The 72,089-nt window shown below is 36.6% G+C and overlaps 5 protein-coding genes across 6 annotated transcripts; 1 reads left to right on the top strand and 4 right to left on the bottom strand.

Annotated features, from left to right (window-relative positions):
- Window positions 1-6,710: 6,710 nt before the first annotated feature.
- On the bottom strand, window positions 6,711-7,678 carry LOC113345363. Its single transcript, XM_026589136.1, has 2 exons — window positions 7,612-7,678; window positions 6,711-7,489 (listed from the first exon to the last, which is right to left on the bottom strand). The coding sequence occupies exons 1-2, from the start codon at window positions 7,676-7,678 to the stop codon at window positions 6,798-6,800; spliced, it is 759 nt and encodes a 252-aa protein (XP_026444921.1). The 3' UTR covers window positions 6,711-6,797.
- Window positions 7,679-9,810: 2,132 nt separating this feature from the next.
- LOC113345192 lies at window positions 9,811-10,422 on the bottom strand. The gene has a single exon (XM_026589004.1). It carries the CDS (start codon window positions 10,420-10,422, stop codon window positions 9,811-9,813), a length of 612 nt encoding a protein of 203 aa, XP_026444789.1.
- A 22,999-nt stretch (window positions 10,423-33,421) lies between these two features.
- On the top strand, window positions 33,422-36,797 carry LOC113345591 (probable serine incorporator). Its single transcript, XM_026589364.1, has 6 exons — window positions 33,422-33,581; window positions 34,795-35,034; window positions 35,255-35,366; window positions 35,481-35,646; window positions 35,769-35,982; window positions 36,191-36,797. Exons 1-6 carry the CDS (start codon window positions 33,422-33,424, stop codon window positions 36,532-36,534), a joined length of 1,236 nt encoding a protein of 411 aa, XP_026445149.1. The 3' UTR covers window positions 36,535-36,797.
- A 4,137-nt stretch (window positions 36,798-40,934) lies between these two features.
- LOC113345146 (probable serine/threonine-protein kinase PBL7) lies at window positions 40,935-43,229 on the bottom strand. Its single transcript, XM_026588973.1, has 5 exons — window positions 42,506-43,229; window positions 42,031-42,419; window positions 41,808-41,940; window positions 41,625-41,714; window positions 40,935-41,558 (listed from the first exon to the last, which is right to left on the bottom strand). The coding sequence occupies exons 1-5, from the start codon at window positions 43,097-43,099 to the stop codon at window positions 41,403-41,405; spliced, it is 1,362 nt and encodes a 453-aa protein (XP_026444758.1). The 5' UTR covers window positions 43,100-43,229; the 3' UTR covers window positions 40,935-41,402.
- Window positions 43,230-44,423: 1,194 nt separating this feature from the next.
- Window positions 44,424-49,698, bottom strand: LOC113345179 (uncharacterized protein At5g19025-like). Of its 2 annotated transcripts, XM_026588994.1 has the most exons (3): window positions 49,046-49,698; window positions 48,886-48,954; window positions 44,424-44,843 (listed from the first exon to the last, which is right to left on the bottom strand). In XM_026588994.1, exons 1-3 carry the CDS (start codon window positions 49,629-49,631, stop codon window positions 44,836-44,838), a joined length of 663 nt encoding a protein of 220 aa, XP_026444779.1. In that variant the 5' UTR covers window positions 49,632-49,698; the 3' UTR covers window positions 44,424-44,835. The 2 variants fall into 2 exon arrangements, with proteins under 2 accessions (XP_026444779.1, XP_026444778.1); XM_026588993.1 differs by having other exon boundaries at window positions 48,886-49,698.
- Window positions 49,699-72,089: the final 22,391 nt, after the last annotated feature.

The following is a 72,089-nucleotide window of genomic DNA, read 5'->3' as shown; positions in this document are numbered from 1 at the left end:
ACCTGTTCATATGGAAGCATGCAATTCCGCCAAAAATCAACTTCTTAATGTGGTGTTTAATACATGTAAAACTGAATACATTTGACATATTACAGCTTAAATTAATGACTCTGCACAACTATTGTGTTCTTTGTGGTAATGGCATCCAAATACAAGAACATCTATTTCTTTACTGTAAAATAGCTTATAGTATATGGTTAGAAGTTATACCTAACTGTTGGGCATGGGTGGTTTCTAATTCTATGAAAATGTTGGCTAACCTTTGGCATCATTCAAGTTTCTCAAGCTCATGAAACTATATTTGGAGCCTCATACCTGCGGAAGTTGTCAATACCATTCGGAAAGAAACGAATATGTTTGAAGCAAAACATCAATTCAAGATGGATGCTGAACTTGTAACGAAAGTTATATCATTAGTGTTTGGTCGGGCGGCTGCAAAAAGACATATCGTGCATTTAAACTTTGCAAATTCTATCCTCACTAATCGGGATGCAATTTTTTTGTAAATCTTTTTAGTTTTTCATTTCTTTCTCTATTTTTAGTAGATCTCTTGTACGTTCTCCTATCTAACACAAGCTTCTCTTCTAATAAAAAAAAATAAAGGTAGATTTGTGGAACAACACACGAGGATGACATCTATTAAAAAAAATACGGGCAGCCACAGTCATGAGTGGCACACTTAGTGATTTGAACTATGATGACTCACAATTATTTCAAACTGTTACGAGTTTTGAAACGTAGAAGAACTGTTGCAACTACTTTGTAACAGGAGTTTTAAGTTGCAAATTCGCAACGGACACTAAGCCGTTGTAAACTTTTGTTAATAAATATCGCACTATGAATGTCTAACATCCTATTAATACATCAAAAAATCGGTCTCACTCTAATTGATCATACAGGTACAACAATTGAAGTAAGGGGAACGTATGTTGAAGCTGCTTTCTAGTGAGCAACTGAATGGAATGAATATAAAATCACCTTCGAAAGATATTTTACACACCTCTAAAAGTGTTGATGGAAAGATATGCCAAAATAAGGGAGTGTCGATAAAATATAAGCTAAATCAATCATGTTCTCACGCTAATTTTAAAGTTATTGCCTTTTTATCGAATGCATCATGTAATATTTTAAAAAAGCTAATATTACATACATAAACTAATATTGCCTTTTGAAATACCATAGCAAAACATTTGGAAAGTAAATAATTTAAGCCATTTTAAACAATATTTACATCATATATAAATTGTAGTCTTATAACTATCTTGGGAAACACACTTGAAGGAAAAAACAACAACAACATATAACTACGTACCATGAGAAAATCAGTGGTGCCCGGGTTTACGCACTGCATACTCATTTTTCGATAAGAAATTAAAAACGAGAAGGGCATGAATTTGTCCACCATATGTATGGCGTATCTCAATGAAGAAAATTTGAAATGGTAATTGATGCAGTTCAGAAGCGTTTAAATAAAAATAAAATTGTGCAGCGGATAAAATTTAAAAAGTAACCGATAGATGTTCAGACCGCCTCGAATTATTCTTACGAATAACGACTATGAATGAATGATCTAGACCTCGTAATTCTGAAGAATCACAACTATGGATATGATGATTAGTTAGACCTCAAGATGAACCCGAGACTATAAATAAAAATCAGGGATAATTAGAGTTTAGTACTCGGGTTTTGACCAACACTACTTTTTTGGTCTAACATTTGTCCAACGTTAGTACTTGGTACATGGACTGTACGTTGACCTGCATTGACCGTTTATAACCAGATATTAGATAATTTTATAAAATAAAAATATTATAAAAATCTGAGTTTACAAATTTATCCCTGAATTGGGTCTAGGATCCGATGGTTAGATCTAAACATTTTTGTCTATGGTCCTGATTTACACATGAATTAACCCTAATTCTATATATTTCTTCCTTCATTCCATCGGCGGAAGCAGCAACAGCTTCTTCATTCAACTTGAAAATCAGCTGCAACCACCATTTCATTCAAATACAACCAAAACTTATGTAAATCGAGCAACCCAAACTCACAACATCAAACATTCATCCCTCTTCTCGGTCCCATCTCCATGACAGTATCTTCAAATATCAAACCCATATTGAGGTTCTTCCCCAAATTGAAGAACCCTAATTCCCAAGTTGAAGACAGACCCACGATGAATCAAAGCTTCTAAGTTGAAATTGTATGACCAATTTAATCAATCAAATATAAAAGATCAATTTACCATTATTTTCTACTGAGATTTTGAATTCAAAACTAACCCATGTATCTCCTAATGTTTCATCGATCTGCATCAGTCATTATATTAACCATTTGGCCATGAAAATCAATGGAAGCAAGCTAGGTTCATTCCTTTAGATGTACAGATAGAGAAGAAGAAACATGGTTATTCACTCTTTAGCTCGCTCTCTCGCTGCTTTCTTCAAATCCATCCTTCACTGATCAATTCCAGTAACACCAAATCTTATGCAAGCTTCGATCAAATCCACAACCTCAGCATCCTGTTTTCTTCAAATTTTTCATGGAAGTAACCACAATTCCTAATCTATTACAGCACCACCTTCAAAACCCTAGAAGTTGACTGACAATTTCAATTTCAATTTCAAATTCAACTCAAACCCAATCTTACAAAATCATTCAATTTCAAAACTCAATGGAAGTGGTCATTTTTTTTCACACTTGGTCCTCCTTTAAAGAATCCCATGTTTTTTCAATATCATCACCTTATTATTCCTAATCCGATGATGATTATTGACCAAAAATTCCCTAATTTCCACAGTTTCTTCCCTAATTCAGAAAACCCTAAATTGCCAATCACAAACGAGAAATTATTCACATCCATATTAAGTACTTTCATATTAGATACTCTTTAATTGATATCATTAGGAATTATAGATTATACTTGACCAATTAGTACAATGGCTAGGGTTTGATGATGGATTATATTAGAGCACTGCTCGGTCGAACTCGCATGCGTTGCTATCTCAAGCATGTTTGGCAATGTTAGTGATCAAAACTATAAGTCTTGATTTCTAGTCTACTTATAACTAAGTATTGGACTAGGATAGTAAGTGTAGTTGAGCTCTAGACTCCACGACGTTCATCATCCAAAGACGAAGAACTACTCAAGGAACTGGTGGAACTTCATCGACAAAAAGGTATATGTAGACTTGAACTTATCTATCACTCAAAAGTATATCTATTCTATCTCGTATCTTGAGATAAAAGTCGTATTGCTATATAGACTTCGATCATACACATTTGCTATTTCCATCCGAGTTTATCTCGCTTATCTATTTCTCAAAATATGTGTTTGTAAGCTTTCACTTTAGCCAAGTTCATCTTTACTCGTGACGATTATCATGATGATTATTTAAATATCTTGAAAATCGCTTTGATGAAAAATAGTTTGTGAATAACAACTATATAACATCCTCTAAGAATTTTTTAATGATTGAAATAGAGAGTTTATAATATATATAACCATGTTTGGATATAAACATTGAATGTGCATTCATACTTGTGTAAGTCCAAAATCCTTGAACCAAAGTATGCGTACTTTGTTGATCAGGATAACTGGATCTAAGTCCGCTTACCTGTACGCGTATTGTCTCAAGTTCACATCCCGTGAATTTCTGCTGGAGTTTGTGAACTGAAAACAAGCTCAGTCCGGGTACTTAAGTATGCGTACCGGTATGCGTACTTAAGTGGATTATTTTCTAAAAACAGTTTAATTCGTGAACTATGACATTTATAAATTAAGGAATGCAATTTTCAAACCGTGGCTATAATTTCCATGAATCAATTCGAGTGAATCAAAACTTTTTTTGCTTCAATTGTGTCTTGTGTACTTCTATGAGATCTAAGCAATTGAATAACTCTCAAACTAGTTCATTTGAGTCATTTGGACTAGTTGTGGTGAAGATGAATAAGGTAGATATGAAAGTGCTCATATGGCTAACCATTGGTTAACTATTGTTGAACCAACTAGGTATACACGTTTAGGTATGGTTACTCAAACCTAAATAAGTCACATTTCATTTGTGTATGACAAGATAAGATTCGATCTAACGATTGTAAGATATTAACTTGGTTGAATCAGGTTTTTCATCTAACGGTGAATATTGAATGCTTTGTTACCAAGGTAACTAAGATTTCAAACCCTGATTTGAAATCTATATAAAGGAGAACTATAGCAACTGGGAAACCTAATCCCCACACCTCTTGCGTGATACTAGTTGTATTAGCTAGAGTCGATTCTCATTTAACCTTAAGTTTCTTCTCGAGACCCTGTAGGTTAACGACTTAAAGACTTCATTGGGATTGTGAAGCCAGACCCAACTATTTTCTTTGTAATTGCGTGTTCTGGTCTTGCCCGATTATATCGTCTGAGTACTATCTTCTCTAAGATTTTCTCGAGATTTAATCTCCGATAGGCAAGATAAAAGTAGTCACAAACATCTTCGTCTCATCGTTTGTGATTCCACAATATCTAGTTTCGCTTCCATACGATTTAGATTATTGTGAGGTGATTGATGATTCTAGGCTGTTCGTCGGGAATATAAGTCCGAGTTATCGATTGGTTCCTGTTCACCTTGATTTATCGAAAGACGGAACAAAAAATTGTAGGTATTTCTGTGGGAGACAGATTTATCTATTCATGTAGACTTTTCTGTGTGAGACAAAAAAATTTATTAAAGTCTTCGATTTTGGGTCGTAGCAACTCTTAGTTGTGGGTGAGATGAGCTAAGGGAATCAAGTGCGTAGTATCCTGCTGGGATCAGAGACGTAAGGAGCGCAACTGTACCTTGGATCAGTGTGAGATTCATTGGGGTTCAACTACAATCTAGACCGAAGTTAGTTTGTAGTAGGCTAGTGTCTGCAGCGGCTTAATACAATGTGTGTTCAATCTGGACTAGGTCACGGGGTTTTTATGCATTTTTGGTTTCCTCGTTAACAAAACTTCTGGTGTCTGTGTTATTTCTTTTCCACATTATATTTTGTTATATAATTGAAATATCACAGGTTGTGCGTTATATCGATCAATTGTGAAATCCAACCTTTGGTTGTTGATTGAAGTTGATTGATCCTTGAACATTGGTCTTTGGTACCGTTCAAGTTTATTCTCTTGTGTTCAATTAGACTCGCAGATTATATTTTCTTGAGTAAGGATTGAATCAAGAGATTGAGATAATAACTCTTTGATATACTTTTGTTGAGATTGAGTCTGACTGTATAGTTGATTCTCTTATAAGTATATTGGAGTTAGTACATACAGATTGCTAAGCGGAATATTGGGTGAGGTTGTTAGACCCCCGCTTTTTCAGATTCCATGATCATGATGCTGATGGGTTATCAAATTCTTTTTTGAGGTCTAGCAAAATCCTCTGTTCTTTTTAATTTTTCCTGTGATGTTGTTATAGTTTTAAAATCGGGGTTAGGAGAAGGAAGAGAAGATGGGTTCGGAATAGAAAAGATACAAAGAAAGTGAGAAGGAGGTTGTGATTGTGTTGCAGTAGTAGAAATGAAGAGACGAAGAAAGTGATGGTGGTGGCGTCAATGATTTGGAGAAATAAAGATTTAGTTTTGTTGTTCTTTAGGCTTACTGAATGACTATTATGTAAATATTAATAAATTGAAGGGTGTGAAAGTAAACTTGTTTAGTAAATAACTAAATATATTGTATATAAATTTTTTAATAATTTTTTAATTTTCCTTAACAGAAGTCAAGATTTAAGGCAATCAACGTGGGTCAACGTCCAGTCAGGTACCAGGCACTAATGTTGAACAAATGTTAGACCAAAACCTAGTATTGGTCTAACCTGAGTATTAAACAACAATTATCCCTAAAAATCAGGATATAGTTAAACCAAGTTTAACAATAACGAAATAATTTTATTAATCAAAAAAGTCTCCCAATTTTCGTTTTTGGAGCTCCTTATATATATCTCAAAATAAATTTCTAGACTCTTCTAGAATTATACTCTAAATAATAAATTGGAATTTTAATTATTTTTCACTAAAACAGCATAAATAAAATACAACAATAATAGGAAAATAATAGGTTTATCTTTCATAATTCCCCCTCCATCAATAATCCACAAATTTATCGTGGAATTACCGTTTTTATATATCACTGAATCATACAAATTTAATGTAGTCTGTTTCTAATGGACAAAGCACAAGTGTCTATACCGGATTACATCTATGGAGGAAACTTAGTCCTAATTTCCTTTCTAGAAAGTCAAAGGCAAAGATCTTTTCCGCATAGTCCATATGATTTGTTTCACATTATCTTTCGACGAAACTTAGTCCTAATTTACTTTCTAAAAAACCAACACAGATCTTTTCCGCGCAAGTCGGTATGATTATTTTCACACCATCTTATAAAAACCCAAACTACAAGAATTTGTTCTCATAAACCGGGTGGGTGATGGGAGAGTAAAGGTGTGGTCAACTCTACTCTGATACCATGTCAGTTAGAATACGAGCATCCAACTCAAAATCAATTGGTAATGAGTGGAGAGTTCCTAAAAAATTATAAACTGCAAGATCTTAGATAACCCAACAATATGGAACTAATAATTTCAACATGATTTTTCGTTATAAAGCAATACGATAGATACAAACACCATCATATATCAACCGACATTCAAAGAAAATAAAATACTCAAATAAAATGACGAAAGTACTCCGTGTTGGTTATTGCTACATGCATGCCGCTTACTCCAATTGCAGCTTGCTTGCAATACCAGGATATTAGTTTAACCACATAATTATTCACTATATATTGCTGGGAATAATAATGAAGCAAAATCGCCATGTGAACTTGCCGATACTGATGGTCCTGGTGATAACACGTACTTGCATGGTTTCTGGCCTCCTCGTACTTGCATGGTGAACTCTGTTGGACAACTAGGGGTACATTGTGGGGGTGGTGGAGGTGGTGATGGAGGTGGAGGTGAAGGAGTTTCACAACAACACTGCTCACGCCATGTATACGTAGCTGGAGGAGGATAAGTATAACCACCTGCTACACACTCCTTTCTTGCCATTGAAAGCTTTACATCTTTGCACCCTTGCTCACACTTAGATTCACGAAGGCATTCTGTTCCATTAGTATGCACAAGTACAAGATATGTCTGTCCAGTCGTGCATATATTATATTCATGTGGATAACCTCCGTGAAATTCGGACTCGGCTTGAGGTGCAGGAGGAGGACGGGGTAGCGATGGGGGAGAGGATGGTGATGGCGGTGAGCTTCCACAGCAACACCTGCATTTAATATCGTTATTCGTCTCTAGACGGCACCCATAATCTACCTGTGGAAGTCCCAAGATCGAACATTGCGCATCACACCAATCTGTACAATACGTGCAAGTTGTCCCCGCCGGAAGTGGTGCCCTTCCGGTTGAGTCCAAGTAGATATCTCCAGGTACGCAGATGCTCATCCATGCTGACGCCGTCCCTATAGATATAGTGCACAGATAACGTTATATATCTAAATGTGCAACCATTTGGAAAAAAAAATATGAGCAAACTAATGAACCAACGAAATGGAAAGCTAATAAGCGTACGTGCAAATCTTACCAAGAGAAACAAAGAGACATATGATGATTGCAAAGAAACCAGGAGATCTTCCTCTAGTTAACGACATCTTCCTCTAGTGATTTACTAGTTTTACTTAATGGATGGATCTTGGAGACTCCATACATTGCTCATTATATAGGCAAAAAATCTACGATGTATTCCAATATTTTAATTAACAATGTACAACGTATTTTAATATTTAAAAGACTCACACAAAAAATCATGTTGTATTTCAATAACCAATTAACAATGTACGGCATATTTAATCGATCAAAGGAAAAAATCGTGCGACGGATTCCGATATCTTCTACCAGTGCACGACTTGATAAACTCAAGGTAAATATTACTGTAAGTGAATTAGTAAAACAGCCTGTCAATTTATTGGTACTTGATATCTGTATTTGTGTGCCAGATTTTAGCGACATTTCTCACATGTTTCTCGAGAAGATATATTTTTGCGTGTGATTGCGACTAGGAGCGCACACAGGGACGGACTCAGTGTTCTTCTTTAGGTAGGCTGGAATGTCATGGATTGTCAAGGCGCGGTCGAACTTAAGTCATAACTTGAGCCACTCACTCACTTGACGGATTTACAATAAAAAAAAGCAGGCAACTCTGTCTAAATCGTGCGACTCTTTTTTTTCATCGCATGCTTATGAGTAAATGTCCCTTGGAAAGAATGAAAAACAATTAATGCTTGGTTAGTTCACCGGAGATAGCTGATGCCACAGCACGTTGCAGCGGAGCTTGAGGCACTATCCGAGGGATTTGAAATCTACTTTACTACATGGCAAACAATTTTGTGTATAAGAGCGCCTCCTCGATTAAATTTATCTCTGGACTCTCGCTCTCCCTCTAGAGTGATAAAGTTGATAAGGAATAGTTAATAGAGTGATAATCTGGTAAGAAGTATTATACTGATGTCCTTGTATATGTAGAAGAACCTGAACGTACATATATCATGGGGAAAGGATCCAACGATATGGTTGGAATGATATAATTACCATCACATGGTGACGTTAATTTTTCTATAAAATTCAAACCGTAATGAGTTTCAAGTTAATCTTTTGGTTGTATGTTTCTTTTGTAAAGCTCTATGTTTCTATCAAAATATATAGAGCTTTCATTCTTGTTTTCTCAGTTTAAGACTATTGAGACCAGCTGGCAATTCAAGAGCGGGTTACTCTATCCCGGTTCATGCCTTTTCATCCAGAGAGTTCTGAACAAGTCTCTACTGTTCTTGAAGGTTCAGGTGATGCAGCCGTTGAAAATGATTCAGACGAGTCAAATGACAAAAATTATAATCTTGAATAGATTTCTTTTCAACCGTCAATTTGTACTCTTTCATTCTTGTTTATCCTGCATTTTTTTCTTCTAGTACGTGTATTTAGTATTAACATTTTGCACTCTTTTTTAATTTCGAAAGATTTTTATGCTTTTATGCTAATGTTTTGCTTAATTGCTTTCTGTATGAGATCAGAGCTCGAATAATTTGATCTTTTTTTATAGCCAAGATCTGTCATGCCTTATCCTTTACCTATAATAGAAATTAAGCTCGGCTACATTTATTGATTTTCCATAATTTTTGGCTTTTCATTTTCTGAGTTTGAGGTCTCATTATCGACCTGACTCAATTAACTAGGTTGAATTAATTTTTCTAAAAAATACTTTTATAAAGATTTTAGCTATTTGTTTTGGGATGGGCTTTGGCTTTTGTTTTTGTAAGTTTTTCGACTTAATCTATTTATCTTTTGCTCGTTGGAAATATGAAAAGACGAGGGGTACCTAAATACACCACAATCTTTTTGTTTCAACCTATAAGTCCTCTACTGAATGTGATTGTGTAATGTTCTTAGTACGAATTAGGATTAAACGTGACTGAATTTAATGGAATTAAATCGGAACATCGGTAACTCTGCCCTAGCAGCCAAGAACACATCAATAATTCATTTTCTACCTCAAAACCAGTTTTTCCTACAATTTTAATGCAATAAGGAAGAAAGAGAAAGCCCTAAACTAATCACTCAATCGGGTATCGACGTGTGGCACTCTAACGCTGGTTCTCTACTAACCACTCATTCACAACCGACAAGAGATGTATACACCCGCAGTAATGGATAAGGGCAACCCTTCAGAGTAATGGTAACTAGCATATGGAAATGCATATGACAATGCCCCTCCATCAGAGAATCCTTGTCCTCAAGGATTGAATTTAGGAAAATGGTGGGCAATATGAGCTGCATCTTCCCATGTAGCATCCTTCACAGAAGCATTAGTCCACCTGATGAGTAATTGGGTAACAGCAAAACCATTGCGAAAAATAGTTCTGGTGTCTAAGACAGCTGCAGGAATGACCAAGATGGATCCATCAGTATCCAGCACAGGTAGAGAAGGATGGTGGATAGTGCCAATGTGTTTCTTCAGCTGGGATACATGGAAAACTGGATGAATCCTGGTCTCTGCTGGTAATTGAAGTTTGTATGCAGCTGCACCAATCTTCTGGATAATAGTGAAAGGGTCATAGTATTTTGCTGCTAGTTTGAGATTTATTCTCAAGGCTATATAAGTTTGTCTATAAGGTTGCAACTTGAGATAAACTTTGTCACCCACCTCAAACACTCTATCAGTTCTGGTCTTATCATCAAAGAACTTCATCCTCTCTTGTGATTTATGCAAGGTTTCCTTCAGAATATCAAGGACAGCAGCACTCTGTTTCATATAGTCTTCAACAGCAGCAACAGATGTTGTGGCACAAGAAGGAAAAGCTAAGTGTGGTGGAAGATAACCATGGAATGCTTGGAAGGGGCTCATTTTCAAGCTGGTGTGGTAGTTGATATTGTACCACCACTCATCCAAAGGAATCCAGAGATGCCATTTCTTTTTTTGATGACTGCACATACATCTCAAGTAGCTTTCAAGGCAAGAATTGACCCTTTCAGTTTGGCCATCAGTCTGTGGATGGTGTGTTGTTCTTAAATGCAGTTGAATACCCAAAGCCTTGAATAAGTCTTGCCAAAAATGACTAGTGAAATTTTTTCTCTGTCAGAAACTATGGAAGTATAAAGCTTGAACACATGAGAGATAAATTATCTAGCAACAGAGGCAGCTGTATAAGGATGGTGCAACCCAATAAATTGGTTGTACTTAGTAAGTTTGTCTACCACAACCTTAATGAATTACTTTCTTTCACTCATTGATAATCCTTCAATAAATTCCATTGATATGTGTTGTCATGCATGGTCTGGGATGGGCAATGGCTGAAGTAAGCCAGCAGGAAAAGTATGCTCTCCTCTGTGCCTTTGGAAAACATCACAAGTGGAGACAAATAATAGAATATCCTTCTTCATTGCAGGCTAGAAGAAGTAATATTTGGCTCTAATATAAGTGGCACGCATTCTAGAATGTCCCCCTACTGCTGAAAAGTGGATGGATTCCAAAATCTTGGTTCTAGTAGTAGCTGAGCAATTAAACTCTGAACTGTGGAATCATCAGCATAACTGTCAATAATGTCTTGAGTCCAAGCTGGACTTGAAAGAGAGATAGAGTGACAGGAAGCACCTGCATGAGGTCTTCTAGAAAGAGCATCTGCTACTTTATTATCAGATCCCTTCTTGTACACAATTTCATAGTCATAACCCAAGAGCTTCATAAGCCATTTTTGTTGCAAAACAGTGGAAATCTTTTGTTCCAAAAAATATTGAATGCTTTGATGATCTGTCTTAATAATGAATTTGGTACCTTGTAAGTAATGCTTCCATCTAGTGAAAGCTTGAAAAATGGCTATCAACTCCTTCTCATAAATAGACATAGCAACAACTCTTGGTCCCAATGATTTGCTGTAAAAAGCAATGGCTCTGTTGTCTTGCATGAGGACAACACCAATTCCCACATCACAAGCATCTGTTTCCAACACAAATTTCTTTGTAAAGTCAGGCAATGCAAGCACAGATGTAGTTGTCATGGAACTCTTGAGCTGAATAAAGGTAGTAGTGGCAGCAGGGGACCATTGAAAAGAATCTTTTTTAAGTAAATCAGTCAATGGTCTACAAAGAAGTCCATAATACTTAACAAACTTTCTGTAATAACCAGTGAGACCCAAAAATCCTCTTAAATCTTTAATAGTTGTAGGTATAGACCAATCCACCATTGCTGAGATTTTAGAAGGATCATCTTTAACCCCATTGGCAGTGAAAATATTTCCCAAATATTCCAGTTCAGACTTCCCAAAATAATACTTGGAGAAGTTTGCAAATAACTGATTTTCTCTGAGGATTTGTAAAGTAGTTTGCAAATGCAGAACATGATCTTCCAAGGAAGGACTGTAGATAAGTATGTCATCAAAGAATACCAGAATAAAATTTCTAAGATGAGGTTGAAAAACCTTATTCATCAGTGCTTGAAATGTTGCTAGAGTATTTGTAAGGACAAATGGCATCACTTGGAACTCAAAATGACCATGATGGGTTCTGAAAGCAGTTTTGTGTATATCAGAGGGGTACACTCTTATCTGGTGATATCCAGACTTCAAATCAATCTTGGTGAAGAATTTGGAGCCATGTAATTCATCCAAGAGTTCATCAATCACTGGAATTGGAAATTTGTCCTTGATAGTAATGATGTTCAACTTTCTATAATCTACACAGAACCTCCAAGAGTTATCTTTCTTCTTAACAAGTAGAATTGGAGAGGAAAATGGATTGTTACTAGGTTGAATAATACCATAAAGTATCATGTCTTGTACCAGTTGCTCCACCACAGACTTTTGAATATAGGAAATTTATAGGGTCTCAAGTTGATAGGTACTGAATTGGGTTTTAAAGGAATTTTATGGTTCAATTCTCTCTGTGGTGGGAAGGAATTTGGCTCAGATAAGACATCATGAAATTGATTAAGCACACATGAAATTTGTGGAGGTGGTTGAGATGGACCATAGGTGGTAGAAATAGAAAATAGATGACCAATCACTCAATGAGAGTGTTTTTGAAAGAACCTTTTTACTACAGAGCCACTCATCATGTGTAAGGATGGTTTTGTTGTTGTCCCCTGTAATATGATCTTCTTACCTTTATGTTTGAAGGTAATACAAAGCTTGGCATGGTTGAATAAGACATCTCCCAAATTCCTCAGCCAATCAACACCCAATACAATGTCACAGCCCCCTAAGGGAAGAAGTATTAAATCTCCACAAAACTTGTGACCTTGCATGGACCACTCCAATTGAGAACAAATACTAGGGCTTACATTTTTATCCCCATTGGCTACAGTGACAAGGAGACTAGCAGTTTGTTCAATGAAACATTGTAAGCTTTTGGCTAAGCTAGAGTCAATGAAGCTATGTGTGCTGCATGTATCAATCAAAATAGAAATGCTTTTCTTCTTGACAAAACCAGGATTCCTTATAGTATCAGCTGAGGTGGTGCCTGTAAGTGCATTTAGTGATATTCCATGTTACTTTCCACTAAGGGCTCCTCATCAGTCTCATGTTCTGTGTTTAGTCCAGAATCAGATTCCCTAGCTTCCTCCCCAATTAACACACATAAATACTGTTTTTTACACACATGACCCCTTCGGTATGTTTCATCACAATTGAAACATAGGCCTTATGCCTTTCTGGCTTGCACCTGCTCAGGAGTGAGTTTTTTGAGAGGTAGCGGTAGAGAGGGTTTATGTATGGATTGTGGAGTAGATGAAGTAGGAGGTATATAAGAAGGTTTAGGAGGAGTGAGAGTTTGAGGAAATGGTATGAATGTATTGAAAGAGGGAGAAAAATTTTGGTGAGAGTTTAGGTGCTTTATGTTGGAGAAGTAATGTTTGCTCTTGCATTCTTGCAAGTGAAAAAACATTCATTAGTGTTTTAGGATTAAACATGAGCACTGAATTTCTTAGTTCCTCCTTTAAGCCACCAATAAAACTAGCAATGAAATAAGATTCAGGAAAATCCTTATGAACACTTAGCAGTAAAGCCTTGTAATACTCAAATTCCTCAAAATATGCTTCCACAGTGGTAAGTTGAGCTAATTTATTAAAGATATCCACTATATTATCATGAGCATGGTTTTCAAAACGAGAGAAAATATTCTCAGATAATTCTGGCCAGGATATGTGATGTTTATTCAATCTGAAATTCTCAAACCATTTACCTGTCTTACCATCAAGGCGTATGGCTGCCATTCCCGCCTTGTTGAACTCTGGAACGTACCTCTTGCATCTGGTAATAGTATTTACATTTATGAATCCAGCTCTTGGGGTTGTCACCATCAAAACGTGGAAAATCTATTCTCCCTGGACGGTGGTGAAAATCACGGCCACCAGATTAAGATAGGACACGATGTCCACCACCAGCATGAGCAAAACCAGTTTGATTACCCAGAGATTCACTATTTTCACCTTGTTCAAAAAAAATTCTTGAATAAAGATTTTCCATCTCAGATTGAATTGTTTTTGTCAAAATTGACATCTGAGCTTCAAAATTAGCTTGCATCCTTTTTTCGAAATCGTCTTTGGTCAGCATTGAATCAAGTTGAAGTTGAATTTTGTCGATTTGAAGCTGTTGTCTATTCGTGGTATCAGTTAGCTCTTTACAAGTTTGAGCAACCATGGTGAGAATAGGAAAAAAAAATTGAGCTCAAATTTGATGCGCAGATAGGAATGAACGGCATTGAATACCAATTGTACTATTCTTAGTACGAATTAGGATTAAACGTGACTGAATTTAATGGAATTAAATCGGAAAATCGGTAACTCTGCCGTAGCATCCAAGAACACATCAATAATTCATTTTCTACCTCAAAACCAGTTTTTCCTACAGCTTTAATGCAACAAGGAAGAAAGAGAAAGCCTAAACTAATCACTCAATCGGGTATCGACGTGTGGCACTCTAACGCTAGTTATCTACTAACCACTCATTCACAGCCAATGCTGGTATTTTTCAATGATGTTGTAGTAAAAGATTCGTTGAGACTTGTGAAAGCAATAGATTTTATACTTATAAAACTTAGAAAAGAACTAAGAGAACTTAATGCAAAATTGATTCCAAGATATTAAAAATAACCAAGACACTGATTCTACTATTACACATGAATGAATGATGATAAATAACCCAAAACTCTAATTATCTCTTAAGTCCCTTATTTTCTTAACTCACAAATAATCAGGCAAATTCTCAAATATCAATTGTATTCCCTAAGCATAGATTATCAATTGACTAAACAAAGTATAACCTATCAGATCGAATCACAACTAATTAAGAAAATTATGCAAACAATTTAAAACTCTGCAAAAGCAGTGATTGCGTGAATTATAAATTATAAATTAAAGAAAACAAAATAGTTACCAATTATTCATGCGTAAATAGCTTCCTCATTGCCTTGGTTGTGGGAGAATTAGCTCATCATCATGTTGGAAACACGCTCAAAAGTTGATTTCATTGCTCAAAGATGGTTTACAAATAATGAAATGGGAGAAAAATTAATAAAACCGGGTTTGTAACACTTATGTTTGTCACAAACCAGCTGTTACAGAGAACGATAAATGAAAACTGTCACTATAGCTATACGATCCACTGGTGTTTGTCGTTGTAGCTGTTGATGAACGACTGTTCTCTTGCGTCTTATGTTCTTCATGCACCAGCAGAAAAGAATTGTCCTGCAAGTGATCGTCCCAACTTCGTGATGCTCCCACGCCTCTTCCTTTATTTTATTATTTTTCTTTGATCTCATGAAAATCCTTCATTTGAGCAAATTCCTTCATTTTAGCAAAACTCCTCAGTTTCATCGTATTTCCTTCGCATGATGAAAATAATATAAAATTAGGAAAGGTGTGGCGGAACCGGGCCTACTAGCCGGCCGGCTATGCCCTAACCGTGGCAGGTCTCAGACCTTGTAATTCCTTATTTTATTATTATTATTTCCTTCATATCATGAAAACTCATTCGTTTCAAAAAACTCCTTAGTTTCATGATATTTCCTTCACATCATGGAAATAATATAAAATTAGGAAAGGTATCGCGGGACCGGGCTACTAGCCGGCCGACCATTCCCTATCCGTGGCCGGTCCCACACCTTGTAACTCCTTAATTTATTATTATTATTATTTCCTTCATCTCATGGAAACTCCTTAGTTTCATAATATCTGATTCACATCATGGAAATAATATAAAATTAGGAAGGGTGTCACGGAACCGGGCTTACTAGCCGGCCGACCATGCCCCAGCCGTGGCCGGTCCTACACCTTGTAATTCCTTATTTTATTACTATTATTTACTTCATATCATGAAAACTCCTTCGTTTCAACAAACTCCTTAGTGTCATGATATTTCCTTCACATCATGAAAATAATATAAAATTAGGAAAGATGTCGTAGGACCGGGCTTACTAGCCGGCCGACCATGCCCTAACTGTGGCCAGTACCATAATTTGTAACTCTTTATTTTATTATTATTATTTCCTTCATCTCATGGAAACTTCTTCGTTTCAACAAACTCTTTAGTTCTATGATATTTCCTTCACATCATGGAAATAATATAAAATTAGGAACGGTGTCGCGGGACCGGGCTTACTAGCCGGCCGACCATGCCCTAGCCGTGGCCGGTCCCACACCTTGTAACTCATTATTTTATTATTATTATTTCCTTCGTATCAACAAACTCTTTAGTTTCATGATATTTCCTTCACATCATGGAAATAATGTAAAATTAGGATAGATGTCGCGGGACCGGGCTTATTAGCCGGCCGGCCATGCCCTAGCCGTGGCCGATCCAACACCTTAGAATCCCTTATTTTATTATTATTATTATTATTATTATTATTATTATTATTATTTCCTTCATTTTATGAAGATCCTCTGTTTGAACAAAACCCTGATTTCTTCATATTTTCTCAAATGTTGCTCAAACGCACACCAGAAAATACCAGCATTCTCAGGACTGAGACACGAACACTATGGTGACATGGGCATGCTATCTTGACCGAAAAGGGTCAGCCCTTTGGCTTGCAGGAAGCCGGTCCCACATATCTTCTTTGACCTAATTTGCTCATATTAGGTTCAAACTCTTCAAAACAACTTGGATTTTCATCAAACGGTCGTCAGTCGGTCCCATGACTGATAGACACATTTTTGCGTCCGATTTGTCTCGATTTTATATATTGTTAGGGTTCATTTTTGTACTTATTATGGTGTTTTATTTATTTGTAGGTATTTTTTGCCAATAAACATTTTTGGCCAATAAACATTTTTGGAAAAAATTGGCTCGAAAAGTTGTAGGAAAGCACCCGGAGGACACTTGCTATTCGGACCCCCGGTTTGGATAAGGGGCACCCCAGGACACCCCTTAAGGAAGCTGCTAAAGGAACCCCTACACTGGATAGGGGCCCCCCCCTTTCTTCATCATTTAAAAACCAGAAATGGCGGGAAAATAATTCTTTTCGCGTGAAGATTATCTGAGTAGTTGGAAGCCGAGTTTTATGGGATAGGAAGGGGGACTTCGATATGCCAACTTGAAGGGAGGATCAATACGTGTTTATACACATCAGAGTAGAGCTTCAGGCCGATAAAAATGGAAGATATCTTCTCGGAGAAGGTGCCGGCCCTGTTTCAGATAAACACGACTTAGATCGTCTTTTTGGAGCAAATTTGTTGGAGTTGGACGTGGAATATGATGGATATAATCCTGTTAGTCCAAAACATGGAATTTATGGCGGCCAGATTCGAAAATAAAGGAGTTTCCGTCGAGTTTAGACAAAACAGAGTCTTGGAGAGATACACGGACTGTGTTGGTTTTATTTGAGGAAGTTATGTGTAAAAACATGCAGGACATCTTCCTTGATATTTCACTATATCCTTAGAAGGGTTTGGAAGAATTCAGACTCTCTGATTGACGCGTAAAGAAGAAAGAAAATAGGAAATATCCGTAACTTTCACGGAAAGGAAAATTGGAGATTAAATCGGTATTTTTGTGTCTGCTAGGTATATATAAGTTGGTTCGAGTTCCAGAAAAGGAAGAGAGGAGTTTGGGGCCTTTACGTAGTTTAGAGGAGGCTCTGGTCCGAAGAAATCACGCTGCAGAGAAAGTTGCAGCAGCAGGAGGAAGAAGAAGAAGCTGAAGAACATTGGACGACCCAAGTCAGTCGCAGAAAAGTGTGGTTTATCCACGACACACATAGTATCGTTCCCAGCAGTCTTATATCTTCTGTATCGTTAGTAACAGTCGATCTGCCACGCATATAAACGTTGCAATTGATCTGTTTTGGTGATTTTCCTTGTACTTCCATCTTTAAACACTCTTTGAGCCATGTTTCTATCTTTTGAGAGTTTGTACGACATCATGAGCTAAACCCAACACTGGGATGACGGAGGAAGCCATATTTCATACGTGTGGTAATTATATTTAATTATTTTTATTACTTTTTGCATTAATATAATCGTTTATGATTTTTCTTAATTAGTTGTGAAGTCGTATGATGATGTATGCTTGGTCCAAGTGCTTTTGATGCATCATGCTAGTGATTTACAGTTAATCTTTTTAAAATCTACCCTGGCAAAGAATTAGAGTCAATAAACAAGAGATATAATTGTCTAATAATTGATTTTTGAACCACATGGTATGAGGTTTGGTGGAATCCCTAGTCTCAGTAATCTCTCGACATTGTGACAAACCTTGTGTATATATTTTCTTTATTTTTATTGTTTTCTATTATTAAGTCTGAATTGAGTCTACACAAGTCCGAGTTGAACGAACTTTATTTACCACTTAAAAAACTACATCAATGACCACCAGAGTCGGTCCCATGACTACTTGGTTGATACCTCACTTCTCAAAAATTATGTTTTATTACCTTGCTCAGATGAGCACTATTTTAATAAATGATTAAATCAGCATTTAATCATTCTTTCACCAACTAGTCTTCAAGGGACTTTGGTATTAGCTCACTTTAGATATCAACATTCATTCGAAAATTATACATTTGTCTCAATAGACATGTTCAATTCATGAATCCTGGAATATTCGTAAATCATGTTCGACTCAGCAATACAAAGACTCATCGTCTCATTAAAGTCAACAACTGACTAACTAAATACATGTCTGCCTTGCAGACTCCACAATCACGAGATATCAATCGTGTCACATGGGGGATATTAACTAAGGTTTTGGTCTGGCGGCCTAAGGCACCTGTGTTCACCCACGATGAGAACGTGACTAAGTCGTGCAAGCGGTTAAAGGAGTTAACGAAGTAGTGGGTGGACAATCTACCAAGTCTCCGCACGATGAGTAACTGGTTTTTACACGATTTCCACTTTCCCACTCCTTGACTCCGACAACCGTCACAATTACTAGGATCAATGTGTCTACTACTTCTTGCAATATAAATAAGTCTCTGAATCCATGATTGAACAGAACAAGAACTCAGCGTCTGAGCAATTACTCTCAACTTTGAAAATTCAATCATCAAAACTTATTTTCCTCACGCAGAATACACAACACATTCACAATCCTTGATCATCATTGATCTCACACACTTTTCAGCCTCCCTCCTACAGATCGACCCATCCTCTCTTGCGACCGAATTGACTCTGGAACGGCCATTGTCTTGGTTTAGGCCGGAGTCTTACAGATTGATCTCTCTAATTCAAAGCACTCCCTTTGCAGTGCATCTTTTTGCAAAAGGTTAAAGCAATTTGCTCGGTTCGAGGAGTCTCCTTCGCACGTTCGTCTCCTCACTTCCTAAAAAACCAGTAAATCGGTTTCTCTCATAAAAAATATGGTTTACGAATCATTATGTAAGGGGGAGTGGTTTTCAGTGTGATATGAAGTATTGACTAGGGGGGGTGATACATATCACCATAGTATTATTGTCAAAGTTGTGATACAATTGAACTTTGATGTTGTGTAATAATACAATGACACTTGATGAGCACGCAAGTGTGACGGATTTTCACCCATAAATACATTGGCTGGGACTCATTTTATCACTAATAATCTTGTTTGTAGGTGTTTTTGGGCAATAAACATTTTTGGAAAAATCAACCCGAAAAGTTGTTAAATGCATCATGGAGGACACGTGTTATTCGGACTCTCAATGTTGGTTAAGGGGCACCTCATTTACTAAGGGGGCGACCCAGTTGCTAAGGGGCACCTTCTTTACTATTTGAAACCTATGGTTATTCGCATCCCACTCTGGTTAGGGGGACACCTTCTTCTTCACGGTTTAAGAAAGTGTTTTGGCGGGAAAATGATTGTTACAACAACGTATATTTCTGGAATTGATTTGGTGGTTATTTCATGAGATTTTATCATGGCCTTTTACTGGAAATATCCTGTTTCACTAAAACAGGACTGGCAAGTCCTTTGAAAACGATAAAAATTGAAGATTTCTTCATATCTCGTCAAACAGGGAAAGAGTATGTTTTGGATTCTGTTGGACTTAAATGGTAAAAGATATTGTTGATATTCAAGGGATTTGGACACGAAGTTGTTTCTGACCAAGTACACATGCTATCACGTGTTTGAGACAAGCAGAATTCTGTTATTGTTAGTATCGTTTCAAAACAGAGAAGAAATATCTTGTGTATTCACCGAGTATAACTGAGGTTGGTGTGTGGACAGCATGAGTTTAATGCATTTTATTAGAAGAATTCAGCGTGATTGGAGCGTGTCAACAACTGCAGAGACGTGTGAGAAGAGAAAAAGAAAAGAATGGAAATAAAATCTCGTCCACATGCAGCGAAGTAAACAAATAATATATGGAGTTATTACAAGGATTTTTCTCTAGCTGTGGAGTATAAATAGAGTTTTGTGGAGCATAGAAAGGGTATCGAGTGACTGGGGAGAAGAACAGAGGGTTGCAGAGCAGATTTTTCTGTTGCTGCAGAAAAGAAGAAGAAGAAGAACGGACTACGCTTGTAGTTTGTCATTTAAAACTGTCACTGTTTCTATCTGGAACGGCAGTTTTCTGCGACAGATAAAAACAATAGTTTTCTGTAATAATCATTGCAACAGTTTTGAAACGGCTTTAAATTGTTGTGAAACTCAGTTTTCTTATCTCTTCACCTCTTGTAAGCACTTTTGAGCAATAAAAATGAATTTTGAGTGTGTCGACAATATGAGGATTTAATCCCCTACACTGGGTCGACGGATGAATCCGAATTTCATACATGGGTGAATTTATTTTATTCTTTTTATGACTTTTGCACTTATTTTAAATTGATTTATGATTCGAATTAATTAGTTATTATTTTATTTGATGGGTCATGCTTGCTTAAATGTTTGATGTCCCATGCTTACGATTTATAACTAATATTTTGAGAATCTACCTTGGCAAAATCAGAGTCCATATATTTTATTTATTGAGCTTTAATTGTTGAGAATAAATAAATTGAACCCTATGTTATAAATTCGGTGAACTCCTAGTCCCAGTAACTCTCCCTTTATTATTAAATCTTTAAATTTAATCTTCACAAGTCTTAGAGTTCGAATCTTATTACTACAACAACTTGAAAAATCACATCAACACTGTATAATAGTGATTAAGAACAATTGTTTTCTTATTGTTATGGCTATGGATATTCAACAACTATGATGCTGAGTTGAACACGTTCAGAATCACTGGAGTACTTGGAGTGACGAAGAATTCAAGGAATGTTGAAGAACCAAGGAAGTCAAGCATTTGGATGAGAAGCTACAAATTTTATTTATTTTGTAATCCCTATGTATTGATAGTTTTGTCGCTAAAATCGACAAAGGGGGAGATTGTTAGAGTACTGCTCGGTCGAAATAGCAATCGTTGCTATCTCAAGATTGTTTGTCAAGTTTTGTTGTCAAAACTATAAGTCTTGATTTCTACTCTACTTATAGCTATGTCTTGGATTATGATGAATGTGTAGTTGAGCTTTATAATTCACGGAATTCATCGATTGAAGACGAATATCTACTAAGGGGAGCTTGGAGGAACTTCATCAATAAAAGGTATATGGAGACTTGAACTCATGTATCACTCAGAAGTCTATTCTATTTTATCTCCTATTGAGACTAAGTCGTATAACTATATAGACATTCACATTATAAACATTTGATATTTCGAGTTGAATTTAACTCGCTTATATCTTTCTCGAAATATGTGTTGAAAAGATTTTTGCTTTAACCAAGTTCATCATTATTCTTGACGGAATTCAAAAGATGATCATGTGAAAATTGCCATGTAACATCTTGCATGATTTGTGCGAGATAGTCATTTGATGCAGACTCGGAATGTTTCGTATTGATCATTCGATCACTTGAAAATTACTTATAAGCTAATAGTTTGTGTAAGACAACTATTTTCGTCTTCTAAGGATGTTTCAATGATTGAAATGGGAGTGTAGAACAATTAACCATTGTCTAGATATAGCACAGTATGCATACCCATATGCAAACTGTTGTAAGAATAATTCAGGTCCGGGAACTAAGTATGCATACCCGTATGCGAACGGTTTTAAATGTCAAAGTACGTGAACTAAGTTTGCGTACCCGTTTGCAAACTATTTCACCTGATGTCGGTCTGGAACGACAGTATACGTACCCGTTTGCGAACTTTCGGAAAAGATCAAAGTCCCGAACTTAATTTTGCGTACCCGTTTGCAAACTTATGAGGTTAAGTTCTAAAATTGGTTAAGTATGATTTCATACTCATGAAAAAATACATTTATAAATTAAGGAATGCAATCTTTTCAAATCGTGGCTAAAATGTTCATGAACTGATTCTTTTGAATCAATCCGGTTTTGCTTCAATCATGTCTTGTATACTTCTATGAGAGTATAAAAAATTGAATACCTCTATGAGTAACGCAATTAGATTCATTTGATTATCATTTGATCCAGAAGTGTTAAGATGAACAAGGTTAATTCAAAAGTGTTCATATGGCTAACTTCGGTTAACTGTTATTGAGCCAACTCAATATACACGTTTAGGTACGATTACCCATATCTAAATGGAGGTATATTTAATTTGTGTGTAACAAGCTAAGACCATCTAACGGTGGAGACTGGAGAGATATTTCCTTGGTTTAGCAATCTTAGCTTGAATCTTAAATCAGGTTTTCATCCAACGGTGAATATTGATTGCTTTGTCTCAAAGTTATCAAACCCTAATTTGAAGACTATATAAGGGAGAACTCTAGCAACTGGGAAACCTAATCCCCACTCCTCATGTGTGATACTAGTTGCGACTAGAGTCGATTCTTCTTTAACCTAGGTTTTTCCTAAAAGCATTACGGGTTATTGACTTAAAGACTTCATTGGGATTCTGAAGCCAGACCCAACTATTTTCTCTGTAGTTGTGTGTTCTGATCTTACTTGTTATATCGTGTTGAGTACTATCTTCTCTAAGATTTGCTCGAGATTTATCTCCGATAGGTAACATTTAAAAAGTAATCACAAAGCTCTTCGTTTCATTCTTTGTGATTCCGCAATAACTTGTTCTACTTCCATATAGTTAAGTTATTGTGAGGTGATTGATATTTTTAGGCTGTTCTTCGGGAATATAAGACCGTATTGTCAATTGGTTCCTGTTCACCTTTATTTATCAAAAGAATGAACAAACTTCATAGGTATTTTTGTGTGAGACAGATTTATCTATCAGAGTAGACTTTTCTGTGGGAGCCAGATTTTTTTATCAAGTCTTCGACTCTGGGTCGTAGCAACTCTTAGTTGTGGGTGATATCAACTAAGGGAATCAAGTTCTTAGAGTCCTGCTGGGAATCAGAGGCGTAAGGAACGTGATTGTACCTTAATCAGTGTGAGATTGGTTAGGGCTCAATTATATTCCAGTCCGAAGTTAACTTGTAGTAGGGTAGAGTCTGTAGCGGCTTAATGCAGTGTGGTGTTCAAATATGGACTAGGTCCCGGGGTTTTTATACATTTGCAGTTTCCTCGTTAACAAAACTTTTGGTGTCTGCGTTATTCCTTTTCCGCATTATATTTTCTATATAATTGATATATCACAGGTTGTGCGTAGTTCAATCAATTGGTAAATCCAACCTTTGGTTGTTGATTGAAATTGATTGACACTTGGATATTAGTATTTGGTACCATTCGAGTTGTTTCTCATAATGATCAGGCTCGCGGATTCCTATCTGTTTGATTTTCTGATAACATTGAGAAACATAGATATAACTCTTGGATATATTTTCCTTGATTGAGTCTGACTGTCTAGTTGATTCTCTTGGAATTATATTGGAGTTAGTCCATACAGATTGCCTAACGAAATATTGGGTGTGGTTATTTTCTCCCAGCTTTTTCAATTGGTATCAGAGCAGGAAAACACGTTAAAGTCCTCATAAGTCTGTGTTTGTAGCAATCTGACTCTAGGGACAGAAGCACTATCGCTATAAACGTACCGCCAGTCTTCCATAACTCGAATTACTTATGGTGGAAATTTTTTATGCGTGCCTTTATCCAAGCACGTGATTTTCTATCATGGGTTTATGTTGTTAATGGCTATAATATTTTATTGGTTACAGTAGACGGTGTAACAGTTGCAAAGGATATTGGTAGGTATAATCCTGACAAGATTCTTGCTGCAATGCAAAATTCTGACGGCTTAAATGCTATCATACATGCCATTACCCCAGATCTTCAGCACCATGTGTCTACGTGCACTCGGTCTAAAGATGCTTGGGATATCTTAAAAACCGCATTTGAAGGGAATACCTCTGCAAAGGAAGCTAGGATTCAAAACCTAAATACTGATTGGGAAAACCTTCGTATGGATGATGAAGATTCATATGATGAGTTTAATCACAAAGTGTCTGAAATTATTAATGCATCTTTTGCATTATGTAAGACTATTCCTGAAAAGGACATTGTGATGAAAATTCTCATATCGTTACCAGCTATAGATACGATTCTAAGAAACATGCCATTGTTGACGGAAATAACCTTGATACACTTTCCAGAAATACTCTTGTTGGGAATTTAAAGATCTTTGATCATGAGCATACATACAAATCTGGAAAGGATATTGCTTTGAAAGCACAAAAGAACACTAAATTGCTTGACAAAAGTAAAAGTGTTGGCAACTATGTTGTTGATCCAATTGAGACTGTTTCATCAGATGAAGATCTTGACAACTTAGTATCACTGATCACAAGACAGTTTAGAGATCTTCTTTTGAAGAGAAGTAAACGGTTCATCATAGATAAACCCAGGTCATTATTCAAACCTCATGACCGTTCCCCTCCTAAAAATAGGGATATTGCTGACACTGATGATGAGGATATTCCACAGTGCTTGAAGTACATGAACTCTCTAAGTATTTCAAGTACATGACATAAAATAAGATATGTCAACGAACTTGAACGGAGAGCAAATCGATTAGCAAACAAACTCAAACTTGTTCAAAAGTTGAATTCATCTGAGGTATGTAAACTCAACTCTTTTCCGAAGAAGTTAATTTCTAAAGAAAAGGTTAGACCTCTACGAAAAATAACAAGGTCTAAACATTCTGTGAAAAGGGGTATTAAGAATTCCGTACAAGAAGTGTATGGCGGGAAGATTATTGTTCACCCCAACACAACTTAATTGTGTTGAAAGTGCATCTTGTCTCATGTGCCTGATCTCAAAGAGACAAGAGTTAAGCACCAAGCGTGCTTTAGGAAAAGAAATTTTTTGTTTGATTTTTTTTTAATTCTGTTGATCTTTCATATCTTGAATTGATATTGAAAAGGGTTTCCCTGTTTGATCATTAAAAGAGGGTTAATAACGACAATTCTACCTTTTTTTTTAGAGTTGAGAGTTGTGTGTACGTGAATCCTTTTTACTCTGTATAAAGGTTTTGTAACCCTATATTCCTTTTTCCTTCCTTGAAAACTCCTTTTTATCACAAGATTGCTTGTATAGCTTGAATTGTGCATTTCTCTCACAATCCCATATTTGAGTGGAGACTCCAAGCATCATGACTTCTGATGGAAAAGATGTTAATATGATTTTTAATCCATCAATCATGAAGGAAAAAGATAAATCTCCTTCCTCTAGAACTTTGAAGAGAAAAATGAAGAATATGAAGAAACCAACGGCTATCCCCTTAAATATTCAGAAGTTTTCTGGTGTTCTTGAAGAGTTGAAGGAAACAAGGAAGGAGATTCATCAATTAAAGGCTATTGTTCTAAGAAATCTTGAAATTCAGAAGGCCCTGGTTCGGCATCGGTCTAGAAGGTTCGCTGGAATTGACTCCTTTATTCATGAACCTTATGTTCCAATGTCTGTTGACGACAAGGAAGGAGATTCATCAACTAAAGGCTATTGTTCTAAGAAATCTTGAAATTCAGAAGGCCCTGGTTCGGCATCGGTCTAGAAGGTTCGCTGGAATTGACTCCTTTATTCATGAACCTTATGTTCCAATGTCTGTTGACGACAAGGAGTTCGAGGACGATAAAGAATTTTGATGTCTAAGAAACTTCTTATGAGAATTTATTCTTGTGTTTTAAGAAGGATAACTAGGGTTTGGAATACCAAAATATTGTGATTACACATAGCTAGTGTCAACGATTTTCATCTTGCAATGTTTTAGATTTATTTATTTAAATTTTAAGTTATTTGGAAGATGATTTTTCAGTATTAACTCTTATTGGTTTTATATATTGCAAAAATGATATGGGATATGTGTGTTTACGTCCGTGAACTATGATTGTCCCATACATGTCAAAAGTTAAGTCTATTATGTCATTATGAAACTATTGATAAAAGATAGAATGAACCTTTGTATATTCCACAGTATTGATCTTTCCCTGATCCACTTCTATGTGAAAGTACTGTGTGGTTCCGTAAGTTTTCTTATGTTAGCATTTCTGATTAAATTAATCATTAAGGTTCCTTTGTGATTAATTAAATTGAGTTTACTGGATACAAAATCATGTTTCATGTGATTTGTTAATGTCCAAAGAAATCCTTTTTTTATTGTAAAAGTAAGGTCGCTCTTGCTGTTCTTTCGGAATGACATTTTATGGGGGAGAGTTCTTAATTTAACTTGTGCTTAATTTCCAAATCTTTGTGGGGAGTGCGGCTGTGGAATATTGTAGGAGTTATCTTGTATCTTTATAAACTCCTTGATGAACACACTAAGTTTTGACTATGTGAAATCATCGAAACAAAGTTGATATGTTCTCTTTTAGTCATGAATTATCTATTTGAGAAATTCATTTTGATCCCGTAGTTTTTGTACCTTTGCCAATTTATATTGATAAAAAGGGGGAGAATTATTTGGTAGTTCACACCACATATATATGGTTTACGGATCATTATGTAAGGGGGAGTAGTTTTCATTGTGAGATGAAGTACTGACTTAGGGGGAGTGATACATATCATCATAGTATTATTGTCAAAGTTGTGATACAATTGAACTTTGATGTTGCGTAATAATACTATGACATTGTATAACAATGATTGAGAACAACTGTTTTCTTATTGTTATTTCTACGGATCTTTAACAACTATGATGCTGAGTTGAACACGTTCAGAATCAATGGAGTACTTGGAGTGACGAAGAATTCAAGGAATGTTGAAGAACCAAGGAAGTCAAGCATTTGGATGAGAAGCTAAAAAGTTTATTTATTTTGTAATCCCTATGTATTGATAGTTTTGTCACTAAAATGGACAAAGGGGGAGATTGTTTGAGCACTGCTCGGTCGAACTCGTAAGCGTTGCTATCTCAAGCTTGTTTGTCAAGTTTAGTTGTCAAAACTATAAGTCTTGATTTCTACTCTACTTATAGCTATGTCCCGAATTAGGATAAAATGTGTAGTTGAGCTTTAGAATTCACGACATTCATCGATTGAAGATGAAGATCTAAGGGTAGCTTGAAGGAACTTCATCAACAAAAGGTATGTGGAGACTTGAACTCATGTATCACTCAGAAGTCTATTCTTTTCTATCTCCTATTGAGACTAAGTCGTATAACTATACAGACTTTCACATTATACACATTCAATATTTCGAGTTGAGTTTAACTCGCTTATATCTTTCTCGAAATATGTATTGCAAAGATTTTTGCTTTAACCAAGTTCATCATTATTCTTGAAGGAAGTCAAAAGATGATCATGTGAAAATTGCCTTGTAACATCTTACATGATTTGTGTGAGATAGTCATTTGATGTAGACTCGGAATGTTTCGTATTGATCATTTGACCACTTGAATATTACTTATAAGCTAATAGTTTGTATGAGACAACTATTGTCGTCTTATAAGGATGTTTCAATGATTGAAATGAGAGTTTAGAACAATTAACCATTGTCTGGATATAACACATTGTGCATACCCATATGCAAACTGTAGTAAGAATAATTCAGGTCCGGGAACTAAGTATGCATACCCTTATACGAACGGTTTTAACTGTCAAAGTACGGGAACTAAGTTTGCATACCCGTTTGCAAACTATTTCTCATGATGTAGGTCTGGAACGACAGTATGCGTACTCGTTTGCGAACTGTCGGAAAAGATCAAAGTCCGGAACTAAGTTTGCATACCCGTTTGCAAACTTATGAGATTAAGTTCTAAAATTGGTTAACTATGATTTAATACTCATGAAAAAATACATTTATAAATTAAGGGATGCAATCTTTGCAAATAGTGTCTAAAATGTTCATGAACTGATTCTTTTGAACCAATCCAATTTTGCTTCAATTGTGTCTTTTATACTTCTATGAGAATACAATTGAACAACTGTATGAGTAACTCAATTAGATTCATTTGATTATTATTTGATCTAGAAGTGTCAAGATGAATAAAGTTAATACAAAAGTGTTCATGTGGCTAACTTCGGTTAATTGTTATTGGGCCAACTCAATATAAATGTTTAGGTACGGTTACCCATATCTAAATGAAGGTATATTTCATTTGTGTGTAACAAGCTAAGATCATCTAACGGTGGAGAGATATTGCCTTGGTTTAAGCAATCTTAACTTGAATTTTAAATCAGGTTTTCATCCAACGACGAATATTGATTGCTTTGTCTCAAAGTTATCAAACCCTAATTTGAAGACTATATAAGGGAAAACTCTAGCAATTGGGAAACCTAATCCCCACACCTCCCATGTGATACTAGTTTCGACTAGAGTTGATTCTCCTTTAACCTAGGTTTTTCCTAAAACCATTATAGGTTAACGACTTAAAGACTTCATTGGGATTCTGAATCCAGACCCAACTATTTTCTCTGTAGTTGCGTGTTCTGATCTTACTTGTTCTATCGTGTTGAGTACTATCTTCTCTAAGATTTGTTTGAGATTTATCTTCGATAGGTAAGATATAAAAAGTAATCATAAATCTCTTCGTCTCATTCTTTGTGATTCCACAATAACTTGTTCAACTACCATATAGTTAAGTTATTGTGAGGTGATTGATATTTCTAGGTTGTTCTTCGGGAATATACGACCGAATTATCAATTGGTTCTTGTTCACCTTAATTTATCAAAAGGTGGAACAAACTTCGTAGGTATTTTTGTGGGAGACAGATATATCTATCAGAATAGACTTTTCTGTGGGAGATAGATTTGTTTATCAAGTCGTTGACTTCGTGTCGTAGCAACTCTTAGTTGTGGGTGAGATCAGCTAAGGGAATCAAATGCGTAGAGTCCTGCTGGGATTCAGAGGCGTAAGGAACACGACTATACTTTAATCAATGTGAGATTGGTTAGGGGTCAACTATATTACAGTCTGAAGTTAACTTGTTGTAGGCTAGAGTCTGTATCGGCTTAATACAATGTTGCAGTTTCCTCGTTAATAAAAATTCTAGTGTTTGTGTTATTTCTTTTCCGCATTATATTTTCTATATAATTGAAATATCACAGGTTGTGCATAGTTCAATGAATTGGTAAATCCAACCTTTGGTTGTTGATTGAAATTGATTGACACTTGAATATTGGTCTTTGGTACCATTCAAGTTGTTTATCATAATAATCATGCTCGCGGATTCCTATCTGTTTGTTTGCTGATTACATTGAGAAACAGAGATATAACTTTTGGATATATTTTCCTTGATTGAGTTTGACTGTCTAGTTGATTATCTTGGAATTATATTGGATTTAGTACATACATATTGTCTAACGAAATATTGGGTGAGGTTGTTGTACCACCGCTTTTTCACCAATCCCTGGGGTGACGGAGGAAGCCATTCTCTCAAAAATTATGTGGTAATTTTTATTTAATAAATTTATGCAATATTTTTATATGATTAATTACATTGATAGAAAATGAATTAAATGATTTTTATTAATCAAATGTGTTTTCTCTTGATGATGCATGCTTAGTTTTAGACTCTTGATGCGTTATACTTGCGATTAACATTTGATATTTTGGAAATCTGATTTTTGCAATAATTAGAATCGAATCAATTGTTTAATTGCATGATACAAATTAATTTTGAATCACATAATTGTTGATGAATGGTGGAATCCTAGCCCTAGTTTCTCAATAATATTCACATCACCTTTTGTTTTGAGTTTCCTATATTTCTAGTTTTAAAGTTAAGTCTAAAATATATTGCTTTCACACGTCTTGAACGAATCATCTTACTACAACACTATTGAGATCACATCAATCGACATTGTTGATTTTTCGAATTCAATGTCGGTTGTTGGTTTCGGAAATGGTTTGAAGTTTAGTTATAATGTTGTGTTAATAACTTCAGTGTACATAAATATCTGTAAGTTTTTTATTCTAAGCAGCATAGTTTTTTTTTTCTATTTCAATGCCGGCCCATTGTGTCGGCATACTCGACATTTTTGTCATAATGCCGGTTGTGATGCTTCAATATCGATATTAAGCATATCCATGCTGGTTGCTTCTTTGAGTGTTGTTTGTTGTTAATTTTTTGTATATCTTCTGATGTAAAGCTAAATCCAAGGAAATTAAGAAATGAAAGAGTAAATATCTTGGCATTAAGAAAGATCTTGGCACTCCCGAGTTTTTGCCACCTCGCGGAAAAAAATTTGATCGCAATAAATATTTGGGGGCAGACTATAAAAGAGGAAAAGATTGGGAACGTTGGGACCGTAGAAAACTAGCAATCCATGAACATGCTAGACAATCAGATGATAATGAGGATGAAGAGGAAGATGATCAGGGTGATCCATTCAACAAGCAAGGTAAGTTGAAGATTCAGAGGAAGAGGCTGAACCAACTCAACAACCACGACAAGGTGAAGGATCAGGACAAGGTGAAGTTCAAGGTGAACGACCGATAGAAGGATAACAACAAAAGGAAAAGGTTCGCACCTTCCTCGTCCTAATATATGTTTACTTTCATGGTTTCCCATTAATGTTTATGTCGTTTTTTCTTTGTAAAATCATAAGAAAGTTGTACTTGTTGGCGGATGATGGTATTTTAATCGTAGACCGGAAGTGTAAAGCTATAGATGATAGCATGCAAGCATGGCTCGTTCCACAAGGACTAAAATTATTACCATTATTTTACAGCTAAATAATACTAAATAAATAAGAATAGATTGAAAAGTATTAATGAAACTAACAAAAGAAATAAACAAATAAGAAGAAAAACCGCTTCAAAGTCCATCGTTATTATGCATTTTAGATAATTAAAACATTTCTCTATAAAATTCTTCACAATATTGATAGAGACGATTTAAAACCAATGTATACGTCTCGGAAGACATAACATTTAAATCAATTAATTCTCAAACTACTAACAATCCTTTTCACTTATAATGTTGATATCTGGAAGAAAAAAATGTTAATCATGAAATCAAGCATGAGGACATATGAAAAGAGTCATTATCGTGACTAAACGAGAATTAGGACTAAACGAAAATATTATATGAAATGAGTTCAAAAATTTAACACATAATAGGGCTTCATTTGTAGTACTAGTGGAGAAATTACTCCATTACAAAAGAAAAACTAAAAGAAAGAAAGAAAAAGAAAACTATAACTCTGCCACTCCCGACTCTCATACATATCCAAATAATTGGACCAATGAAATAATTTTTCGTGTTCTTCCTTTAGGGATAAGCCTATAAACCACTTCATTTCCTCCATTTACGACCAAAATTTTGCATTTTAATCCATCGAGCTTTATTTTCCAAAAACTGCAAAACTAAACGAAAATCATTAAATATGTATAAAATAAAGAACCAAATAAATGTAAATTAAGATGTAAAAATGACGTGTTTACACACTCGTCACCGACGCCAAGCCATGGATGATTGGGATTTGGGTAAGGAATGTAAAGGTATTCAAGAGTTAGTAAAACCATCAAAGTTGTATCCTTTGATCGAAATTTCATGGGGTATGAATCTGTGACAATTAATTACTTCGTCGAGAGTGAACAACAAAAGTGTCTGGATCCAAATCTTCACAAAAATCTACATGCTCATAAATATCACGATTTAAGGATGTTTGATTCATACAAAATTGTAATTATGAGTTGTTATCATTAGCTGAAGATTCAACATAAAAACCCATTGTTCTTGATGATCTGAAGATTCAACAACTTCTCTTCCTTCACGAAGACCATTTATCTTTTCCCAATCTCTCTTCCCTCCAAAACTTCTGCTTCTACTTTCTAACCAAAATGTTCTAATTTGATATCTGCTAGCCATCTAATTTATAAACTTAATTTTTTTTTATATATATTGGATAACGATTATTACATGAAACTAGTTGGAAGCCTAACAAGCTAAGCTCCAACGACATACTACTACATTAATCGAACAGGTTGTTGTGCTAGCCTACCAGCGAGTCTCATGAGTAACCTAGCTAAAGGAGCCGAAGCGGATGGTGGGCTGAGATTGTGTCACAAGGGGGGCAAACTAACTCTACCTTCCATGTTAATTCTGCAATACTACACCATTGGGGGCTCGAATCTGGGACCTCCTGGAACACATAAAACTTTGGGAAACGAGGATGACCAGCTGAGCTAGGTGCCCTGTTAATTAAACACGATTAACTATTAAGTATGATCAGTGAAAAGGAAATTAGGAATTACAAAATTATATGGATAGGGGTTCGGAGAGTTACCAAATAAACCCCCTCCTATTAAAATACCCCCAATTAATATGGTCATGCTAATTCTAAAATAAAAATTGAGTTTCGGATAAGCACGGACTCCTCTTCGTTTCTCTGCTAGCTAGGGTTCTCTAAATTCCCTCTCATTTCTTTAGAGAGGCGTTGAACCTCCATTGCTGAATCAACACCATCCCTGCTGAACCATGCTCACCAACCAGGTACTATAAACAGTGTTCTTTTGTTTAACAAAGATAGATAAATCATTTTAGTTTCAAAAATTTACTCTGTTAAATAATGTTGATTTTACATTTAGGGTTTCTTCAAATTCATTTTAGAACCCCATATAAAAGACACTCTTGAAGATTAACATGCATTAGTTTGTTCACATTGGAATGTGCCACATGATACCAAAACCAATAATAGTTGAACCTGTCTGTCTGTTTATCACCTGGCTGGCCATATTTCCTTTATTTTAATCTATTTCAAATCGTGTATGGTCATCAGTTCACTTATCAGATGTCAAATTTCATTTCTAGATGTCTAAAAGAACACGTTTATCTCACCTCTATATATTTGTTAATTCTTTACTTAACAAAAACAATAATGCTGTATCATTGTTATTAGGTGGATATATGTATGGGTATCGAATTATTATCAATGCTTAGTGTCTGAACATTTGACTCCACAGCTATATTGTTATTATAAACATACAAATTGCCAGAGTCGAATGAGTCTTTGCTGATATTTTCAAATCAAATATATGTGCAAATTGCCAGACATTTTCTATTTCTCAGTTTAGGGGGTCGGGAGAGAAAGAGCAGAGATATGTCTTGTTTGTTTTCGTGTTGTGCATCTTTAACTTGCAGTGGGTTGTGTAGTTCAGTAGCATCAGGGGTAAAAGCTAGACTAGATTATTGCGGTTTATTTGGTCTTTCTCTTATTTTTTCATGGATTCTCAAACAAGCTGGTCCTTCTCTGCTAAAGTGTATGTACCCCTCTGTCTCTCCCTCAAACTCTACAGTGTTTGTGATGTTGAAATGATGGGTTATGTTCTCTTCGATGTTAGTTGAATAATGATGAATCTTTTATGATGTGACTGAATTGCTATGGATTATTCTTTATCAAAGTGTGGTACACTGTATGTTAGTGCGTATGTGGAAGAAATTGGGTTCTTGCTCGTTACCAATAAGATGATACTGTTTTTTAAATTGATTGTTCAAAAATACTTAAACGTTGTTAATTGTGTTTGAGTTATTTCGTAAATCAATTCGGCGTAGGTTATGTGAAGAAGAAGTTTTCGCCTTATGAATCTCATCAGTGATTGTTGTGTTTGACTTTTTTCTTAAATAAAATCTTTTCATCAGTTCGTGATACCATTTATGGTTGAGTTATGCTATATATGAGTTTGAAGGTTTGTGTTCAAAAATTGCTTGTTCATGATTATGCACGTAAAGACATCCTTATAATTTCACTCCCAAGGTTCAAATTAGCAATCCTACCCTCGCACACCCTAAACAAGAGTTAGCTTCCTCCTTTAACATCAGTGAGTTACACATGAAGTTGGTGATAGCATAGAGATAGAGATGCCAACTCAGATAACTGATTCTCAGTATCCCCAACAAAGAAAGACAGAAATCTCAATATTCATTTAGTTTCAAGGGTTTATTAAAATCAAGTCCGCAAAACTCTTACAATGTGGCCGATATATTACTGTCTTCAATGGCATTCCAACAGATACAATTCCTAGTTTATCTACCTCCAGTTTTGTCGGAACAGCATGGGTTAGTTTAGTCTACACACCTCTCCTGTTTCCTGGATTTTTCTTGATAGATGGTGGTTGTGTTATTTGGAAGATGAAAGGAGTCCCTCAGTTGAGCCCTACTGCAAGCTATGAGACATATGTAGGAAGTAACAATTAAAAGCATAGTCTGAGGCATTGCTAAGGGTTTCTGTTGTTGGGATATGTTGTTGCCTGTTCACATTTTTTCTTTAACCTACCATCCTTCTGTACTTATTCCTGCCATTACATATAAATAAGACAAAGAAAAAAGGATACAGGTCAGGATGTCAATCATGTTTTGACTTCACTGTAGTTCGCCCCACCTTGCCTTTTAGATTTTCGATAGAGAAATATTGCACTTAACCACTGGTAATGATTTCGGTTGGAATCTCATCTTTTTTTCCCTTGACGTGCACAGGGATATATACTTCGGATAACACACACTCAAACGAATGGCTGCAAATCAATGCAGTTTCCCGTGTCAGCTTGGGGAATTTTCTGTTTTTTGCATCTCTTGCCCTCATCATGATTGGTGTTAAGAACCAGAACGACAAAAGGCATGTGATTCACCATCGTGGAGGGACTGTGAAGATCGTGGTGTGGGCCTTGCTCTTGGTCCTCATGTTTTTCGTTCCTGATAACATTATCTCATTCTATGGTCTGTGGGTGTATTGACTTGTCTTTTGATTTATGTCAGTAAATGTTCTTTTTTGAACTTAGACTAATTTATTTTTTCTTCTTTCTAGGTTCATAGTTAACGTTCTGAATTCTTTCTTCAAATGCGTGTATAAAATCCTTTAAATTAGTTTATCGCTGCTCTATGCAAACAAATAATATGCTTGCTTCTCATTCCTGAAACTCGTACACTGAATTTGCAGGAACACTGTCAAACTTTGGATCGGGGTTGTTTCTTCTGGTTCCAGTTATTATACTACTGGATGCCACAAATACATGGAATGATGCCTGGGTTGAGAGAGGTGAACGCAAATGGTACACAAAACATTTCCATCTTGTCCTCTTCATTTTCTTTCCAGTACGCTTTGACAAGTATATTTCTCTAATTCTCTCCAGTCTTTGCTTTACATAATTGATGGGTTATTGCAGGTGCATACCGTTACTTGCTGTATTTGTGTGCTATATGACAGCATTTACAATATCAGGACTAATGTTCGCTTGGTTCAACCCCTCAGGCCATGACTGCAAACTTAATGTGTTCTTTATTGTCATGACCATCATTCTCGCATTTGGTTTTGTAATTATTACACTGCAGGTATAGAAAATTTTGACTCTTTTTTCCCCTGAAATACAGTGAAAGACATCTGATTCAGCATTGCATCAGAGATATTCTTCAATGCTCAATTATAATGCTGTGGGTTTTTGGGGTTGATACAGGCTAATGCAAGTCTTTTGCCATCTTCTGTTATTTCTGTGTACTGTTCGTATGTGCTCTACAGTGCTCTCTCAAGTGAGCCTCGAGATTATGTGTGCAATGGTCTCAACAACAGTTCAAAAGGAGTGACCACACGTAACCTAATTCTTGGTATGCTCACAACAGTTATCTCAATCTTGTACTGTGCTTGCCGGGCTGGATCCTCACTAAAGTCAGGTACCTTAAAGGTTTCATCTACAGACCCTTTCATAGTAATATGATAAGAACTTGCTACCTTTTAGGAAGATATAAACTGCCATGTAGGATGGTTAAGTTCTGTTCCCTGGCGATAAACAGTCATCAAAAATGAATTTCGTATGTGCCCTCTCAAAACTGCACCATTTTCCTTGTGTTGTTTCTGATCATGTTTGACCTTCTGGTGTAGGTGACAGAAACCCTTTTTTGAACTTTGGGCAGAGAAAGGACAGAGAACCTGATGTTGTGGCAGTTGGTTATTCCTATACAGTTTTCCACCTGATTTTCGCGTTCGCTAGCATGCATTCAAACATGCTTATTACAGGTTGGACTGGCTCATCATCATTCAACTCAGAGTTGATTAATGTTGGTTGGACATCAACTTGGGTTCAAATATGCACTCAATGGGCCACTGCTGTTCTTTATGTATGGTCTCTAGTAGCTCCGCTGTACTATCCTGATCGTGTATTCTATTCATGGTTCACAGTATCAGCTAATACTCGAGCCTTATCAGCTGATACCCGACCATATTGATGCCGACCGGTACTATTTCGGTGCACCTTTATGGAATATAGAACAATATTAACAGATTCACTCCAGAGTTTTTCTTTTATTATATTTTCTTCTTCCAACTTTTTGAAGTTCCATCTTTTTCGGTTTTCATTCTGTTGTGGGCAGTACATCCTATTGGTTTTTATCAGGAATACCAGTAGCTATACCTGTCACCTGCTATACTTGTATAAACTTGATGTTAATATAGTGTCTCTGGTTTTGAGTGTAAATATTTGAAGCTTGAATTACTGAACCTGTGTCATAAATTGGTGATTTTTGATACATTTCTAATGTAAGTCTGTGAGAGCAGTGCAGACATGTAAATCTTTGAAGAATGTGAAGTCAGGCAAAAATACAGATGCAGCAAAGTGTAAATGGGAACATTGCTTTTATCCTTGAGATAGGCAACAAAATGGACAAGTTATTTTTTTACAAAATCTCTGAGTTTGTGAAAAGGTTTTCTGACAATCAGTGTTGATGAAGCAAATTTCCATTCAATTACCATGAGATCATGCGGCCTTTCTTATCTTCTCAGGTCCATTGAGGCACTTCCCAAAAAGGCCAGTAGTTTAATCTGTATATTGTTGGTAAGTGGTGATATCTCCAGTCCACAATATGGCTAATCATTAATCCAATCTAGCTTTAAAGCTTGAGACTAGCAAATTTTGCAATTGAACTGCAGCATTGTTTGCATCTTTATGGACATAATAACAAGTTCAATAATCAAATAAACTAAAGATGCTTAAAGCATCATTTTCACTGCAGTAGGACTCCCCATGTATTGCATTCACTATATCTGTCATCTAAGCAGTCCCCCTCCAAATGAACGCTTCTCGGCCCTTTCTCTTTAGCCCATTGCACTGCTTCCAGTAAGGCTTTGGCTTCGGCTTGTTCAAGGTCTACTGCTTTAGTGAGCTGGCATCGCACCCCATTGCAAGTACCTAAAAGCTCCTATTAAGTTATAACCAAAATTTGTCAAAACTATCTCTCTACTGATTTATAGAAATATGTATGCTACATTATTTAGTAATCCCATGGCTGCAGTACCTTCCCTCTTCAAAATTTCTGTCTGAAAAGTTGAATTCTATGGAACATGAACCAATCCCATCATGCAGGTACTACTGATTGAAATAGCTTCAACAACACCTCAGGGTGTATTTGAATGAGTGTTTGGTGATGTATGATAGAGACCAAGAGAAGCTAACGGACCATGCAAAAGGTTGTGTAATGAAAGCTGAGATGCTTGCAAGTATGCAGGCACAGAGTTAGTACATTCATGGAGCAAGAGTTTTGGGTCTGGAGTTGTTTAGCCGGTGATCTCCCCAAAAAAAGTAGAATAGAGATGAATATTAAAGGACGGATGGACATACCTGCAGTCACGTTACCATGCTGTAAGTGGAGGTGATTGGTTTTGGAAGCCAAAATGAAGCAGAATCTTCGCATTTGTCTTCAATCTCCAGCACCACTTTGCGAGGAGTGAGTCGTTCCTCCGCCGCACACTCGTGAACCCCAAACCACCAGCCGACATATCTTAACGAACTTGTTTTCAGTTAAGTCAAATGTAAAACCTTGAGCTCCATCCTTCGTCACCTTATTGAAATTCCTGATTTCCTTCTCAAGGAAGCCTATGATCGATATCGGAGCTTTAACAGAGATAGGAAGTAGACTGCAATGTTTGCCAAAACGATTTAGCAAGCACCAGCCTCCCCGCTCTTAGATATGTATTTCGATTTCCTTCAAATCTCATCCTAAACCACATATTTAAGAATCTGATTTTATACACATTGACCCCATTCACCTGGACCGTTTACTTCATACCTTTGCTTGTATAAAGACCCCATTCACCAAAAGATGTCTTAAGAAGGTTTGAAATTTAAAAAGAAAAAGAAAAGATAAGAAGATAAAAGATAATGAAAACAAAAGAGACATCTTTCCAGAGCGCAGACCCCCACCGACCACAAACCATTAAGGTAAAAAAAAAAAAAATTATCTTCTAAAGCAATATTGCATTGATAAATATGAGTGACTTATGAAGAATTTCAAAAGATTGAACGGATTAAAAATCAACTACAACAAAAACTGCAAAACAGTGGAAGATATATATTGCATTAGGTTGGATACGACTAGAGCTACATAGGACCCGGTCCATTTTTCCTGTACCGGTCCGGAACCAAAAGAATCGGAGTTGAACCGAATCGGACCCGGAGTTACCGGTACATGTACCGGTTCTGAAAGTTGATACCCGGAGTAGGCCGGTACAGGTATAGATTCTGGGGGTAAACATGGAAATATGGGATCATTTAGGTATAAAATATGTACATAGTTGTACACATCTTGATTCTTAATGTGTACATAATTTTACACATGTTGAATTTCAATGTGTACATAGTTGTACATCTGTTAATCGTTACGTACCTTGTTGTAATATGGATACTGTCATCAACCCATTCTTTTATTTCATTTTACAGTAATACAGTTGAAGTAGCACATCAAGAGGTTGTTGGTTTGAAGAGGATGAGGAGCTCGTTCGTTAGGAAGAGGAGAGTTAGCAAGCTGAGAGTGAGAAAAAAGTAAATGGTGGAGCTGTTGACAAGGAAAAACATATGTAAGTGTCTCTAGCTTTGTAATTTTACTGACTAACATATGTTGATCAGATTGAAAGTGAGGGTTTCCCATCAACCTCAGGATGGCCTATTGTTTGTTGGATTGACAAGTAACATTTCGGATTTAGTACATGACATTTCAGACACACCATGTATCATTTTATCTTTAGATTCGTCCGAATACTATATACTATTTTGCAGAACAAATAGGAGCGATTAATTCGAGGTTGAGATACAACTAGAAAATCAAACGAGTAGGTCTTAATTGTTCTGGTTTATATGCATTATTATTCCTTCTGGCCTCCGCATGAAAACCATATCAGTGGTATGAGCACATTAGCTGCAATAGTTGATTTTGTCGTTGTTGTAGAAAACAGTATTATTATTAGCGAAACATGCATTAGGGCTACTATTAGTTAAACTTGCATTAGTGATGCTGATGAACATTACCATGAAGAGAATAGAAGGAAAGTACTTCAATTCATAGAAGAAATTACAACTAATGTGGATGAAGTTCAAACTCAAGTTCTCTTAGAAATTTTATGTTGCAATCCACAAGTTGATGTGTACATGGTTGTACACCTGCTGGTTGTTAATGTGTACATAGTTGTACACCTGTTTATGCATCTAATTTAGGGACTCACAAGCTCAAAATGGTAGGGCGCCCAAGCCTATCATAAGGTTTGCGGAGGTTGATGGTTCAAATCCATATGAGTTTCCATGTTATGTTTATAAAACATGGGGTATGTGTATATACTAGTGCATCTGAGTTTCCATATTGATGCACCAATGTATTATTCGTAAAAAAGTAAATTTGTGCTTCATTATGAATAAACTGTTTCATACATGTTTTGCAGGGGTGTCATATTGGTGGACCAGTGTAATTCCAATGATAAAATATGTCTGGATATGAATGACCAATTCCATACATGTTTTGTAGATGTATACAACGTGGTGCACATGTGAAAAAATGACTGCAAAATTCGTGCATGTATATTGTTTTTGTACACGTCGAATAATGAAGCCAAAATTAAATTTTTTTAAAAACTGGAAATTATATATTCATACGGGTACTCTTTTTGTAGCTATCGGAAAGAGCTTTCCGAATATATAAAGTTTGTGAGTTTTGGACGAGGGGTTTAAAAGATAAATCGTTTTTATATTATTTAAAATTGTTGACATCATTATGAGTCACTGTGGACTAAACTTCAAATATTTGGACTAAATTGTAAATAATAAGGATTATTTGTGTATTTTCCCATATTCTGCACTAATTTGTACCTGGTTGACTTGGGCTAGACTAAATCGTACTTTTGGATTGGTTTTTGGACTAAACCTTATTTTCCCTAGTAACGCGGCTTGCTGGCATGGCAAATGGCCCCATAGTAACCGGCCTAATATATGTTTTTGACAAAATTAGTACATGACATGCCTGATAAGATTTTACACGTTTCTGGGGAGCTGCAGCACCACTCAGCCACCAGCCACTTCCGTCACTGGTTGTATGGTGTCCGTGTAATATGTCCTTGAAATATGTCTGTCCTTATTTTTTACAATGAGAAACATATACAAATACATGAATCATTGCAGATGAAATTCCATTCTGACTGCAGAAGGAATGACCACAGGTTTCTACAGTTAGTACATCCATTTTGTTCTTTGTTACTGCTTAGAAACAAAATAACAAGGACAATCATTTAAAGGCATCTTGTTCTTGTCAGTTTGCTCAATTTGCTTTGCCAGAGAAGATAAAGGAAATATTCTTTTTTCATTTAAAGGATCCCATATGGTGGTTTCCTTGCCAGCCAAATCTAGTTTGATGCCATAACTTATGAGCCCCAGACCAGAGGGAGGGATTCCTAAGTGTGGGTATCATCCCTATCCGTGCAAAACCACTGAAACAATGGTTGCATTTCCCTGGATTTTTTGCTTGGATGAAAATGACCACCATGGTGCTTGCTCCAACTCCTGTGAGTTTGATGTTGCGGTTAGATATAACGATTAGAATGAGAACGTGTAGAAAATATGAACTCAATGAAACGTAACTTGATTCGAAACCGTTTTTTCGACTTTATTATATTACATCGAAAGAAGCTCATAATGCAGTATATTACAAGGGAAATAATCTACTGTTGTGATTCAGTAGCAGTTCTTGCTTTTGTCATCTCAAAACCACTTTCTGACTCCTAAATGCTCAAGTGTTTTACTGTTCCAGTGCTATACTGCTGCCTTGCGCATTTTATTGTTTTAAGAACTCGGACTAACGGTTCGGCTATGAAATCTATTGGAGGGGAAAGATGTGGAGTGATTCTTTACTAGTGGGATGAGAGACTGCACAACGTCTGTCATAAGAGGCCGGTAATCTGCTTCTTGTTGCACGCATACGGCCGCAATGGCAGCTATCTGTGAAACCAATTCAGATTAGCAAAAAAAACAATGACTTGCAGAGCTGAATTTCACTACCATTACCTGAATAAGCTCCTTCTTTGAAAATTGTCCTTGTAGAGCTGGATCTACCATTTCGACAACCTTTTCTCTGTTTGTTAGCCTCGGAAGCGCCTGACATATCAAAGGATAAAACCCATTTAGTGTTTCTCCTGGAATATTTACAAGAATTTGTGAAACCATGATAATGGTGGCTTCAATACTAACCCATGAAACGAGGATGTGTTCTCCAGGAGGGGAGTCGGTATCAATGGGTTTGCGGCCTGTTATTAGCTCCAGAAGAACGACTCCGTAACTGTAAACGTCTGATTTCCTACTCAGCTGTCCTGTTGATGTATACCTACATTAACAGTCCAAAACAAGATTGCATTAGACAAATGTGAAGCTGCATTTCTTATGAGAAAATGCGTGGTCAGTTTGAAGAACTTACTCAGGTGCCAAGTACCCTGTATTCGTCCCTGACACTTGCATCAGTATTTCACCATTAATTTTACCAGAAACAGTCTTGGCCAAGCCCAAATCTGACACTTTAGCTCTGAAATTATGATCTAATGCAATGTTGCTGCATTTGAAATCACGGTGGATAATTGATGGAACTGCATACTCGTGGAGAAACTCTAGAGCTCTAGCGCAATCCAAGGCAATTCTTAACCGAGTTCCCCAGTTTAAAGGTTGGTGTAGCTTGTTTGAAGAATGGAGGTGTTCTTGGAGGCTTCCGTTCGATATGAACTCGAAAACAAGAACCCTGTGGTTCTGGTCAGCACAGTAGCCTAACAACTCAACAATGTACGTAGAATGTAACTTGCTGAATAGATCTACCTGCATACATCATCAATTTCATACACCGGATGCAAGCAAGATCAAAATGACACAAAAGCAGAAGATTAAACTGAAATGCAGCTTACCTGAAATCTGAATTCGCGGTCACCGCCTTGTTTCCCCTCTACGTTTAGCTTCTTAACCGCGACAACAGAACCATCACTCAGAATTCCTTTATAAACAACTCCAAATCTACCATTTCCAATAATATTCTCTTCACAGAATGAATTTGTTGCCAATTCAATCTCCCTGTATGTGAATACTTGAACTCCTGCAAGTCTAGTACTCGATGGTATCTTACTCAAAGCACCTCCATAAAAGCATTTGTTCTTCACATCTGGGCTAGCACCAAAAAGTATCGAAGTACTATCAGTACTGATCTTCCGAAGTCTTTCCTCCGTGTTCTTGTTCTCGTTGATTCGATCTTCGCTGTTCTCCGTAGATTTCACTTTCCGAAGTAAAAATATAACTAGCACAACCGCGAAAAGCAGGAAAATTGAGATAAGTGAAAGGATGATGATAAAATTCAAAGCATGTAACCCATGGCTGTTGTTTACTTGTTGCGGTGGTGAACGTAAATATTGGTGGTGGACATGGTGGGGAATCTGGTGGTGGTGGTACCGGTGATGATGAGAATGAGCTTCATCTGACTTATTGCGATTTAAACCCGGAGTTTTCATTGATGTAATGGAAAAATGGAATTAGCTATGAATTTGCACTCCACCTCTATCTAGCTAAGCTAAGAGGAGGTGGACAGACTACTACAACCTGCATGGTCACAACCACAAGGCTCTACATCTAAGCAGTGGATTTGTCTCTTCTTTTGTATTACATGGAAGGACTTGTCTTTATCTTATAGCAACACTCATTTATCATCATCAATTTATCATTTACTCACGTACTTACAAAATTACACTGACCGTTCAGAAATTCAAAATTTAACTTTGTAAACTCCCCGGGCTAACTGCTTTTCAAAATGTTGTTGCAGGTAAATCTTACGTGCATATCTGAATGAATGTTTAAGATCTCATTCTCAGGAAGAGCTGGTCAGACACTTGGTGGTTGTACCTGGACATCTCAATTAGAATATTGGCAGTTTGTTGACCCAAGTTACTTATGGGTTAACTAGTAACAACATTGAACTCTTAGAAAATCCACCTAGTATATCACCATGGAATGATAAAAAAAAAAGAGACAAAAGACAGAGACAGGAAAGTTTGAATGTGTGGATAAAAGAAGGTATATACAGATGGGGTTAGAAGGTGACGGTTAGTCATCCATCATACTATACATATACTTTTGCCGCAACAGCTCATATGGCCACCACTTAACGTGGGTGCCAAACCTCAAATGGCATTTTTTTTTCACCAAATGGTAAATTATTTGTGTAAATAGCAGATTACAGTATCATTTTTCTGGGGGTAAGATGATGTGTGTTTTTTTTAATCTTTCGCTTTCATGATCTCCTTATCTCCCATTCTCCACCACCCACCAACTGACCTTGTTCATAAATCTCATCACCGTTACTACTCTGAGACAGACTTCTACATCATTCTCCCTATCCAAAATTCTTTCTTTTTTTCCTTTTTTTTTTCCTCTATCCAAATTCCTTCCGACATTCTTCCAAACAAGAACCAATTGTTCTCACGTGATGCACGTGCACTGTACTATCTAGAAGAGTGAAGAGGGAGGGGGACCATTATCACTCAGCTCAGCCACCCCTAAGTCTGATCAAGTCCGTGACAGTCTTATTAGACTCTAGAGCTCCTCTCTTGTGAGCAAGTGGTTAGAACGTTTTGCCCTAACAGACAGGGCAAACAACAAAACAAAGACTTTCTGCTTTCACTGAAGAGTTGCTCATTAAATTTATGCATCAAACTAAACACAAAGTAGGGTCTGCAGAAGTAAATACTCAGCAAACCCGAATCACGGGGTAAAAGTAACCGAAATTCCATTTTCATCTGGTACTAGATATAACTGTTCAGTAGAGGAGCACATGATAAGTGAGCAGAGAGTAAAACAAGTAAGATAAATTACTAGGTATTGATTCCAGTCTATCCTTCCTTTTTCAGCAAAATCTATAACAATAACCAGAAAAAAACCAATCGCAATATAAAGGATACACTGGATAAGTAAAGTTTGTTTAAACACCACATAATGGGTAAGACAGCCGTCGTCAGGCTTTGTAAATAAAGTTCAAGAAAGATTTGTTCTCAGGCACTACAGTACAGCAGTTTAACTCTTCAAGAAACAAGAAAATTCCGAGGACTCCAAAAATCCCGAACGCGGCCTCAACAACAATATCAAAAAACTAAGAGCACGGAGATACTAATATGACCTGAACGACTGACTGAAAATCCCCACATAAAACAAAACTAGTGATGATCTCCCCCTCCTCCGTCGAGCACCAGATTGCTCAGAGCCCTGAAAAATACAACATACAGCACAATCGCTTTAGATTGGACAGCTTACTTCGGAAGAGCAGTATTAGTAACATATATCTTAATATTATTATTTTTATTTAGCACTTACAATGATCCAGAATTTATTTAATACACAAAATAGTTTCATTTCCAATCTTTCCTATAGAGGGATGATATTCCAGATTCGTAAGTAATTATTTAATGAGTATGGAACTCGGATAGACCTCACAAATATCAGTATGAGAAATCTTCTGCATATATCAGGTTTCTTAAAAGTGTTGTCGGTGACTTTTTACAGTGTGTGTTTTGCCACTGAGAGAACTGCATATATTTAAACTTCCTACGTCTGCACTTGGCTGATTTTCACAAATACCAACCCTAATGAAATGTGAAAACTGCTTGTGACAACTGACAAGTGAACTATCAGTACAAGAGAATTTCAACCCTGAGTGAGATATTTAATTAAGACAAAACCACAACTAGAACAATAGCAAGTGTATACATGTGATGTTTCACTTAAAATCTCTTTCCCCTAGACAGCTGAGTCTTGATATCACGTCTTTCAAGACTGAGCATGGAGAAAAAGATAAGCACCTCAGAAATCGGATACTAGCATTCCTACAAGTAAATCCACCAACTAAAACTGCCTCCCCAATCAATGCTCAAAAGAGGAATGTACAGTATGACTAGTTGTACCACTATATTTGTAACTAATATGGGTTGGAAATACCAAAAGTCCTCATCCCTCTAAGGCATGTCAGTTACACAGACTTCACCCAGTTGCATCTGAGTTTGCTACATACCCCCCAAAACTTGCCCCCAAATTCTTCCCCCATGATGTGGCATCACCTCCCTTCCCCCTTGAGCAAACAAGGGGGTCCATTATCATTGAGTTGGACCACTGACGTGATGACACGTCGTGGGGGAAAGATTTGGGAGCAAGATTTTCGAGGTATAAAGCACTTTCGACTGAATCCGGATGGGGAAGAAAAATAGGAAAACTAATTCGTTCACCAGTACAGGGAATATTAACCTGGATAAAGTTCTATACAATTTATCCACATCCCCACTGCCGTTTTCACTAAAAAAACACAAGAAAAGCCAAGGTCCCTAAAGCAAAGTTTCCCACAATCATCAATGACCGAACTAGAGAGGTTCACATGAGAAAACTCATTAAAATAGCAAAAGCAAATGGTCAACCAACTTTTTCAATGTCTTGCACTAAGTCAACAACCAATAGAACAAGAAAACTAAGTCATTTAACTCGTATTCTTACCCTAATTCCTCACCAATCTAATTTCTGCAGACACTGAAAAACTATTCACTTCTTTCAGAATTCTAAAAAGTAGTCCGTTTTCATCCATGACCAACTAAGGACACCTTACCATAAAGCCGGAGGAATTTTTGGCTCATTTGCGCCACCAAAAATAAGCATGACAACAAATGGGCTACTACTACAAGTTCCATGTTGTTTATAAGCTATGTCTAATAGATAAACTGCAATAGCAAGATTGCTTAAACGAAATCCTGCTCAACACAAATATAACCCAATCAAAGAGCCAGACCACAATCCTACTCATCCATTCTCAACCAACCATTCAGTCTCAAAAGAGCTTACCTCATCAAACCAATAAATAGAACACATCAGATTTTAACTATCACAGTTCAAAGGAACACTTGGTCAAACATCACATAAATAATCCAATCAAAGAGCTAGACTGCACTCCTACCCAGCCATTTTCTCCTAATCTCAACAATTCAGTCAGTCTCAAAAGAGTTTACCTCATCAAACCAATAAACAGAAGTAATCAGATTTTGACAACAACAGTTCAAACCTCAAAGGAATACTTAGTCCAACATTGAGCTTTAATCACATTCATGAATTATGAAATTCTTCGATGACTCAAAGGACTCAGATACTCTATTTGGAACTGTATGGAGCAGTGCATCTAACACAAATGCATAAAGATTTTGTTGGTTATTTAAGTGAATTTGAGTGATAGAATAGGACTGATTTTAGTGTGCAAAAAAGTTGAAAGCCCGTCTTATACTCACTTGATATATTTCTTTTCCTTGCGAACTGATTGCTCATTACACACTAGACTTTTCTGCTAATACAAAGAGACATGTGGAATACTCTGCTCCACAAGTAGTCTTATACTTCTCTAACACTACTACTACTACTAAAAAGTAAACATTACATTATTCAACATTCTTCACATGTCTCCTTGTAGTAGGTCAAATATGGTCCTAGCATAAGTAGAAAAGTATGCCATCTATTTGGTAATCAGTTTGCAATTAAAGAAAATACATCAAGTGAGTTGAAAACAAGCTTCCCAATTTTTTATCACTAAAATCAATCCTAATCTATCACTCAAATAACCAACAGATATGGAATGCACCATCTCAAAACATAGACACAACCAAGACTATCATATTTCCCCTATAATCAAAAACTCACAATACAAGAACTACGAAAAGATGACAGAACTTTTCTTGCCTTTTTCAAACAAAAAAATGACAGATTGCGCCATTGATGTTTGCACAAGTACAGAAAAACCTAAAAATAATAATAAAGGGTAATAAATAATGATCCAAGTTCACCAGGAAAATAGTATTAGATGTCTGGCAGCATTTTGGATCTAAGTGTGGACAATCAGATCCTAAACTAAGATTCTTTTATCTTTTAAAAGGCAACTAATACCGGAGCATCCACATTAACGGACACAAATGCCAAATTTTAAATTTAGCATTAATTTGGCCAGCAGCAGAGAAGGCTAATTGCCAAATATGGTCTGGCACAATAGTATACCACACTTCAAGCCAGGCTCATTTTTAAACTGATCCTAGCATGGAGCGTAGTTTAAAACTGAGCATGGCTAACACAGCGTAGTTTTAAGTTGTACCTGACTTGGGTAGGGCTTTAATCCCTACCTACATGTATTAAAGAGTAACTTTTTCTATTTTTCATTAGAAAACATTTTTATAATCATTGTTTTATACAGGACAGGGTCATGAAATGCGCTTCACTGAAGCTCATTTTCTATAGCCGCCTGGCAACAAGTTTAATGATAACAAGTGTGGGATTTTCCAAATTGCTACTGCTAACGGCAGAGCTGGTTTGCCTTGTTTCGCACTTTCAGCTTCCACCATTGTGGATGCTCTCATAAGATGCAACGATATATCATACCTTTGGGCTTCTTGTATCAAGACCCTTCACAAAAAAACAGTGAAACTAATAACAATTTGAAGTTAATCTCACAACTGCATTTACTTTGTCTTACCTAGTTTTCATTTTCATCAATAAATTTAGATTTCTCTAACAAAAAAGGAAATAAATTGAGATGCAGAGCAAAGGTAAAAGCCCCAGAACCCTTTCTGAAGTTATACAGCATGCTATTAGTTCAATGAATAGCGCCTCTGCAAAAGAGTACTTTTGTGCTGGCGAGACTTGAAGTTCTAAATCCTAGATCCAGCTCCTAGACATGTGAGGTTACAGGCTTCTACCCATTAGTTTCACACCATTTCTTCTGTGGCCGTTATTATAGTTGGGACTTGAGATTCTTCAGACTCAGTTGTGGTTTTCACACACACATAAAAGACATTCGAAGTTTTAGATCACCAAATTAAACCTCAAGAAATCCTTCAGACATCAATGTTCCAATAAACACGGAACTGCTGATGCCTTCAACACCACACAACTAAATGTAAGATGTTGAAACTATGCAACACACCACATGAACTCTAATAGCACCACAAAAATACATCAAGTGTGTTGACATTTTTAGTACAATGCAAACAACCCAAACAATAAACCAGTACAGACATACAATGAACAACCCCATATTTCAATGCTAGCATCCCCATTGCAGTCCCTAGTTACTTTCATCATAACATTTCCCATAACCAAACAAGTAAGCTTATATGTCCCCCATTAAAGTTAAGAGCTATGTAACCATTTCAGCAAACATGCATCAAAGTCAAACCCATTTGGAAGCAAAACACAGAATCTGAATTGAAATTAGAGGCAAAAGAGAACTTACTTCTTGTGGCGGCGACCACGTTTAGGTCCCCAAGCTTCAAGTTTAGCAATAGGACAACCACATCTTGTCCTAAAAAGCAAAACAGCACGACCATTAGGAGGAGCCATTCTTCTAAGTTCAGATCTCAAACACTCATAATCAGGATTGACCTGGTTTCCACCTTTCCAAGGAAGATTATCAAATTCCAAACAATTAGCCCCGGTAGTACTCAACGATTTCTTCAACGAATCTTCGGTTTGTAATTGTATATCAAATTCCATAGCCTTTTTCAAACCTTTGCAATTAGGGTTATCACATTTCCTCGATTTAAATGAATTACAACAGATCTCAACAAGAACCACCGACACAGCGAAGAAGATCAAAAACCCTAATAAATACGGGAATGGCGATTGCTTGAACGAATCAATTTGTGATGAGATAGGTATGATTTTTGAGAGTGATGTTAAAATGTATGAAAAGTATGATGTAATTAAGAATGTGCATGAGAATAATACTAAGATTAAGATTAATATATCTAATGTTGCTGAGGGTGAGTGTTTGCACAGTAATGTGGAGGAATTCGGGTTATTAGGGTTTGTGTTTGTTGATGTTTTCTTATTAGGTTTTTGATGGTGGTGGTTGTGATTGTGGTGGTGGTGATTATGAGAGGAGGAGGAAGAAGGAAGTGAAGGAGAGGGCATGGTGGTGGTGGTGGTGGTGGTGGTGGTGGTAATGGAGGAGGAGAGAGAAAATAAATGGTTTACCATTTTTATTACCCTCTTCTCCCTCTCTTTTGTTGACGTCTCTTTTTTTTCCTCCCAGGAGAGAGAAACTTTATTTTCTTTGTTTTTTACAAATAGAAAATGACAAAGTGGTGGATGGGTGGCGGCTAGGCTACATTCGCACACGCCCTTTAAGTTGCCCGTGGAGTCAGATGGCCAGGAGCCTGACTGCCCGGTCCTTGATTGAGGTTAGTGCATCGAGTCTCTGCCGGTCAACGAAGCTACTAGACAAGGGACTAAGGGCAACCGGCCAGATATGGGAAATGAGGTGGCGATTCCTGGGACCATAGGCCAGCAGGGGTGTTTTTGTTGTGAAGTATGGGCGGGAGTTATATTGTGTTTTTCTTCTTCTTTTCTCTCAGTTTCGCATCTGACCGGTATTTTCTACCTTTAACTGTGTCCAGTTTTTAGTATTTTCGAGTCTCTACTTTCACTCGACAATTTTCTTTTGCCCTAGAAGCCTGAATACCATGTGTTCACGTGACATCTTTAACTCTTTTTTTTATTAACGTCAATGGATTGAGTGTCTATTTTCACTCAGCAGTTTTCTACTGCCCCATAAGGCAGGATTTTGAATCTATTTTTGTGAACAATATGTATTCAGGTGACATCTTTACACAATTTTTGTGATGTCCTCTTAAATTTCCCGTAAAATGTATTTTTTCATGAAATTCTTTAAACTTATAAGATCAAGAAATAAGTTTGTGAGTCCAATTTTGTGCACATTCTGTGTTCACACGACATGTTTAATCTGTTACTTAATTTTGGTGATTATATACTGAGAGGAAAGCTTTTAGACACGCATGGTGGAGTCAGTCGGTAACTAGTTAACATGATATATGAAAATGTCACAGTTGGTTTGCATCATTGCTTGTCAGTGCAATTTTATTCCTTCTCATTGTTTTCAAAATACCTATTTTGGTAGTAAATTAAAGCTTTTCTTTACTAATTCTCATTCTTCTACAATGAGAATTATGTCGTGGAATTGTCAGGGATTCGACAACCCGTCTACCAGAAATTCACTTTGGATATTGATCAAAGGTCAAAACCCTGAAATGATATTCCTGTGTGAAACTAAGAATATGACTACTAAGATGAATCAATATCATAGTAGATTCAATTACCCTAATTCTTAGGTCTTTCCTTCCGTTGGTAGAGCTGGAGGTATTTCTTTAATCTGAAAAACTGGTTTTGAATGTGAAATTGTGCATAACACTCATAAGATGATAAGTGTCATAATCTCTGATAATCCTAGCAAACCAAAAATCCTATTCATTTGTATCATGAAGAAAAGATGGCGCAATGAAGATATATAAGTGAAATTGGTGATCGATCCAACCTCCCTTGGGTTATCATAGGTGACCTCGATGTCACTATGCATGCCCAAGAAAGATCTTCTTTAGCTACCCCAATTACGGTTGAATACCCTGAAATTAAAACTATTCTAGATAAGGCAGATCTTTCAGACTTAGACTATACTGGTAATAGATTTACTTGCAATAACAGACAGTCTGGAGATAATAACATTTATGTTAAACTAGATAAGGCACTGGCTAATGGTCACTGGCTATACCATTATGGGTTTACTCCTGTAACCCACATTGATACTATTGGCAGTGATCATATACCAATCATCTTGGAGACAAATTATGTGTCCTACCAAGATAGTAAGCCCTCTATATATTTTAAATGTTGGAGTAGTGATCCCTCTGTAAGAGATGTCATTAAAAATGCTTATTCTAAGGATATTAGAGGCCCCTCTTCTTTTCAGTTTACTAATAGGCTGAGAAATGTTAAACGTCAGTTAAAATTATGGAACCTTCACCACTTTGGTAATGTTGATAACAAAGTAAAAACTCTGAACAATTGACTCAATGATCTTAATAATCTTCCACATTCCTCAAGTAATTTAGAATTGATTAAACAAATAGAGTTTGATCTAGAACACTGGCAAAAAGTTCAAAAGACTTCTATGCTCAGAAATCTAGACAAGAGTTTTTCAAATCATTTGATAGGAATATTGGGTTCTATCACATTTATGCCAATAAGATAAAGCATTTTAATCATATAAGTGCTCTCAAATTGGATAATGGGCAGTGGGTTAATGATAGAGCTGATCTTGAAACTATGTTTGTGAACCATTTCAGTTCTATTGGGACCTCTTCAAATCCTTATAGACATACTGAAATTCTCAATTGTATTGATCCATGCATCTCTAGTACTTATAATTTAAACTTACTTAGACCTGTTACTAAGCAGGGAATTATTGATACTATCAACTAAATGACTCCCTGGACTGCTCCAGTGCCCGATGGTTTTCCTCCTGGGTTCTACGAAGAGAATATTGATCTTCTGATTGATGATGTCTGGAAAACAGTTAACAACTTCTTTGATTCCAGCATCTCCTTAAGGAGATGAATCATACTTTTCTGTCTTTAATTCCCAAAGTCAACAATCCTTCTACACCTCCAGAGTTTAGACCTATTTCATTGTGTATTTCTGATTACAAAATAATTTCAAAGATTATTGTAAATAGAATGAAGCCCCTTTTGAGCAAAATGGTAAGTCCTTTTCAGGAAGCTTACGTCCCAGGAAGACACGTTCAGGATAATGTCATTTGTTAGAGCATTGCTCGGTTGAACCCACCAAGCGTTGGTATGTCAAGTTTGGTTGTCATATTTTAGTGAATCAAAACTCATTTAAAGAGTCGCTTGATTATTTATTAGAGTCAACTTCGTATAGGGTAGCTTGAAAGTATTAGGATTTGAGACTTACAAGTATTACATGAAGACTTGAAGATTGTGAAGAAGTATGGATCTACGACAACAATCATCCTTCCTCTTGAGGTTAGTAATATTTGACTTGAATTGTTTCATTCCTTAACGAGGTCTTTCAAGTCGTGCATATTGAAAACGAAACTGCAAAGTTGTGTATGAAACTCTAGATAGACATAATATTAAGGAATACAATACGAGGTTTATTGCTTAACCATTAAACTTGTTATAAGACATCGACATAATCGTTTGAATACTATTGTGATTATGTATGTGTGTGAGTGAAGATTTCATCCTAGGAAACAATATTTTTACATTCATTTAAAGGAAGTAAGTTCACAAACTCGTTTGTGGATCGAAAGGGAAATCGCTAGGCTTATTGGTATTGTTATTCATTGCAAATCTATTTTGAACTACCAATATGTGTAATGTGTAGAACCGGTCATAAACTTGTTTAATTAGTAAAACCGGTCTTAAGTAATCATCCAAGATGGTATGATCGATGCCTTGTAAATAACAACTTTTATTAGTGAAAGGGGAACCGATCCTAGTGAGAGGTGTAGGTAAATTTGCAAGAGGGGAATCGATCCTTGTAAGAGATGCCACAAGTTATTAGTGCGGGGGGAACCAATCCTACGAACATGTGCAACAAGTTCTTAGAAGATAAGGGAACCGATCCTACGCACATGTGCACCAAATTACAGGTAGTTACCATAAGAATGTGGGGAACCGATCCTAGTACATAGTCAACCGAGTTTTGGTAACTAGTGTAACTATGCACAGTACTCACATGGAGGTAGAACCGAAGCTTGTTTTGGTGAAACCGTGATACCCATGATTGGTGATTTGATAGGATAATCAATCACATAGTTCTTGGAAGTCGGATGCAAATCATTTCCAAGATTGTAAATATGAAAAAGGACTAGCAAAAGAAAGGATGTCGTCATTCTTTGAACACGAATTGTAACTCTTATCATTAATTTTTCAAAGATATTCCTTGATAGCTAAGGAGAATCCCAGGATCCAAATAAATTGAGAATCTTTTTAATTAAGGTTTCTTGGTTTTTATATGGTATTTAATTTCCAACAATTAATACATATCTTTAGAAAATAATAATTAGTAATGTGCATTTACTGATTATACATTTTTCTATTGAATTTCGGTCAATATTTGGACAAAGCATTTCCACGAATTATGAAAACCGATTCTGTGTTTATTGCATATCTTTGAGAACATTCGGTTTTGGAAATTCCTTGGTGTCCAAACTTCCTTATTTATAAGTATTGAAGTTTGCAATTCTAGCAAAGTAATCCTCAAAGCCAACAAAACTACCTCAGTTGTGTTGTTACTAGTGGAGCCTAGTACCCAAAAAAAAAAAGATTGCACTTCTGTCACTATTAGTTCTCATTTGCATTAGCGTATTTTTCAAACATCCTTCCGTCTTAACCTCATTATTCCTTTATAGAGACAATCAACACAGAATAAAACTGCCAGACAAAGACGATTATTTTGGCTGAATATTGACTGGTCGCATCATATCAGGAGTCCATGTCGGAAATAGAGTACATGGGCTTCGTATCACAGACCCCGGATATGAGAAATTTGTGGAAGGAAAGGTTTGTAATTGTTAGCATTGCTAGTAATTTCCGCATCTTTTGGTATAGTTTCCGGTGCTTGTGATTTGTGAGTTCATTGGTGGAGAATCCTTTTAATTTGGAATTGTCGGACGTTTGCAACTTTCACGAACTAACTAGATTTTGTGCCCGTGCGCATCCTTTTTTTAACCATATAGTATGGGGTGTGACGTGGCTTCGCCTCGTCCCGTCGTTTATTTTTGATTTTGTATTAAATTTGTGCTTGGGTGTGGCTCGGCTAGGGCTGCACAACGGGTAGGGTGGGTAGGATATGGCCTATACCCGCCACACTACCCGTTTATTGACGGTTAAGAAAATCTTTACCCGCCATCCTACCCGCCAAATAATGGATAGGGTAGGATACGGTTAAAAAACTGGCGGGTAGGGTAGGGTTGGCGGATAGGAGTAGGGTATGTGCACTCCTAGGTAGGGTGGGTAGGATATGGCCTATACCCGCCACCCTACCCGTTTACTGGCGGTTAAGAAAATCTTTACCCGCCACCCTACCCGCCAAATAGTGGATAGGATAGGATAGGATACGGTTAAAAAACTGGCGGGTAGGGTATGGTTGGCGGGTATGGATAGGGTATGTGCACCCCTAGGCTCGGCTTCGCCTCGCCCCGTCGTGTTGCATTTTTGACTGGGTATGGCTTGGCTTCGCCTTAGGATTTTTGATTTGGCGTGGCTCGGTTGGCCTCGCCCCGTCGTGCATTTATAATTTGGTGTCACGGGGGTTCACCTTGCCCCGTCGTGTTGCATTTTTGATTGGGTATAACTCGGCTTTACCTCGCCCAGTCGTGCATTTTTTTATTTGGTGTTGAATTTTTGATTTGATGTGGCTCGGCTTCGCCTCGTCCTGTCGTGATATATTTTTTATTTGGTGCGACGTGGCTTCGCCTCGTCCTGTCGTGCATTTTGGATTTGGTGTCGCGGGACTTCACTCTGCCATGTTGCGATGCATTTTTGATTTGGTGACAAATGGAACAACCCTCCCGGAGGAAGGGTGCAAATTTCCAAGCCAGGTTCTTAGCAACAATACCGTTCAAATATTATTAGTCGTAGTGCCCAATAGTCATTCATGGGCAAATTAAATGGGACATCGTATAAGTTACCCAAGGGATCCATGTTTCAAGTTGACACTCTTTTAGTGCAAAGATGTTTTCACCAATAATTTTCAAACCAAATCAATAAATTCACAACATGAATGAGAATGATGTGGGCTTACAGAACATCTAATTACAGTCTTTAGCTAATCCGATTGTTAATAATCTTTAGCAGGGATGCAAACAATGACATTTAATAATCCGACAGAATAGTAATTCTGGAGCAAAATAAACAGGACACTGTGTAGGCTGCTTACATTTTTGAGAGCCTAGCTAATCCGATACATAATAATTTGTGAGCTACTTAGATTTCTTCAACCTTGTGCTCACCAGCATAAACTTGAAAATGTGAGCCACAAAACATCCATAAATATATAAGATGGTTATTATGGTGAACATGAATTAAAAAAACACAAAACCAACTGTCGAATAAAGATGATGAATGTATTGAGATAACTGAAGAATTTTGATAGGTTTGTGATTTTGTTGCTTATTAGGTTAAATCTCTGCCACAAGAGGAGGAAGAAGTGTGGTGAAAAGAAACGGAACTAGACAAATCTCAACAGGCATGAGTACTTTAGAACTGGAGTAGAAGGTTAAGTTTAAGTAATGTCTTTCTACAATCTCAAAACCGAATGTGTTTTTATTTATTTTTACAGATTCATATGTGGTTAATCATAGCAGTTGCAAGAAGAATAAGTTTCATATAAAAACTTAATTTTGATTCTCTTATTATTTGATTCCACTACTCTTCAGTTCTCTTTTCTCTTTTGGTTCTCCTTATGTCTTTAACCGAACAAAAGTTATTGAAATGTGAGGGTTATTAGTGTGTTTGAAATCTGTGCGTATTTGCATTATCGTTTCATCTAATTAACTCAACCAGTTTTAGGCTTAATGTGAAGGTCTTATTGCAGATTACCAAGATGTAGGTGGTGATGAATGACGCAACTGGATGTCATGGTACCATTAACATGGATACGATCTTGGTGAGGATGGGCAGACATGTTTTAAGAGGCCGGACCGAATACCATATTGTATAATTGTCACCATCTTGGGATTCAATATTCTCCTGTAACTGAGCAGTTTTCATTTCACATCGATGAGCTAATCATATTACATATTTCATGTGAGCAATGTTATCAAAAAGGAAATCTCTACTGGTTAACTTTGTTATTATAAATTGTATTCTTTGTATACTAGCATCCTCACACTAAACTGCTTGCTCATTTTTTTGTTGTATCTTATAGGTTCTCAATAAGATTTGGAAGGGGGAATGCACCAGCCTAAGAAAGTTTTGGTTTCTTATACTGCAGTCAAATGGGCTTCACTTTTGAGTTGGTGATTGTAATGGGCAGTAACATGGACGGGTTAGAGAGATACTTACCTGAGCAAGAGGATGAACACATTGAATTTGGTTGATCATGAATTGCCCAAAGTCTTTTTAGAAGTAGAGCTTTATTCATTGTTTCACTTGTTCTAATACCCAGACCTCCAGCTGACTTGTTATTGCAAACTGTCTTCCAATTGATGGGATGTAGCTTCCTTGTGTTAACTGAGTGTCCCAAAAAAAATATTCTTTTTATTCGATCTATCTTTTTGTGAATGTGTTGACGCAGCGTAGCGGTTTGCATGACATGATTAGCAGTAGGTGCGAGAGCAGTATTGATTAGTAGTAATCTTCCTACTTGGTTCAACAAAATTATTTTCCATCCTTGTAACTTGCTAGTGATTCTCTGTACCAGAGGATTATATCTATCTTTCGATAGCCTCCCATGAGGGATAGGGGCACCCAAGTAGGTAGAGGATATTGAAGTGGTTGTGAAGTGAAAAATGTTTTGCAGGGTGTAAATTTGCTGGGATGGAAGGTGTGGGTGGTGAATGGTACAAGATTTTGAAGCACTAATTTGTTGTCCTGCAGCTGTGCTGTATTTGTTTAGGATGTGTATGAGGTTGTAACATTGAGTTGGACTGGCATGGCATGTAAGTAGTAAATCGTCTGCATACATGAGATGAGTAATGGGAGTAGAACTGTTGGAGATTTTAATACCTTGTATTTGCCCTTGCTGTTCAAGATGGATCAAGTTCGTTGAGAGAATTTCAGCACACATGATGAAGATGTATGGGGATAAAAACATCTAAACCCCTCTTTTTACTGATTCAGGGAAAATCACCCTGTCGTCAACCAATGCAGTTTTTTGATCCAGTGTTTCTGGGGATACTTTTTCTCGATTTCCAGAGTAAGAATCTGAAGTTTCGAAGTTTACTTTCCATCGCTACTATGTGATGGAAGTATAAAAGACTAAAACTAGGTGGAGATGATAGCTAATGGTGTCTTATTTGTTCAAATGGTTCACACGATCCTTTAGTTGGGCAAGGTTTTGTTGCTAACAATTTTTTAGTTAAGTCCACGCACGCGTCTATTCGAATCATAGTGCGTGAATTGATTTTCTGAATTCCACATTGAAATTGAAGCTCAAGTACGATTATTAGTTAAGGATCTGAAATGAAAAAAAGAAGCATACAGAATAAATGGGCATCAGGAAAAAATTAATATAAAATACATTTGTATCAGTTAATTACCATATGATTAGAATAATACGGAGGAAAGCTTTTCTTTTGGTTTGATACTCTTTTCCTTCGTTTTTTTGCTTTGCATTGTGCCTTTTCTGTTTCTGGCTACAAATAATGAATGTTATTTCTTTTTTTTTTTAGACCTAATTGTGTTGTTGTTTTATCATAGGTCAAGCACCCAAAAAAAATAAAAAAATTGGTCACGTTGCTTGAGTATTGTTGGAAGGGGTCTTCAAGGTAAGGATTTATTGCTCATTATGACTAAACAGTGCAGTCCATATTTCGTTTACAAGTAACACAATTATCAAACAGTGTTTTGCTGTAGTTGCACTTTTAGTCGCCTACTAGAGCTTTTTGTCAACTGTAATTCTTGTTATAGAATTGTTAGAATGTATGCAATTTCTGAGACTTTTTTTCATCTGTCTGTGTCTGTCTCAAAATGGTGCATTTGCTTGTGGTATCAATGACGTTTCAGGACAGAAACGCACCATGGAGATCCCTATGACATGCTATATAAAGCCACTAGGGTTTCTCTTGGACTACAGTAGTGCCTTACACTTCCATCTGCCTGACCAAAGCTATTTGTTCTCATTGTGGATCACACAAAATACTTTAGATTTCAGGTTCCTTTGACCAGGTATTTTTCGTGCATCTATGCCTGTGATATCTACATAGTTTTTTGTCGTCTTTAGATACAGTTTGTTTTCTAATTTCCTGGGAGTTGTGCATATCTTTGGCCTACAGTGAACAAAATGCTGTCATACTAAGTTACGTCTGCCTATTACATGTGACAAATGTCATCTTAAAAGCAATGCATCTTAAGCCTGTTGACTATTTAACCTATGCCAACCCGAGCCGTATAATGTTAGAACAATGATACAGACGAAAAGTTGGGGTGACTAATGTTTCTGTTCCCGCTCTTGCGTGATTCTTGCACGTTTTTATAAATAAATGTATCACCATTAGTAGGTTATAAAGAAACTGTCGTATCATATGAGTGAATTATCAGTCAAAGTGTTAACAGTGAAGACTATCCAGATCCATGCACCCATAGCCTGACACTTATTTTTTCTGATCACCAGCATCCATGAATGACACTGTTGTGGGTTTCTATGGAACTCTATACTTGCTTATAGATAGACCATCTCAGTACTGCAGATGATACAAAAGCAACATCAGTGACAAATTTCTTATATCCAGCACTTACTCTACATTGAAGCCTTTATAGGCATGAGCTATAATAGGACTAATCTGAAGAAAACCGAAAAATAGGAAAAAATCTTACTAATGGATGTTTTACTTGATCATTTTACAGGAAAAAAATGGAGTTGCAGCAGTCCACATGGAATCCAACTGTGAATGTAAGCAAGCCAGACCTTCCTATGGCCTTACTACTAGACCTGAAAATGCATGTCGAGATTATTTTGATGATGACGACCACAATTCCAAATACTTACTCACGTCTTCTCTAATGCAGTTCGTGGACCAGACATTTCAATTTTTCATTTCTACTGGCCAAAATTTGTGCAAGTTCACATAAAAATGATATAGCTGTTTTTAACTCTTTGTTTGATGTTGGATCTTCCAAAGGTGTTCCACAAACCATTTGTCAGGATGGCGATTGCTGCAACTGACTGCCTGGCTACCTGTAATGGTTTTATTTGCTTGTATCTGCTTTAATACATCGTATCCCACGCGTAAAATTTGTAGGGGTTTACTCTCCAAAGATGGATGGATACAATAGAATAATATCAGACGTCACTAGCTTTAATGTGAGTTTTTAAATGCAATTCAAACCCAAAATGCACGTAGGATTGGTGAAACTTTTTAAGAACCATGGGTTTCACATAAAATCCATGTATTACCAGTGGTTGCGTCCCATTTATTGGACATGTCTATAGAGTTGGCATGATGGATGCATTCTATGTATTTAATGGCAACTGCAGGATGAAACTTAGCTTATATAAAGACAACTCTCTTTATTGATGTTTAGAAAATCTCTCAAAACTAAACACAAGCTCTAATCTTGCTCATATGATCAACCACAACTTTGGTGAGCATATATATATAGAATTATGAATTCCTTTTCCTAGTCCTATTACCTTATTACATGTCTTTCCTTTTCTTAGAACTAGATGACTTCTAATTCCCTTAGGATTACATCAATTGCCTTTTCTTATCCTAACCAACTTGTTAGTGACTTCTATGTTGAAGTTTAACCAACATTCTCCCCGTTAAGCTTCAACCTAACCCGTGACATATCTTGTACTCCAATCAATTGTCTCATTTCTTCAAACTTGATCCGAGCTAATGCCTTTGTCAATATATCTGCTTTCTGCTCAGTTCCTGGTATGTGTTCAACGTTGATGATCTCCTTCTCGATACATTCTCGTATGAAATGATACCTTTTGTGAATGTGTTTCGTCTTCCCATGAAACACTGGATTTTTAGTGAGTGCAACTGCAGACTTATTATCAATCTTGAATGAGAACTTTTTCAGGTTCTCTTCCTTTGATTTCACCAACAGTTCTTGAAGCCATATTGATTGTTTAGCTGCTTCTGTTGCAGCCATAAACTCAGCTTCACAGGATGAGAGGGCTACAGTGTCTTGCTTCTGTGAACACCATGTAATAGGTGCTTCTCCTAGATAAAATATATGACCAGTTATACCTTTTCCATCGTCTTGGTCAATATTATGACTGCTGTCACTATACCCAACAATTCCTTTTAATCCTCCTCGACCATACTTCAATCCACAGCTGATTGTTCCTCTTAGATATCTCAATATATGCTTTATTACATCATCATGAGACTTGCGTGGACTCTGCATATAACGGCTTGCTACTCCCACAAAGAAAGCCAAATCTGGTCTTGTGTGTAATAAGTATCTTAGGCATCCAACATTTCTTCTATAACTCGTTGGATCAATCTCAGCTTCTTCTTGTGCCTTTGAAACTTTAAGTCCAAACTCCATTGGTATCTTAATTGGATTACAAGTTTCAAGTCCTGCTTATTTCATAATTCTCCTTGCATAAGCTTCTTGTTTAATGTGAATCCCATCTACTCCTTGATGGACTTCTATGACAAGGTAATAAGTGAGTTTTCAGAGATCTGACATCTCAAACTTTGATGACATTTCTTTCTTCAACTCATTGATCACCTTGAGGGAGTTTCCAGTCAAAAATAGATCATCTACATAGACTGCAATTACTAGTAGTGTCCCCTTTTCTTCTTTTCTGTATACAGAAGTTTCTTTAGAACACTTTATGAATCTCATTCCCTTTAAGATTTGATCTAACTTTGTATTCCAGGCTCGAGGGGCTTGTCTTATACCATAGAGAGCTTTTCTCAACTTCTAAACTCTATGTTCTTGTCCCTTTACTTCGAAACCTTCTCGTTGTTCAACATATACATCTTCACTTAGTTCGCCATGCAAGAATGCCGTCTTTACGTCTAAATGATGTATTTCCCAAGAGTTTGATGCAGCTTCTGCTATTAAGAGACGAATTGTCTCTAGTCTAGCAACTGGTGTGAAAACTTCATCAAAGTTTATGCCTGATTCTTGAACGTATCCCTTAGCTACAAGTCTTGCCTTATATTTGTTAATAGTTCCATCAGCATTTCTTTTAACCTTGAAGATCCACTTGAGGCCAATCACTTTTACCCCACCTGGCTTATCAACTAGAAACCAAGTCTTGTTTCTGTTGATCGAAATAATTTCTTCTCTACATGCTTGTGTCCATTTAGTCGAGACCTTTGCTTCCTGAAAATTCCTTGGTTCATCATTAACAGAAAGTAGCATAATCTCACATTCTCCTGCAGCTTGAAGAACATAATCCTCCAGATACTATGGATTTTATATCTGTCTTGTTGATTTTCGAGTGGAATGGGTTGATTTATTTCATCGATCTCCTCTTCTTCTTCTTCTTCTTTATTCTCAGTGTTTTCATTATTCTCTTCTTTTTCTTGATTAACATCATTGTTTCCATTGGTACTGATGATTATGGGTCCTTTGCCTTCATCAATTACTTGACCCCATCTCATGTGAAACATTCTTGGATCCCTACTTGGTTCATCATTAGTTTCTTTCCAGTTCCAGTTTGCTTTTCCATCGAATACCACATCTCGACTCACTATTACTTTTTTCGTTGTTGGATTGAATAATCTGTAAGCTTTGGATCCAGGCTCAATTCCTAGATGCACAAGAGTCTGAGATCGATCATCCAGTTTCTTAAGAGTTGCAGAATCAACTTTTGCGTATGCTTTGCAACCAAACACTCTTAAATGATCTATGTTTGGTTTTCTCTTTCGCAAAATTTCATATGGAGTCATGTCTTTCAGAGCTTTCGTAGGTATCCTGTTTATTAGGTATGTGGAGTGTCGTGCAGCTTCTCCCTATAGATAATTAGGTACCTGCATAGCCTTTAAAGAACTTATTGTCATCTCCATTAGAGTCATGTTTCTCCTCTCCACCACTCCGTTTTGTTGTGGTAGCCCTCGAACCATCTTGTTCTGAGACATAGTTTTTAAGGTTCTGAAACTTATGTGTCCTAATATTGCATGCCACTTCCATGTCTGATCTTACAGTCTCATATTCAGACACAATGGCCTTCCAATCATGAGACTTATCTTGTAGAGTCTATTCTGTGAGCGTGAGACTCTAACTAAAAGTCTTCCACTTGGGTCATGAATTGTTAGATAATCTTGTCGCATTCTAACATCACATCCAACTTCTGTAGCTTGTCCTAAACTTAGGATGTTGCTTTGTAAGTTTGGGATGAAGTAGATGTTTGTGACAAGCTTCTGTTCTCCGGTCTTGCTCTAAAATAGAATTAATCCTTTCCCTTCAATTTCTACAGAAGATCCATCCCCAAACTTCACTTGTCCTTTGATTTTCTCATTGAGTTCAGAAAAGTAGTGTCTCTTACCAGTCATGTGATTGCTGGCTCCATTATCTAAATACCAGATTCCTTCTTCTCCATCCTTCGATTCGTAGTTCTTTGGTATTAGTTTCCCTTCGTTTAAGAATACAACTTCGTGCATGAAAAGAGATGTATCTGCTTCCCTTGTTTCATTCTTGTTTGCTTCTTCCAAATTTGTATTCTTTCAGGGCATACAGAGGAGAAGTGTCCTGGTTTATCACATCTGTAACAAATAATGTTTGATATATCCTTCTTTTCTTTCCCTTGGTTTTGATCATTCTGACTTGTTGTTCTATCTTGTAAGTTAAACCTTCCTCCCCTTCCTCGGCCTCTGTTTACTCTACCACCTCTTCCACGACCTCTTCCTCTTGTCGCAGAGTTTTGTTGGTAAGAGTTTGTGTACAAGAGTTTTCCTTGAGTTTCTCCATTGTTTTCTTCATCAAGGATTCTCTCTTCATATGCTTTCAATCTTCCAATTATATCTTCATAGCTAGTCTTCTTTAAATCTAAGACTTGTTCGAGAGAAGCTATGATATGAATATACTTGGATCTTGGTAAACTATTGAGAAACTTCTTTACCAGTTTATCTTCATCAATAGATTGTCCAAGTGACGCAACTTTTGAGGCTATCTCTGATAGCTTTCCTGCAAAGCTATCAATAGTATCAGTGTCTTTCATCTTCACTCTTTCAAATTCAGACATTAAGGTTTGCAGACGGGCTTCTTTAACTCGATCAGCTCCGAGATACGTGCCTTTATTGCATCCCAAATTTTCTTTGAAGTTTCCTGTTCACCAACTTGTAGAACAAGACATTCTGGTATTGCTTGAAAGAGTAATCCAATGGCAACATTGTTTTTGTCTGGGCCCAATGTACCAGGATCAATTGTTTCCCAAACTTTGTAGATTTTCATCAGTACCTTCATTCTCATGGCCCATACTGTGTAGTTTGTGGCGTTGAGGATTGGAACTTGTATTGATGGTGGCGTGAAATCTTTTGCACGTATGATGGTGCTCTCGCCTCCCATGGCTCGGTGTAGACAAGCTCTGATACCAATTAATGGCAACTGCAAGATGAAACTTAGCTTATATAAAGACAACTCTCTTTATTGATGTTTAGAAAATCTCTCAAAACTAAACACAAGCTCTAATCTTGCTCATATGATCAACCACAACTTTGGTGAGCATATATATATAGAACTATGAATTCCTTTTCCTAGTCCTATTACCTTATTATATGTCTTTCCTTTTCTTGGAACTAGATGACTTCTAATTCTCTTAGGATTACATCAATTGCCTTTTCTTATTCTAACCAACTTGTTAGTGACTTCCATGTTGAAGTTTAACCAACAATATTGGCGTGGATTATAGAAGTTGGTCCGCCAAAAGTGTTTTGTCCTGCCTTGAGTATATATTACAAGAAGTTGGTTAATGTTACGCCTGATATCAACAGTTACTCTTAGCAACTATATATCGGGATTTGGGAGGCTTGAATATGAGATTCATAAATGTCCACCAAGTAGCACGTTATCATCGTGGGTTTATTGCGTCTTATAATGTGGTTGGCATCCTCAGCAAACTTCAAGCATACTGGAACTGTTCGAAGAAAAAGATACGTGAAATGAGGTTGCACCAACGACTCAATGAAGAATCTTGAACTTGATTTTCACTTACATTTTGTTGTTTGTCGATCATCGGGAATAACATGTCTGTGGACCAATCATTCCCGTTGATCATATGATGACGAAAATTTTAACCTACTTTGACATAAACAAAAGATAAACCAAGAAGTAAAAGTCTTACTAAAATGACTAATACCCCAGCATAAAACTACTGTGTGAAATAGCCCGTGCCGGTACAGCACGGATCATTCCCTAATATATTATATTTAAATTTGTTTACCAATTATGTCCCTGAAAAAATAGGATGCTAAGAGTTATTGCACGGAGCTTCAAAAACATGCAAACCAGGCATTATGGACCATCCGTCCAAGAAGTTAAGCTACAATTTTGAATCCATGTTTCCACTTTCCAGACCAGGTCTAAACCAGCTGTATCAAAGCAACCTAAAATCATGTTTCACATTAACTTCTTGTGCCTTTTTTCTGAAAGTAACACTTTCCCTGAAACGGAGGTAGTATTATACTACTAAAGAATGAATGCACATACCAGTATAAAACTGAAATCACCGAAAAGTATTACATGAATCGTTACGGTTATTTTCCATCAGATTTTCAAACTGGAACTCAGCAAAACTTTCAATATGTAAACCATCTGAACAACCTACTTGTACAAAGAAAAAAAACAACAAAACAGCCATACCTGAATGGAACTGGCTGATACTGTCAATTTTTCCACGTTATGAAGTGCTCTAAACATTTTCATCATACGCTTGGGATATAATTCTTCCTTCTCTTCTTCAGAGCGCTCCAAATATCTTACTTCATATGCATAATCAAGATCTCTGTCATTTTCCTTTGTCATCTTAATTTTAGCAGTGACTAGAGAAGAAAGGTTCTCTAGAGAATACTCTTGTATCATGTTATCATGGCAAATCAGAGTTGTGAGATTCGGAGCAGATAATTTGATCATCTTGGCCATAGTATGGCGTGGATGGTGTATACCATGACCCTTACTGTGCACATAAAAGTGCTTCAGATAACGAGACTCAATATTGAGATTCACTTGATTGTCCACGCCCACAAAAATATTTGTCAACATCAGTGATTCAAGAACTGGACAGCTTGAGATTAGCTCATTAAGTACATTTACTTCTTCAACATACAACCTAGTAAGCGATAAAAATTTGAGCCGCGGTAAGCTCACTGAATTGGGAAGAGTGACCTCTGTATAACCCGACTGAAGTTTTAAGACCAGTCTAGTTAATGATTGAGAATTGAGGAGACAATGAGGAAGCCTTAGTGTCAGACTAGTAACAGAATAATTAATTTTGATTGATAGGTCTTGAACATGATGCTTTACAGCAGCAAGGATCCATGCATTCATATGTTTTGAAATTGGAATTGTATGTGTAGATTCGTCACGTGTTTCATCTCAGTTGAGACGAAACTTGCGTATGGACGAATCACCTCTAAGAATGAATATCTCACTAATAAAATTTGCAAAGCTATCAATCTGAATCTTGTTGTCATCATTTTCTCGAGTGAGGAATTTATACGAGGTGAACTTTAGAGTGGGGATATTTTTCCACACATCAACCCATCTCTTAGACAAAACACTGGTCTGGACTACATGTTTCATTTCCATGAAAGAAAGGATATGATCAATGAGGACATTTGGCAACCTACTGATTCTGTCCTCTACATTAAGAGGACCTGTTGAGTTTGTCATTGCTTCCACTTGATGATCTACGTGTTGCAAAAAGTAGAATAATAACCTAGAAAGCCACAAATGAAATGAATCAACTACTGAAACCTAATAGTAAGCAAAGCTTTGGTTCATAAGAAGAAGTCATACAGACCACCCACATCCAGAAACCTAGGGTTTTACTAACTGTTAGATATTTGGTTGAATTTATGATGAAGATTAGAAGGATTTTTTATCACGAAGGAGTGGGAAACTAATAGTTTCTACTCACTCTATTTTCTTTTGATTTCTTTCTTCATAATAATTTATCTCTCTACACATGATCAATACAAGACCATAGAGATAAGATGACATGTGGACATCTATTGTCCATACAATTCTACTACTACTTATATTCTTACACTCCTATTACATTTGAACATTACATTGACACTCAACAATCTCCTCCTTAATGTGATGTTCTACAACTCCAATTAATTCTCTGAAATTTTGAAACTTGCCTTTGGGAAGTGCCTTGGTGAATATGTCCGCCAATTGGTCTTCCGTCTTGGAATACTTGAGTTCTATCTCACCATCTTCAACGGCTTCTCTAATGAAGTGATACTTGAGTTTGATGTGCCTTGCTCTACAATTTTCGGACATAGCAATTGCGGATTTGTTGTCACAAAAAATCTCGGTGCACCCTTCTTGTTTCTCTTGAATGTCTTTCATGATTCTTCTTAACCATACAACATGAGATGTAGCTATTGATGCCGAAATGTACTCCGCTTCCGCCGTGGATAGAGCTACGGTTGGTTGCTTCTTCAATGCCCATGTAAAAATCTGAACCAAGAGAAAAGGCATAACTCAATGTACTCTTCATGTCATCAATACACCCTCCCAAGTCGCTATCACAATAGCCAACTAATTTGGCATCCAAATTTCTTGAATACATGATTCCATAATTCATTGTTCCTTGAATATACCTTAACAACCTCTTTGCCGCGCCAAGATGTAGATGACTAGGTGAACTCATGAACCTAGAAAGCATACTTTAAGTAAACATGATGTCGGGTCTTGTATGTGTAAGGTGCAACAAGTTTCCAATAAGACCTCTATAGTAAGTCCCATCAACTTTTCTTCCTCCATCATCTTTCTTGAGTTTCCCATTCACTACAAGTGGTGTAGATGTGGGGTTACAACCAAGCATACCAAATTTCTTCAACACCTTTTCGGAATACTTGCTTTGAGAAATGAACACTCCATCTTCACTTTGATGAACTTTAATACCAAGGAATTACTTGAGTAGACCCATATCACTCATTTCATATTTCATAATCATTTCTCTTTTGAATTGTTCAATCATATGAACATCATTACCCGTAAAGATAAGATCATCAACATATAAAAGCAACAATGAGAATAGATGTACCTTGTGTCTTCACATATAGTGTTGGCTCATTCATGCTTTTGTTGAAGTTTTTCCTTTTGAAGTATCCATCTATCTCACTATACCAAGCTCTTGGTTCTTGCTTTAGGTCATACCAAGCTTTCTTTAACTTGTATACCTTGTCTTCTTCTCCTTCAATCACAAAACCTTGTGGTTGTTCTACATAGACCTCTTCATGGAGTTCTCCATTCAAAAATTCCGATTTGACATCAAGTTGATAAAGTAACCAACCTCTTTGAGATGCCATAGCAATCACGTCTCTAATGGTGTCAAAACGAGCAACCGGTGCAAAAGTCTCATTGTAGTCGATGTCGGGTTGTTGAGAGTATCCCTTTGCCACCAACCTTGCTTTGCGCCTTTGAAGTGACCCATCCGCATTGTACTTCACCTTGTAGATCCACTTCACACCAATAACTTCTTTGTCACTTGGCCTTGCTACTTTCTCCCATGTGTCATTCTCATTAATGACAACAACTTCTTCTTCCGTAGCTTTTATCCAAACTGGTTATTTTGATGCTTCTTCAAAATTTTCCGGTTCAACCGTACAATAGTTACATCTTTCACACACTTCACTCAACCTATGCATCTTCTTTGGTGCCGATGGTGGTGATTTTGATGCACTAGTACTTGGAGACATACTTCGAGATGCTCTAAATCTTGCATTTGAGGGTGTTTGAGGTAGTTCTTCACCTTCTACAACTTCACTTGTTGCTGAATTTTCTTGCTCTTCATTAACAATAGAGGTTCTCTTCTCAATTTTACCTTCTTCCCAATTCCATGAATCTCCTTCATCAAACAAGACGTCACGACTTGTACTCATTGTGTTGTTCTTCAAACTAAACAACCTATAAACTTTTGATTGGAGGCTATAGCCAAGAAATATACACTTCTCGCTTGATTCATCAAGCTTTGTTCTCTTCACCTTTGGAATTTGAGAATAATACACACTACCAAAAACTTTTAGATGGCTTTCTCCCACTCCATGCTTCAAACGGAGTTTGTCCCCATACGGATTTTATTGGACACCTATTCATCAAGTAGATGGCGGCGTTAACGGCTTCGGCCCAAAACTCTCTAGGCATACCCTTCTCATGAAGCATCGACTTCGCCATCTCCATCACGGTTTGGTTCTTTCTCTCGGAAACACCATTTTGTTGAGGAGTATAACCCACGGTTAGTTGCCTTTCCAAGCCTTCATCTTCACAAAATTTATCAAACTCTTTGTTGTTATATTCTTTGCCTCCATCACTTCTCAAAACTTTGATGTAGTGAGAACTTTGCTTTTCAACAAGGCTCTTGAACTTCTTGAAGACGCTAAAAACTTCGGACTTTTGTCTCATGAAGTACACCCAAGTCATACGAGTAAAGTGATCAATGAGTAAAATGAAGTATCTATTACCTCCATGAGTTGGTGTCTTCATTTGTCCACACATATCGGCATGTACCAAATCATGAAGTTCCTTTGACCTCCATGCTACACCTTTTGGGAATGGTTGGCGATGTTGCTTCCCAAGTGCACAACCTTCACACACTCCATCTTTGTGGTTGATATGTTGTGGAAGTCCTTGCACCATATTCTTGTTGGAAAGCACCTTGAGACTATTGAAATTCAAATGCGCGATAACCATGTTTCATCAATGGTTTCCATCCTCAATGCAACATTTTTTTGCTTTTCAAACACAATTGGAAAGCTTATATTCTTCTCTATCTTAATACTCTTCATGACTTGTCTCTTGTTGTTGTGCTTCTTGTCATAAATGGTGCAATACCCATCTTCAAAATGAACGGCATACCCAAGTTCAACAAGTTGCCCAACACTTAACAAGTTTTGTGCCAAATCCGGAACATATAACACATCTCTAATTTATTTTGCTCCATTGATAGTTTGCACACAAAATGTCCCTCTTCCATTAGCTTGAACCATATTTCCATCAACCATCTTCACAAAAGAATTTATGGAAGTATCCATATCCACAAACAAGCTTTTTTCACCGGACATATGAGTTGTGCAACCACTATCCTCTATCCAAACTTCACTTTTGGAAGTTACCATGGCGCTTTGAAAAGCATAAAACAAATTTTGTTTATCCATTTTTTCTTCAGCTCTACCGGCTTGTTCTTCATCTTCTTTGTATCTACAATCTTTCTCCAAATGCCCATACTTTTTGCAATTGCGACATTGTGGTTTTCCTTTGTTCCAAAAATTCTTCTCCAAGTGACCATTCTTCTTGCAAAAATTGCATCTTGGTACTTGAGACGAATCACTCTTTGTATAGTTGTTGGAATTAGCTCCTCCTTTCTTCCATTTTCCTTTTCCTTTGAAGTTTGATGTTGATTCACCCTTGTACTCATTTTTCTTTGTTGCTGAATTTTTTGAATCCAAGTTGAATTTTGATTGAAATGCACTCTCAATTGACTTTTCGGAGTGTCTTAATAACCTTTTCTCATACACCTTCAAATATGCCCATAGTTCTTGTGACTTCAATGTAGAAAAATCTTTAGTCTCTTCCAAAACCGCCACAATAGGTTCAAATTTTTCCGGCAAGCACATCAATATCTTCTCACAAATTCTTCTTTCCTCCATCTTCTCACCACACATCATCATATTATTAACAACTTCAACTACTCTGGATGAAAAATCATTTAAACATTCATTCGTATTCATTCTAAGATTCTCAAAATCTCTTCTATATGAATATAATTTCAACTCTCTTACCTTCTTATTGCCTCCATACTCTTGTTGTAGAATATCCCAAGCTTCTTTAGCTTTAGGAAAATGGATTACTCTTGGTAGAATAGTGTCTCCAACTCCTTGTTGGATGTACATGGATGCTTTTGCATTCTTCCTCCTACTCTCCTTAAGTAAATCCTTTTGGTCTTCATCTAAGTTTGATGTATCTTCAATTTCATCATACCCATCTTGAACAATCTCCCACACTTCTTGAGACATAAACAAGGTTTTCATTTTAATTTCCCAAAAATCATAATTTTCTCCACAAAAAAGTGGTATAGAAGGTTGTTGAATGTATTGATTTGAGTAGCTACTACTTGCCATTGATTTGGTTGATGATTGATTGAAGAAATTTGGTTTTTTGTTTTCTAGATCTAGTTTTTTAAAACTTTGAATGTTGCTGATTTTTTGATTTAATGGATAGAAATTGATTTTTTTCACTCACCAAGATCAAATCTAATAGATCTAAGCTCTAGATACCAATTTTTAGATACTTTGTTGAATTTATGATGAAGATTAGAAGGATTTTTGATCATGAAGGAGTGGGAAACTAATAATTGCTACTCACTCTATTTTCTTTTGATTTCTTTCTTCATAATAATTTATCTCTCTACTCATGGTCAATATAAGACCATAGAGATAAGATGACATGTGGACATCTATTGTCCATACAATTCTACTACTACTTATATTCTTACACTCCTATTACATTTGAACATTATATTAACACTCAACACTAATGAAGAGACAAATAAAACCTAGAACAAATATAAACTTCAAAGCCATAAATGAAATGAATCAACTACTGATTTATTAATGAAAACCTAAAAGACAGCAATGCCTTGGTTCATAAGAAGAAGACATGCAAACCATCCAGAAAAATAGGGTTTTACTAATGAAGAGACAATGGAAACTTAGGGTTTACTTAAGTACTGATCAAAAATATTTACCGCGAAGAATTACCAAGAGAGTAAAATAACCTGAAAGGTGCACGAATTAACCCTTAACGACGAGCATCAGAATCAGTCAGAGAGATCGCCGCACCGGCGAAGATGAAGTTCAGAGTCCTCATTGTGAATCTCACTTTATTCACAGTTGTTACCTCTACACGGTTATTACCGTGTTAGACTGAACCCACGGGGTGATTTATTGGGCTGGCCTGTTCTCCGATTAAATCTCTCATACACCTTATTTGTTTGGATCCGATATGATTCTGTATCTAACTCGTCCCAAATCAGAAGTCTATTTAATGTATGACTACAGATTTGTTCCTTAGGCCGGTTCCTATGGGGGTGGATAAACCCCCCATTTTCCATGCCAGCTGGCCTAGCAAACTGGCTACGCCACTATGGGGAAAACAACCTCACAGACAACACCACCAGTTATAACTTATCCCACAATACCAGAAATGCCACCATCCATTTCACCTACATAGATCATACATATACCCATCACCAACAAACCCCTGAACTGTAAATCAAATAATAACTTATCCATTCTTCCTAAGTTTATACAACTCATCCCCTGTAACATCAACACCATCACCTAAGTCTTGAATCACTTCAACTCTCAATAATTTTAACATAAATTCAAACCACAGTCCATCATATTCCAACAATAACAACAAATTCAACTATGATGCTAAACTCCTTTGCTTGCCAAACACCATATTCAACTAACTTCTTATTCATTAACAACAATAATTACTCAATCTCAATCATGCACTTCTTTGTATAGATGGATCCATAGATTCAACAACACAATATAAATAACTTCAATAATCAAATCAGAAGAACTATTACCTCAATATAGTTTCACTCCCCAATTGAATCAAATCCTTCTTTGCTTGTGACTCGATTCAGCAGACCATCCCAAACCACCATTATCCCTTCCATTTATAGAGAAACTCTAAAATAACCTTCGATGCTTTCTTTTCTAACTTGAACTCAACACCT

The sequence above is a fragment of the Papaver somniferum genome, unplaced genomic scaffold (assembly GCF_003573695.1).
Source record: "Papaver somniferum cultivar HN1 unplaced genomic scaffold, ASM357369v1 unplaced-scaffold_81, whole genome shotgun sequence".
In the NCBI taxonomy this organism is placed as follows: Eukaryota; Viridiplantae; Streptophyta; class Magnoliopsida; order Ranunculales; family Papaveraceae; genus Papaver; species Papaver somniferum.
This window is presented reverse-complemented; position numbering and strand designations above follow the sequence as displayed.

Bases quoted from the DNA above. Each gene is read 5' to 3' on its own strand.
- LOC113345363 (XM_026589136.1), bottom strand. From the start codon at position 7,678: ATGTCGTTAACTAGAGGAAGATCTCCTGGTTTCTTTGCAATCATCATA. The intron at 7,490-7,611 runs GTAAGATTTGCA...CTATATCTATAG, and splicing joins ATGTCTCTTTGTTTCTCTTG to GGACGGCGTCAGCATGGATG.
- LOC113345192 (XM_026589004.1), bottom strand. From the start codon at position 10,422: ATGAGCCCCTTCCAAGCATTCCATGGTTATCTTCCACCACACTTAGCT.
- LOC113345591 (XM_026589364.1), top strand. From the start codon at position 33,422: ATGTCTTGTTTGTTTTCGTGTTGTGCATCTTTAACTTGCAGTGGGTTG. The intron at 33,582-34,794 runs GTATGTACCCCT...TGACGTGCACAG, and splicing joins TGGTCCTTCTCTGCTAAAGT to GGATATATACTTCGGATAAC. The intron at 35,983-36,190 runs GTACCTTAAAGG...CTTCTGGTGTAG, and splicing joins TGGATCCTCACTAAAGTCAG to GTGACAGAAACCCTTTTTTG.
- LOC113345146 (XM_026588973.1), bottom strand. From the start codon at position 43,099: ATGAAAACTCCGGGTTTAAATCGCAATAAGTCAGATGAAGCTCATTCT. The intron at 42,420-42,505 runs GTAAGCTGCATT...TGATGTATGCAG, and splicing joins ACCGCGAATTCAGATTTCAG to GTAGATCTATTCAGCAAGTT. The intron at 41,715-41,807 runs GTTAGTATTGAA...TTGATATGTCAG, and splicing joins AACACATCCTCGTTTCATGG to GCGCTTCCGAGGCTAACAAA.
- LOC113345179 (XM_026588993.1), bottom strand. From the start codon at position 49,631: ATGGTAAACCATTTATTTTCTCTCTCCTCCTCCATTACCACCACCACC. The intron at 44,844-48,885 runs GTAAGTTCTCTT...TGTATTTTTCAG, and splicing joins CGTGGTCGCCGCCACAAGAA to GGCTCTGAGCAATCTGGTGC.